This window comes from Leucopleurus acutus, assembly GCF_964270905.1.
Source record: "Leucopleurus acutus genome assembly, chromosome: 20".
NCBI lineage: Eukaryota > Metazoa > Chordata > Mammalia > Artiodactyla > Delphinidae > Leucopleurus > Leucopleurus acutus.
The window spans coordinates 41,187,043-41,247,990 of NC_139162.1; the positions used below are offsets into that span (position 1 = coordinate 41,187,043).

Below are 60,948 nucleotides of genomic sequence, written 5' to 3' on the forward strand. Positions count from 1 at the left end.
AGAAGGGGTTCAGCTTGACCTGGCACCAGCCGCAGAAAATGGCAAGTGCTGGGCTATGGGGCACAAGCTACAGGAACCTCACAGAGTCCCAACACCCTTCACAGCAGTGAGGGAGGAATAAGCAGCACTTCTCCTGCTGGTGCCCCTTCTCTGGGTCTCACCAACAGAATAGAGAAATGCCTTCCTCCTTCACTCCCCTGGTCCCTGCCCATCATTTTCTTCAAGACTCTCTGGGTCTCCTCTTGGCCTTCCTGTGCCTGGTGTAGCTCAGCCCAGGCTCTGTCCACCTTGTGGTCCCCCAAGCCTGAAACAATCAATTCCCAGATTTCATCCTTCTGGTCTACCTCCAGGCAGCCTCTCCTGAACACTCCATTTCTCTACAACAGCGACTGACTCTCACCTCCTCCTGTACTTTCTAACCTCTCATTTGCTCTTGTTTCTTCATAGATTGCAGTCATGCTATTTATTGGTCTGCCTGTTTACATGTTTATTTCTATCTTCCCTCATTAGATTCTAAGGTCCACGAGGGCAGAGATTTGGTCTGTTCTTTCCACCGCAGTATTCCTCGTGCCTAGAATAACACCTGGCATACAGTAGGTGCTCAAGAAATATTTGTTGACTGAATAAATGGATTAGGTACATTCTGCAATTGTGCTTAAAGGGCTCTTCTCTCTCCAACTAGGTCATAACTTTCCTGAAAGCAGGGATGCTCCCTATAGCATCTTATTTAGCACCGCACATACCTTAGGTGCTTTAAAACAAAGCAAGTGGATGAGAGAGGTTGCAAACCACAAATTCTATCCGTGCATTGAAATAGGCAAAAGCACACCTCCCTCCGCTTCTCATGGAAGAATAATAGCTAAGGCTGAAATATGCTTTCTACAGGGGCACGCTCGAAGCACTCTCTAGAGTATTCAGTCATAAAACCCACATGATACGACTGACTGTGAGATCTGGAATGTTATTCTCTGCATGTTAAAGGCAAGGAGTTAGGATACAATGAAGCAAAGTGATATGCCCAAGATTATACAGCTAGTGAGTGATAGAGCCAGGAAATAAACCCAGGCATGGCCCAGAATCTGTGCCCTTAACCTCTATGATTGCCATTTTTCTTGACTTAGAAATCTAGGATAAATACAAAAACAATTAGAAAATGCCCCAAGGAAAGCCTTTGGGCACTAACACTACGTCCCCTTGAGTTTACTCCTATTTTTTTTCAAAGCAGATTATAAGCAACAAATCTCTGCTCCAAATTAAGATGTTGCCTGATCATCTTTCCCTTATAAATAAAACATCAAGACTATATCTACCTGAGCTTAGTGAGGCAAAGGATTTTTAGAAAATTCTTTCCAAGAGAGAGTGGAATGTATTATAGTTCTTCCCTAGAGCTGTGAGAATGCAACTCCCATTCTTGGACTCTGCCTGGGTTTGGATCACAAGAATTCTCAGCTAACATAGATGAACTTCATCAATGCAAAACTGGCCATACCAGGTGCCTCTTTATTCTACAGCATCTCAGTGTTAATGAGCAGGAGGACCTTTGATCAATGAGCTACTCAAGTAATTGGAATTTTCTATACTCAACACTGAGACCCCATGAGGTGAAGTATTCATTTAAATCAAATTTTCCTCAGTGGGTCCTAGAACTCACATAAATTTAACCCATACTGTCTATCATCTAGTTCTCTATTTTGCACAACCAAATGGAGTGCTATAGACTGAATATAATGTTCCCCCAACATTCATATGCTGAAACCTATCCCCAGTGTGATGGTATTTGGAGGTGGGATTCTTGGGAGGTACTTAGATTATGTGGGTGGAACCCTCGTGAATGGAATTAGTGCTCTTATAAAAGAGACCCCAGAGAGCTCCCTCGACCCTTCTGCAGTGTGAGGACACAGCAAGAAGATGGCTGTCTATGAACCAGGAAGTGGGTGCTCACTAGATACCGAATCTGCTGGCACCTTGATCTTTGACCTCCCAGCATCTAGAACTGTGAGAAATCAATCTCTATTGTTTATAAGTCCCCAGTCTATGGTTTGTTGTGATAATAGCCCGGATGGACTAAATCAGAGTGATTTGATATTGGACTGATGAATCTGAAGCACTACAAGAACCTCAGTCACTCAAGACAAACTCCACCATATTTATCATTCATTCATTCATTCATTCAATGTTTGTTTCTTCATCAGCATCTACTAGTGCCAGGCACTACACTAACACAACATGTTGGCTCACATCACAATATCCACCGTTTATGAAGGGCGGTTGACATGGATGCAATAACCATACAGATAAACTACAGCGATGGCAAGAGCTGTGACCAAAGGGCACAAGGCTCTAAGAAAGCGTAAAGGGATTTAACCTGGTCGTGAAAGTCAGGGAAGGACTCCCTGAGAAGACAGTACTTTGCTGAGACCTAAGGAAGAGTAAGAGATAATCACGTGGAGAGGAGTGGGAAGAGGTAGGAGAACCCCAGGCTCGGTGCAGCTGGGAAACAAAAAAAAACACACCTAAAGGTGGGCGGTTGTGATGGGGTCGATGCTGGGGCAGTGGCCAGGGACATCAGGCCAGACATCGAAGGCTGGGTAAAGGTCTGGATCTTTATTAGAAGCATTGGAGATTTTTAAGCACCACCAGAAAGGGAAAGATTTGAGGATTATTTGGAAGGTGAAACTGACAGCCTGGTGATGCATCAGTTCTGTACACTCAGCTTGCTATGGCAGAAAACTGGACAAAGGGAGAAAAGGAAAGGTCAACAGCAAGGGTTGGAACAAAAGGATTTCCAGGCCCATCTTAAGATAATCGAAAAGTTAAACGATCAGGGTGTGCATTCCCAGAGTGGTACACTTGGGCCAGGTCTCCCAACACTCAGCTCATTCTGTACAGTTCTGCAAACCAGAAACGAGCCTCACAGCTTGATAACGCTGAGGGTCAACTCATACTCACCAATGGAGATGAGTCCTATTTTGCATTGCTCTCACTAGAACATAAAAAAAAAAAATTCTATAATTCTTATGCTGCTACCGACATCATTATGCATCAGTATAACAGAGTACTAATTTTAATCTGCACAAAAATCAGAGAATTTTCATGCTGTGAGGAACCTTAAACATAATCTGAATATTTGTGAATTTTTTCAGTATGTTCATAGATGTTTTCATGTATAATTTATTTCCTATTAACATGTATGTTTGGTGTCCTCTAAATAAACTATGTTTTTCATGGACTTAATCCAGGTGTATTGCCTTTGGGGCCCCTATCAATCCCACCTGAACCCCATGGGACACACACACACACACACACACACACACACACACACACACACAATGCGCACATGCACATAGATAAGACTGTACCCAGAAGATGCTCAGTCACCACTGTTAGTTGACTATCTGACAACAGACCAAAAGCTCCCTCTGAGTCTGACAGTCAAAGCCACAAAGTCAAGAGAATGGTCCATTTAAAAGAATCTGGTAAAATCATGGGGTAGAGAAGAGGTGAACAGTCAGACTCCCTCCACTGGCTCATCAAAGAATGGAAAAACCTGGAAGGAGCTAGAACCTTGGTCCCAGCCCTTCTCCATGCAGGGAAGACAGTTCTGTCACCCATAGGAAGAGTGGTTGAGGCTCAAACAGGAGAGCTGAGAAGGATGCCATATCGCTGGTTAAAAAGTCAGGGGGGAAACGAGTATATTCAGCAAACTGAGAAGTGCTGCAATTTTAGAAGGAAAGTCGCTTTCTTAGATGACAGCAGAAGTTACTTCCAGCTTTTTCCTTACTTTGATCCATCAGTGTTGCCCTGGCCACCGACCAAGTTCACATGGTCCAGACATTTTAAGTGGAATCAATGTGTTAGCACCCCTATTTTTCAAAATGTAGAGGACATATATCTAAGATTAAACCTGTACAAACCAACCCCTAGATGTCATTGTTGCTGCTAAAATATCAAATCTTGAGTCTTTGAAATTCTAAATCTGAAGAGATAGCAGTGTTAATCTGAATAAACCACTTAAATAATGCAAATTCAATTCACTTTCAATTTTTCAAAGCCAAGTCCAAAGTCTTCTGGACTTCTTAACCAAAATGTAACTAAATCTTAGGGTGTTAGCACGCATTCTGATGCCAAAAAAATCCACGTTTAGGAAAAATAGGCTGGAAACGCACATAGTCATATGTAACGTGACTAACTGGGCTCACATCAAATTCCACGACTGATGAGCTGATTGTAGCGTAGCTGGGTGATCCTGGCCGCTTCTTTTCCGTGTGTCCTCTGACTTCTGTGCTTGCCTCTGCCATTGGTGTTAGAGCCCAGAGCTGTCTGTCCTTCCCACCCAGGGCACACTGAAATAACAGAGGTGCTCATTGGCTCTCCACTGCACACCCTAGTTCCAATTAGCCTCAAATGCTCAAATGTTCTCTGATCACAGTCTCACCTCCATCTCTTCCTTCCATTTCATATCATTCCAGTCTGAACCTTTGCAATAATAATACTTGTTGTTTATCGAATGGGCATATCAGTGCTTCCTATACATTATGTCCTTTAAATTTTTCAGTAGCCCTGCAAGATAGGTATCACTATCCCCATTTTACAGATGAAGTAGCAGAGGTACAGAGAGGTTAAGTACCTTGCCCCAGATCACATAGCCAGTGAGTGCTAATAGGTTTTGAAGCTCAGGGTGAGACCCAGTCCACAGCCTGGATTCTTAGAGCCTCTCTGAAGTCAACTCCCAGGTCCCTAACCGGACACCGTCTTTATTCTCTCTCCCAAGCCCCAGCTCTCAATCAAATTGCTGTGATTCCCCAAAATGGCTTTCAAGTAGCTCCTCAAATAAAGCCCAGATCTGGGAGCATGTGTGCTGAATGAAATCACTTCTTCATTCAGTCAACGAGTGTTTACTGAGTGTAACTGCATTCGGGGTCCTATTCTAGGCCAGGGGGAATATTGATGCACAAAACTGCCAAGCTCCCTGGGCTCTTGGAGCTCATTCTCTGCCAGGGCAGACAGTTGCTGAGGCAGGGATTACACACATAATTAATGACTGCAGAGCCAAGTCCACAAAGATGTGTGAAACAAGATAAGCAGAGCCCCTAACACAGGGCCCTACACCACGAGGGCCCCCAGTAGGTGCCTGCTGCCTGTCTCTGCTCGGCCAGCCTCAGCCCCAGTGTGCCTTTCAGGGCAAAGCTCTCCCTACTCCCCACTCTAAGCCCTCCATGCCAGGCAGAAGTATCTTCACAATCCGGACAAATGCCTTGTGTTCACTCTCACCGCACACTTCCATTCATGTTGGTCCATATTCTTCCACATACCAAGCTGATTTATTCAAGACCTTAGCTCAGGCTTCTCCCCTCCCATCAGCTGGGCACAGGGTTCTCCCTCCATGGGGCCCAGAGGTGTGCGCTGAGGGAGAGGTGCTAGTGCAAGAGGGGTAGATGACATGGGAGCCTGGCCACCTGCTCATGAAGCTCACATGTGCCCTGCAGCAGCCCCACGCATGCCTGATTCTGGATATAGCACTTCCATCTCACAACAGACCTCAGCTGGATCCTCCCAATCTTATGTCTTGCTGGAGCCAGTGAAGACTAGCTTCGGCCTCATGACCAGAAAAGGCATGACAATTACAGTACAGACCGTCTCTGGGTGTCATATGCATTTTCCCTTCCCTTTCTCACTCATGTCTCTTTCTCAATGAAAGAAACACCCCCAGAAGATCAAACAATGTTCCTCATGCCTGGTCTTCCATAGCATATGAAGAGCTCAGACTGGAGGACCTTAGAAGGTAGTCTACTTACTGTCTGTGGTTATCCATTTACTGATGTCTTACGGAAGCAAGAGGTGGAACTCCCAGCCGGCTGATGATGATGCTAGCAGCTTCTCCTAGTCTATCACCTCAAGAGGAGCTGTCAAAATAACAAACGACACATTTGGAGGTCACAGGATTACCCTTTAGCCAGGCCCTCTTGGTTTGATTAGCAGTTACTTTTCCTCTTAGTGTTTTTCTTCATCTTCTCCTTCTTCTTTTCATTTTCTTCCTCTGCCCCTCTCATCAATAAAGGTCACTGCGTTAAGGAAACCGTTTCTGTGAGAAGAATTTAACGGTACCCTATTAGAATCACACTGTCTTGTTCAGAAGCAGGTGGTATTACCTGTCAACAGGATTTTGGACATAGCAAATAGCTGACACCCAACTCAGCTGAGGCTCCTGGGCAGATAAAGTGGCCCAAGGAGACAGCCCTCTGGCGGCCTCAAAATCTCATTTTCATTGCCCTAGTAGAAAAGAGACTGACTTTATTGACAAAGACGACTGAAAATTGCTTGAGCGCTCCAATAACCAGTCTGCGTTGAAGCAGAGAGACAGTCTGGCGGAGACCAGCTCCCTGCTCCCCCGTGCAGCTCTGCCCAGCCCTGAGTCTGTGGCACATGCAGACCAGACCGAAGGGAGCCTGCTGACACCCTCACGGGCAGCCCCACTCCACCTCCACACCCAGCCTGCTGGTGCCTTTCCTGGACCCCAACCATAAATCAACATGAATTCAGGACAGCTCTGCCAGAAAGCAAACTCTTAGACTGATTCAGGGACCCGGGGGTCAGGCCTGAGTTAGCTGGAGAAGGCAAATGTCCTGCTTCCCACTGGAGTGTTCTGTGGCTTGACTGCACATCCCAGGTAGGCCACTAGATGTCACCACCATTGATTCTTGTCCTTACTCCCAGGTGCTGGTATAAGACAGAGTCCAGGGACCAAGGGAACTCTACAGAATTCCATCACCGCCAGGACTGCAGGGCTGCTTTAGGTCCTCTGACAGTCTGAGCTCCTCGTGGGCCTCTCCTAAACCAATTAGCAGCTCAGACCCAAAACAGCTGAGCTGAAAGTTAAGCAAACCTCAACTCTGAGAATAGACGCCCCCTGCTCTTTCTCCAATTCTTCCCGGTCACTATCAGTTGTGTATCCTTCTAGTTTATTCTGGCCCTCAATAAGAAACAAATTAATATGTGTGCCTCGTAGTACCAGAGATTTTAGATGTCAATGTGCTGCTGAAATGATGTAGGTTTGTGGCTTTTAGCAGAGAATGAATGACAAATGGATAATTTATGATGATTCTTGAGACCTGAACTATAATTATGAAGTATTTCTAGGTGTACATTCAGATGCAAAGTGTAAGGAACCTAGCGCTAATATTAATTTATTACTGACAGCAGTATATATAATAATATATCATGTCTTTTAATCTTACATTCCTTCTAACTTACATCAAGCAATCTTTTCATTCATTAATAAAATCAAGACTTGCCATTATTCTTAATGATGAAGTCCCCTTTTGAACCCAGAGGACTCCTATAATTAAACTCTGTACTTCCATGTACCAGACATTTGAAGCTAAAAAAAAAGGATAAATTGAACTTCTTGTCTTACAGGCAGGATGAAAACGTCAGAAAGATGCAGCCTACCTGCCCACAGTCCCACAGGAGCTAAATAGAAAGTCAGGAAAAATTTTTGTGTTTATCTTCTCCACTCACACCACCACATCCTTTCCTTTTCCCCTTTTAGTCCCCTGCCTTCTCTGACCCTTCCACAATCTTTCCTTTCTTGTGTTTTTTTTTTAATTGAAGTATAGTTGATTTACAATGTCATGTTAGTCTCAGGGGTACAGCACAGTGATTCAGTTATACATATATACATACATATATTCTTTTTCAGATTCTTTTCCCTTATAAGTTATTACAAAATATTGAGTATAGTTTGCTGTGCCATACAGTAGGTCCTTGATGGTTATCTACTTTATATATAGTAGTGAGTATATGTTAATCCCATCCTCCTGATTTATCTCTCCCCTCCCCCCTTCTTCTTTGGGAACTAGAAGTTTGTTTTCTATGTCTGTGGGTGTATTAATCTTTCCTTTTTTGAGGCAGTATATCCAAAGAATATTTTTTAAAGGTCACGATAAAAATTACAACTAAAAGAAATGCAGGCTAACATGTCTCCTCCAATTCTCTGTGCTGTGCCAAAAACCTACATGATTAATCCCTTCAAAAGAAATCTAACCTAATCCTATTACACCAAAGACGAGGTGTCCTTCATGAGTATCATGTCCGGGAACAAGTTGGTCTTCTCCACAAGTTTCAACTGGTTAATGTCTCATTCAGTTTATAACCAGTCATTGCCTTGGCAACTTATTCACTGCACTGTACTGAATGTTCCCCAAATTTAAACAGTGTTATGGTTTAAGTTGTCAAGCACACACCATGTATTATCAGGCAACCTGGTCACTTTAGAAGATACAGACCCGTGACACTTGTAGAAGTGAAACCTTTAAGCTCATCAGCTAATTACTGATCCCAAAATAGAATAATGAGATGTGTGGAGATAAGCATTCAGTTATCTGGGTCATCTCTCATCTGGAGACAAAATCTGATTCCACTGAGTAGGTACTAGATAACTGAGTAAGCAAGTTTCCTATCTATAATGCTAAATCTTAATATGATTGGTTAATTAAATCATGACAAATGACATTCTGTGGCAAGTGGAAGGTGCTTAAAAGAGATTCGGTGAGATATCCACAAGTTCAGTGGAACTATACCTGAACGTCTTTGTATTCCCCTGACCTAAAAACGTTTACTGCAATTTTCTGGAGACCTTCTGTGTAGGAAAGAGAAATACTGAAGTTTTGCTCCACTGGCTTTTTGAAGTCGCCTAGGTTTTTCTATTGGATTCTGTGTCTTATACCTTCTCTGTCTTCAGGTTTTTGTATTGGATTCTGTGTCTTATACCTTCTCTGTCTTCAGGAATGAAGGTCTTAATTCTTTTATTAACATTCCTATCTGCCTGTAATGGTTTCTTCTTATTGATTCTGTCTCTTCCAGTTACTTCAGTGTAGGGAAGAGGAGTGTCAGTCAGCAGTGGTTATGTCGTGGTGAGTAACAAACAGCTCCAAAACCTCAGTGAGGTTTATATATATTCATTGTGGGTCAACTAGGGGCTCAGCTCATCACCACCACTCTATAATGTGGGCTGACAGGGTGGCCACCATTTCAAACACTGCTGGTTATCAAGCCAGCAGGGAAAGGGCACTCTGGAGGGCACTGCCCTGGCAAATAACCATTCCAGGATGGAAGTGGCACCCCTCACTTCTTCACACAATTCATTAGCCAACACCAGTCAGAGGCCACACCTCTGAGCCAGGAAGAGGGCCAGGAAGTTCTGTCTAACCTTGTGCTGGAAGAGGTACATTGCAAAATAGCTGGTGAATATTAGAAAAGACAACCACAGGAAGTTCAAACAGAGATATACTTAACCTCTCACTTGTTTTAGAATTCCCTTATTTTCCCTAGATTATAGTTTCTCCACTTTGTTTTTGCACTGTGCTCTGGTAAAATAATTCTCTGATTCCTGTTCTGTCAACTTTCATATACATGGACATTACAGTTAAGACAGTACTAAAGAAAAGCCTCTCTTCAGGTTGCTTTAAACAAGGATTGTTTGTGTCGGTAGCTCAAGAAGAAAAAAGAAATTTGCACATTAATTGTTTGTTCTCACATTCTTCCTTTTATGTATTTCTGGTTTTCCTCAACTTTTTTCCTTCCACCCTTCCATGCTAGTCTCCTGCTCAGTCTTTTTTATTGAAAAAAATTATTCAACCCTTTATTTTTCCTTCTTCTTAGCTATTTGGTCCAATTGGCAAATAATTCTGTGGAATAGCAGAATTCTAAATTTGCTGGTTTCCCAACCCCCGAACTTCAGGTGAATTTGTATCCTGAGATATTCACTGTATCTCAGGAATTACTGACCTCTCTGAACAATGACAAGGTTTTGTTGGATCTTTCTCCCACTTGATAATTGAGAGTCCAGCCTGCTGCAAAGGTCTCTACGTACACCTGGAAGTCCCCAAGAGATACAGGCATAACTCATTTTATTGTGCTTCATTTTTTCTTTTTAATGAACTTTGCAGATATTGCATTTTTTGCAAATTGAAGGTTTGTGACAACCCTGCATCAAGCCAGTCTATCAGTGCCATTTTTTTAACAGCATTTGCTCATTTCATGTCTCTGCATCCCATTTTGGTAGTTCTCAAAATATTTCAAACCTTTTCATTATTATTATGTTTGTTATAGTGACCTATGACCTTTGATGCTATTATTGCAAAAAGATTATGAATCTGAAGGCTCAGATGATGGTTAGCATATTTTAGCAATGAAGTATTTTTTGACTAAGGCATGTATGCTGTTTTTTAGACATAATGGTATTACACACTTAATTACAGTAGGGTGTAAACAAAACTTTTATATGCACTGGGTAACCAATTGATGTCAAATTCATGTGACTCGCTTTATGGCAGTGGTCGAGAACCTAATCCACAATCTCTCCCAGGTATGCCCGTATCTCAATGAACAAGTCCATTACTATGACTGGAATCTTCAGTTTTACTCCCTTCCTACTGTTCACGGCCCACATGCTCAGTCCGGATCCAAGCACCCTGCTGTGTAGTTCTCAATACACCAAACCTGTCCAGCATTCCTGAAGTTGGGCGGAACGCTTAACATTGCATTTTACTCTGTCAGCAGTGGGATGGAAACAGGACTGCTTATAAAGCTGGCATGTATGTCATAAAACAGATCCAAATGACCAACACCATGGTGCCCTCAGAGGACTGAGCTTGTGCTACCAGGTGAAGCAAGCTATCAAGTCTGGTCCTACAACTCTCAGGATGAGTTCTTTCCCTCAAAATTCTCAATCTCTCCAGCAAACAGATTTCCCAGGGCCAGCTCTGCCCCTCACCAGGCACACTTGAAGTCCAGCCATGAACCTAGGTAGCACCTCTACATTTTAGCCAAGAACCCCACAAAAAAGTATAGCCCAACCAAAAGCTGTAACAAATTCAGAAGCATAGGGCTGTAAAGAATGTCAACGCCCACTGCTGAGAGCCAATGAGGGAAAGGAAACCTAGCCCACAGCAGGTTTGGGCGACGTGGGGAGACTCCAAAGTGAGTACTCACTGACTTCTAGACCCAACGACCACTCAGAAGGCCACGCTTGGGCCGTGGGAGCCCGACAACCCGCGCCTTAAGCTCACCCAGGAGCCAGGGATTGCTGTGAGCTGGCAGGGTATCCTCTTTGCGCCCGCCCAGCCGGCGTCCCGGGATGCCCATGGGCGGGGCCTGAGCATCGCCCCGCCCCCTCCGCCCGCCACTCGGGTCACCTGACCTGCCCGCGGCTCACGTGATCCGTCCCAAGCGCCGCCATTTTGGAGCTCCGGATGAGGAGGGAAAAGCTGGGGGAAAGAGGGAAAAGAGCAGGGAGAGAGGTGGGCGAGGACGAGGGTGAGGGCACGGCCGGGCTCCTGGCCGGCCAAAGGAGGCTCGCGGAAGCAGCAGCCGCCGCCCGACCGCAGGTACCGCGCCCCGGGGCCGCCCCTCCGCCCGCTGTTAGCGCCGCCGCCGGCCATGTGCGTCCTCCCCTCAGGCCTCTACCGGCGCCGGCTTCCTCCTCAGCCGGCAGACACCCGCCCGATGCTGGCCACATGCCCCAAGTTCCTTGGCCCTTTTTAGTCCTCTGTGCCGCCCACAGCAAGGCCTGTGGAGACCCCGGGCTTGCCCTGCACCTTGGGGGTTGGGGGGGAACCTGCCGCTGCCCGCGTACTCTCACCAGCCTGGCCCGCAGGCAGGCCCGCCGGGTGTCGCTTCCCTCCCCTTTGCACGTGTGCAACAGCTTAGGCCTGTTGGGATGGAGCGAACGACGGTGTCCTCACCGCGTCTGTTGATTACTTTTCTCAATCCGCATCTCCCAAGCCACTGCTTGGTGTAGGAAAACCTAGTACACAGACGCCGTTCTGGTGTTCTGCACCTATTTCGAACTTCCTCCCTGAAGTGGTCTCCCCAGAGATCACGGAGATCATTGGGAAAAGCTCCCACCGTGTAAGACCTGGGGGCATCCGTAGTGAATGGTTTGTGTGTGGAAGGCCTGGATGATTAGTTAGGCAGAGGCCACCATCCCACCCCGTAGGCGATCTTTTAGTACTGCAGTGGGCTGTAATTTGCTGCCAGTCTGCATCTCTCCTATCCGGCAATTACTGGATTTATCAGTAATTGAATTTGTTCTTTGAGTTTGTACTTTCTTCAGTACTCTGCTCTGATTCAGTGTATGGGTTGCATTACTGATTAAAAGAGAAAGCCTGGCCCTTCATTTCTTTACTTCACTAACTCGTTTAAAATTAATTTCAGGGGAAAGCCAAATACGTGCTTTCTGCCCTGGCAGTAAACTATTTACTTAACCATAATCGATAAAGTTGCATTCTAGGTGAAATGAATACCATTCTTTGATCTTCTAGATTCATTCTAGGTAGTATAAGAAACAGTAGGAAAGAAATGTAGGACCAGGGCAGGAAAGTGCCTTAGAAGATACATAGGTCAGTCCACTGTGTTTTATCTTTCATGATGCCGTTCAGTTGTAGAATTGCTGGAAGTTTGCGGTCACCCTTTAGATTGTAGTTCTGGTTAAGATTAAAATGGCAATATACAATTTATTGTTTCTTATTTATTAGAAAGTGTTATCAGTAAAACCAATAGTATTTTGAGTTAATTAGATAAATTCTGAGCTAAAACATAAAATGCACAATTATTGGAGAAGTTTCCAGAGCTATTTTTTCTAACTGGTGCAAAATCCTGAAATCTGCTTGTTAGGTAAATTATGTAAATTTGCGTCACGTAATGGGTTGCGTGGACGTTCCTCTGAATTTCTTTTTGACATGCAATATTGGGCAATTTTTCACTGCCAGAAAAAAAAATCATTACTTTGTTTCACCAAGAAAGAGAAATGTTTGATACTATATACTTTCGTTCTTGGCCACAGCTGGATTTTGAAGATCGATCCGGGGGACTGTATTAATTTCGGGAATTGATTTGAAAGACACAGGCTCTGCCACTTAACAGCCATGTAACCTTGGGTAAGTCACTTAAACTGCACTGAGTGTTTCCTTATTTGTAGAGTTGTGTAACACCCACCTAGCCTGTCCCAAAGACTTAATGAAGCTCAAACATACATGTTTGATACTGCCTAGCTGTAAGAGGCTGTTGCTCTTTTCATTATTTATACTTTATACATTTTTTTGTTCACACTGAGAATTAAGAGGAAAATTGGTGTATTAAGAAAGGATGGATTTAGAATCAGATAGGCTTGGATTCCAGTTCTTAAACTAGCTATTACTTTGCATCTGTGAACCTCAGATTCCTTATCTGCAAATAAAGAGGCCAGTATTACCAGGAATTTCATGAGTAATACACAGAATCTACACTGGCATGACTCTCTGGTCTGTGAGCACCTCAAGGGCAAGGGTTCCCTCTTACTTATTTTGGTAGTCTCCTGCACATTGCTGGGCACGTTATAGGTGCTCAGTAAATGTTAAATCTGAATATTGGTTAACATTAGTTAGACCTTGTGTCTTAATTGCAGCTGCGAAATTCAAATATTCTCTCAGGCTAGATGCCAGCTAAGAAATTTTATACTATGAAATTCATATACTTTGATATTTGCACTTGGTTTTTTCTTGGTGGGCAATTAATAATTAAGCTAAGGAGATTTTAATTCAAGTAAATTACAGCTGACGTTAGTAAGGTAAATCTATAAATAACGTGTAAGCAGTTTCAAGGTAACTTTTTATAGACAGTTTATAGGACAGGAACATGAAAGTTCATCCAGCACAACTCTTGTTTTACATCTGTAGAATGTAAAATGCTCAGAAACAGTGACTTGCCTAAGGTCACACAGCTGAGGTTCCTCTAGGAGAGGGACCCATGAGCTATGTCCCCTGCCTTCTTTTGGCTGGAGCAAAATGAACATTTTGTATTTTACAATTACGATAATACGGAAGAACGAAGAATTGGCCGTTACTTCTATAACACAATTTTTTTCTGATTGGAAAGAACAAATTCTTAGTCTGAAAGAAAAGGTTCTTTATATAACATACTGAACTGTCTTTGTACGTTCACAGAAAATTACGGCCTTTCTCTAGTTCTACCCAAGCCCCCATGAATTGTTCAACTTGATTTTACATATGATAACCATACTGCTATAACTGAAAGGAACTAATTAGATGTACAAATAAACCAAATAGCAAATTGTAAGGAAATAAAGACAACTGAAATAATTTGGCTCTATTTTTGGGAAAGACATTAATTATAAGCTTTTTCCTATGGGAGTCCATTGTTTAGGGAAGACTTGAGACTCAGTGGAGAAGGCTGTAGAACTTTTCTGGCTTGGGATACAACTTTATTTGTTTGTTTGTTTGTTTATTTATAACAATTTGATATATTTGATCGAATGTTATGTCTAAAGATTCCAAACGAGAAAACCCGTGTTTTGCTGATGCCTGTAGTCTTTCCTCATCCTAGTAAACCTTATTGTTCAGCCATACTGATCTTTTCACTAATCCCTAGGTAGCATGCTTATTCTCGCTTCTGAAAATCTAATGTTACGGCTGCTTTCTTGTCAGCAAATTCCAAGAAAGCAAAATGGCACTCTCAGATTAGGATAATTCAGAGAGGATGTATTTACAAAGATACTTATAAAGGTGTAGGATTTGTATAGGCAAACCACAGGAATAATTCTGTCATCTGGAGCTAGCAGCATCAGGAGAAGGGAGAGTCCTGTAGAATAGCCTGCCTGGAGAGAATGGCCTTTTGTTGAGGAACACAGCCACTTCAAGGTGACCTAGAGGGAGGAAACGAGGGAAATGAATGTCTTGATCTCCCTTTGCTGCCTTCTTATCTCCTGTCATGGCTCCCCATTGGCATAACTCAACCAGAGGGCATGGGAGCCTAATGATATAATCCCTCCTGGGATAGACAGCAGAGTGGAAAAGAGGAGACAGCCCAGAGGGGCAAACGGGTGACATCCAGCATGCTCTTCTTTTGGAATACAGTGTGCATCTTACCTCTTCAAAAAGCCTTTTCTTCCCTCCCTAGACCAAAATGAGCTCTTCAGTCTCTGTTAGGATTTGGTCATTGGATGTTGCCTTCTGACTATTTCACCTTGTGTACAGCTGGGTTATTTTAAAGCTGTTAATTCTTTTTAACTTCTAAATATGTTAGTCTTATCCATTTAACTTAGTTTTAAACTCTGTGAGTATTATAAATTTAAAAATTTTTCAATTCTTCTTGGTACTTGGCTTGGTGCCTTGTACAAAATGTTTTTTTTGAATAAATTTATTTGGGCTTCCCTGGTGGTGCAGTGGTTGAGAGTCCGCCTGCCGGTGTAGGGGACACGGGTTCGTGCCCTAGTCCGGGAAGATCCCACATGCCGCGGAGTGGCTGGGCCTGTGAGCCATGGCCGCTGAGCCTGCGCATCCGGAGCCTGTGCTCCGGAATGGGAGAGGCCACAACAGTGAAAGGATCGCGTACCGCAAAAAATAATAATAATAATTAATAAATAAATAAATAAATTTATTTGTTTGTTTATTTTTGGCTGCGTTGGTTCTTCGTTGATGCACGGGGGCATTCTCTAGTTGCAGCAAGCGGGGGCTACTTCTCATCGCGGTGGCTTCTCTTGTTGTGGAGCATGGGCTCTAGGTGCACGAGCTTCAGTAGTTGTGGCATGCAGACTCAGCAGTTGTGGCTCGTGGGCTCTAGAGTACAGGCTCAGTAGCTGTGGCGCACGGGCTTAGTTGCTCTGCAGCATGTGGGATCTTCCCGGACCAGGGATCAAACCCATGTCCCCTGCATTGGCAGGCAGATTCTTAACCACTGTGCCACAAGGGAAGTCCTTTAACTTTTTATTTTTAAAAATTTTAGACATTTACACAAGTAGAAAGAATAATATAATGAACTTCTAGATGCTCATGATTCCAGCTAGAAAATTTGCTGTTCTTATTTTATATCCTCAACCTGTTCACTCGCCCCCACTCCCCCTTGGTAATTTTTTTTTTTTTTTTTTTAGGTTTCATTCACCTTGATCTCTTCTTGGAGGTCATGGATGGTATGCAGATTATCATAATCCAGGTTGTCGGCAATCTTGAGCCACTAGGATTGAATCTGTACTCCTTATTTTTATCTCTTTTATTATTCAAATTTTACTTCACAACATGTAATCCCATATGTATTCAACACACACACACATACACGTACACGCACATTGGTGGCCTAAGTGAAATTTTGGTGAAAAATTAGAGTTGGCCAATATTCAACTTAACTTCCTCTCTGTGTATACTTTATTATGAGCTGTTTATCTAACCTTTTTTAACAAAGCCTTTTGTTTTAATGAGACTTGTGCATCGACTTTGCCATGTGGACCCCAAATGCTTTTTCAGGTGTTTCTTGATGTATTTTATGTTGTCATATCTGTTTTATAGGTGCCATTTCCGTACTTATCCTCAAATGTATGCAGCCTCTAAAATGAGATACTTACATAAATGTTCAGGGAAAATTGGAGCATCTGCTGCAGATTTCCATTAGCTCTTAATGCCTGAGCAGACACAGCTTTAAAATCTGAATGTTTTGTCAGATTCTTTTGTATTAGTCTTTTTCTTGAGATAAGATGAACTCCTCTTCTTCATTTTGCTTTCTTTTTAAGGTACACACTGAAATATCCACGGGGAGCAAATTTGCACTGCTCTGACTCCCTCCTATTATGTCATTAAATAGAAGAAGGATAATGAGTCACCTTTGTAACCCTGTGGGTGTGCAAAGTCTGTTGAGCAAATATTCACTGGTTAACCTCCAGATTATCAGTCAGCCTACGTGGATGTCACATTTCATGGGAAGGAGACCTTCCATCTATAGTAGTGCACCAAATCTTATGTAAGAAATTAAATGTTCAGGGATTCCTATTAGCTATTAAATATTTAAGAAATTTGCATTTAACAATTGAATTGAGAGAAATAAAGCCTTAAGTGAATGACCCTAGAGGGAAATCAGTAATCACAAGAAGAGCCAAAGCTTCCCTTGGCCTAAAAATGTGGAATTCTCGGGCAGTAAGGTGACTTATGAAGTCACAAAGGGTTTTTCTAAAGAAACAAATTGTTTCCCCCACTGGTCCCTTCTTTAGTAACTTAAGGTTGAGTGTAGAGATTTAAAAACATTTCTGTTCTTCCTACTTGAGAAAGGTATAAAGGAGCTAGTCTTTTGAGGTAATGCCCTCAGGTTGTTTAGGGGAGACAGTGGCTAAAGGGCCCCTGGCCTTGGGGAGCTGGCATAGCCGTCATTGTTGTAATGGCTGTGGAATGCATTCCCTGCTGGGAGTGCAGCTACTAGTGGAAGAGAAAAAAGCTGATCGCACAGAGCAGGGTATCAGGACAGAGGGAAGAAGTAGTACTAAAGAAGCTGAGAGTAAAATGTTTACCTTTTTGCATGACATGGATCTGGGTATAGAAAAGTTAGTGTGCCACGAAGAGTAGAAAATAAGAGAGGAAAATCCATAACTGCTGTCAGTTGATGTGGGAGAACTGGGCCTGCAGCTGGTCAGAGCACTGGTGAGGTCTTGCAGGAGTTTAGGTATGATCTTGGCAGTGGCTAAAGGACCCCTATATGTTGATTCAGCCATTTGAGGGAAGAGGAGCCAGGATTCGCCTCCTGAAGAGAATTCAGAGCCTGTGAATGAGGTTTAAGAACAGTACGATCTTTGGTCTGTAGCTAGTGCCACTAGAAATTTAGCTGGCATTTATTGAATGTTGTGAGTAAGATTCCAGAATGCACCTAAAATGTGGAAAAACAAAACTTGTTGCTGGAAAAAAGTCTAAACTTAAAAACGTGATCCAGGCCAACAAATTAATCTCACTTTAAGCCAAAGGAAATGTTTGAAATGAAAGTACTGCCAGGAAATAGAGTGTTCAAGATTTAGGCTGAAAGATAAGCATTTTATGTTAATGACTTCCTCGGCCCTAACGCATTACTACAACCTACAGATAACCTGTAGGAAATGACTTTTTTAAGGCCTCTGTGCTTTTTTAGACCTATAACACGACTAGGATATCAATTTTTTCCTTCTCCGATACCCCTTTCCCTTTCAGAAAAAAAAAATGTATGTGTGTATGAGTAATAGTTGACCACTAATATGACCTCTAGAAAAAACCACAGCATAGTTTGTGGTTTATCTTCAGGAAAATAAATCAAAGGAAGTAAAAGAAGGAACTGGATCATTGCTTTTATTTAGTTTCATTTGCATAATACTTCTCAAAATACACTGTTCCCTTTACAATAGGTTACATGCCCATATTTTCACAATTCCAAAGATCTAGGGAGAAAAAACAAACAAACATGCTTTTAGTAATAAAAGCACAATTGTATTTGGTGCAAGAAGTTGGCTCCCAAGAATTGTATCAGTCATGTGTTGGCTTTACAGAATAGTATTTCATAATAACTTGAGGTGGTTCCACATGCCCTGGGAATGGCTGTATTCCTTTGATAATGGAATAGCAGTCTTTTTTTTTTTTTTTTTTCCTGGCATTGTGCAAAAGAGAAGGAGTACTGATTAGGTCCAGCTAGATGTCTAGGGGAAAGAAAGTGGAGAAAAAAGGAGATGTAGATTGTTAAAAGTCATTTCCAAAGAAAGAAATGAAGGATGGAAACACCTCAATCATCAGTCTTGATAGGGGACAGCATTCCAAAGAAAAATTGTAAGGAATTTAAGTCTCTGTTGAGGATAGCCTGGTGTATTGATATGGAACTCCCAGGTTAGAAAATACTTAGATTAACTTAAATTTAAGAGTAGTTTAGATTTCCTGAATTATATGCCTGTAATGATACTGTAACCTGGTGATTCTTTCTGTCATATATTCTCCTTTTTAGATATGGAAGAAAGCAGCAGTGTCGCCATGTTGGTGCCAGGTATCGGGAAACAGGAAGCTATGTTGACTGCCAAAACTGTCATCAGTTCATCACTGGAAGTTGATGAGAAAAGAAAAGCTAAAACAGATCCATTAATCCATGTTATTCAGAAGTTAAGCAAGATAGTGGAACATGAAAAGTCACAAAAATGTCTTTTAATTGGCAAAAAACGGTCACGTTCAAGTGCTGCAACACACTCTCTTGAAAGTCAAGAATCTTGTGAGATTCCAGCTAAAGTAACCCAGTCACCTGCTGCTGATAATAGAAGGGCTGAGATGTCACAAATACATTTTACCCCTGACTCTCTTGCCCAGAACGATGGGAAGGCTATGTCTTACCAGTGTAGCCTTTGTAAGTTTCTGTCATCATCTTTTTCTGTGTTAAAAGATCATATCAAGCAGCACGGTCAGCAGAATGAAGTGATACTAATGTGCGCAGAGTGCCATATTACATCTAAAAGCCAAGAGGAACTTGAAGCTCATGTGGTAAATGACCACGAAAACGATGCCAACAGTCACACTCAATCCAAAGCCCAGCAATGCGTAAGCCCCACCAACTCTTTGTGTCAGAGAACCTCAGGAAGAAATAATGAAACCATTCCTGACATCCCAGTCAGTGTGGACAGCCCACAGACTCATACCATCCAAACGGCATCTGTGGCAGAAATGGGTAGGAGGAAGTGGTATGCCTATGAACAGTATGGCATGTATCGATGCTTGTTTTGTAGTTACACTTGTGGCCAGCAGAGAATGTTGAAAACACATGCTTGGAAACATGCTGGGGAGGTTGATTGCTCCTATCCAATATTTGAAAATGAAAATGAGCCCCTAGGCTTGCTGGATTCTTCAGTGGCCGCTGCACCTGGTGGGGTCCACGCAGTAGTCATTGCAATTGGAGACAATGAACTGAGTATCCACAACGGGCCGACAGTACAAGTGCAAATTTGCAGCTCAGAGTCATTATCATCTTCGTCTCCTTTAGAACAGAGAGTGGAAGGGGGTGTTCATCTAAGTCAGTCAGTTACCCTTGACCCTAATGAGGAAGAAATGCTGGAGGTGATTTCGGACGCAGAGGAGAACCTGGTTGCTGATAGCCTACTTTCATCAGCACAGAAAATCATTAGCAGTAGCCCAAATAAAAAAGGTCATGTTAATGTGATAGTGGAGCGTCTGCCAAGTGCTGAAGAGACTCTTTCGCAGAAACATTTCCTCATGAATGCTGAAATTGAAGAGGGGAAAACCTTGAGCCAGACAGAAGCCAAGATTGGATGTGAAGGAAGAGATGAAGTCTATCATGCTGATAAATGCACTGTCGATATTGGGGGGCTGATCATAGGCTGGAGCAATACAGAGAAGAAAGACAGTGAGTTAATAAATAAAGGACTGACTACTGATGAGAATGCCCCACCAGGCCGAAGAAGGACAAATTCTGAGTCTCTCAGACTACACTCATTAGCTGCAGAAGCCCTGGTCACCATGCCTATAAGAGCTGCAGAGCTAACACGAGCCAACCTTGGGCACTACGGGAATATAAAGCTTTTAGATCCAGACACTGGACAAAGGCAAGTAGATGGTACATTGGCATCGTATTCTAAAATGATGTCACCACTTAAAAGCTCTTCGGAGGGATTGACTAGTTTCAACCAAAGCAACTCTACCTTAGTAGCACTCCCAGAGGGTAGGCAGGAGTTGTCAGATGGGCAAGTTAAGACAGGCATCAGCATGTCCTTACTCACCGTGATTGAAAAATTAAGGGAAAGGACAGACCAAAACGCTTCCGATGATGACATTTTGAAAGAATTGCAGGATAATGCCCAGTGCCAACCCAGCAGTGATACAAGTTTGTCAGGAAGCAACGTTGTGGAGTACATCCCAAACGCTGACCGGCCCTACCGCTGCCGCCTGTGTCACTACGCCAGCGGTAACAAGGGCTACATCAAGCAGCACTTGCGAGTCCATCGACAGAGACAGCCTTATCAGTGTCCTATATGTGAGCACATAGCTGACAACAGCAAAGACCTGGAGAGCCACATGATCAACCACTGTAAAGCAAGAATATACCAGTGCAAGCAGTGTGAAGAATCCTTCCATTATAAGGTAAGCATTGGTTCATGAAATCATTCGGAGAACCTTAGAATTTTAGAGCATGGAGGGAGCTTTGTAGATACAGTCCACCCACCTCATTTTATAGGTAAGGAAACTGAGCCCCAGAAAAGTTTGGTAATCTGCCCATGGGATCCCAACTAATTAGTATTAAAGTTGGGACTGAAGTCTGGGTTGTCTGGTGTAGGACTTTTTCCGCCTGCCCGCCGCCTCCTTAACAGGCCCTGCGTTTATTGGTTTAGTGTTTCCAAGTGTATATCTTTCTTAAAGTGTGTTGATTTTAAAGTGCAAGGGAATTACAAGGGATGTACAGTGGAGGAACATTGTACACTCATTTGACTTACACAAATTTAACCCTATGTGATCGATGCAAAAAAATACCTATTTTTCATCTTACGTGGCCCCAAAATGCAAGTCATTCACTTCAGCTGCTACACAACCAACCAACAGTGATTTATATCCTTGCACAAGCAAAAATGGACTGTATGGGACTTAATGAAAGACAGCACAGTGGAAATAGAGCCATGTATGTTATATTTTATGGGAAGTTTACAGTACCTTCAAGTACCGTGATTTTCATTTTAAGTGCTACCTAAAACCAGCAACCAGTATGAAAATACTGTTTTTGTAAAGGCAACTTGTGTTCATTGAATCATTGGTTTAGAACTTTTCTTCAATATGCCAGTTGACTGTTTGCGGGGGAAAAAAGTGTATTGTAAAGGGCTAACTGGGATGTCGACTTTTTTCTCAGATTAGCCAGAGTTGGGGTCCAGCTGGTAGTAAACAGGTAAGCAGGAATTAAAAAGCCTTTGAGTCTGAGATTTACTGCCTCTTGGATTGCTGTCATGAAATTCTGAAATGGCCTCTGGCCACTGGACAAGTAGCCATTCAAATGGGCTGCAAAGGCAAGTTCCAGGAGCTGCTTTTGCTGCTGCACTCTTTTTTTTTTTTTGCGCTACGCGGGCCTCTCATTGCTGTGGCCTCTCCCGTTGCGGAGCACAGGCTCCAGACACACAGGCTCAGCGGCTATGGCTCACGGGCCCAGCCGCCCTGCGGCATGTGGGATCTTCCTGGACCGGGGCAGGCGGACTCTCAACCACTGCACCACCAGGGAAGCCCGCTGCTGCACTCTTGATTCATGGGGGTGGGCGTAAGGGTTCGATGTCCTTGGAGTCGCAGTTCCAACTAAGTCTCTTTTACAAATTTCGTTGATATTTAAAGGCAGAAATCAGCTGAAGTGCAGAAGTTAACTGATTGGATTTATTTTTGTGAAAGTACTGAGTTATTCTGAACACTCTGCTCTTTCCTCTGGGCTCACCAGTGTTTCAGGAAGCATACACATGCCATGCATAAGCACTCCCTAAGACAGTGGTGGCTTCCTTTCAGAGAATGTGAAAAGAGGAACTGCCTTTTTGATAAGATTGTGTTTTCCTTAGTGTATTTCTTTCCATAAGCTGTCAAATGTTTCAAGTAATCTTTTAACACGTTTGATTTTTAAATATTGGTAGTGTGTTCTAGGTACTAGGCAACGAAAGCAGTTAACTCCTTCTACAGCCTCCTAGTAACTGTGTAAATATGTTTATTGAAAATTACATATTAATTTCTCTCAATTTTTTAGAGTCAACTGAGGAACCATGAGAGAGAGCAACACAGTCTTCCAGATACCTTGTCAATAGCAACTTCTAATGAGTCAAGAATTTCCAGTGATAAAACTGATGGAAAATGTGTTCAGGAAGGTATCTGCATTTTTTTGTATAGACGATATTGATTAGCACATGAAGTAAAAAATGCCCTTCGTTGTCATGTGGGTTATTTTCAGGACTAAAGCTCCATCTATATGCCTCTATTTTTAAACTGTGTGAGTGAATTTTATCTCTGAGTACTAAATGAAGTACTGTATTAGTAAGTACTCAGCCTCAACTGTATAGGTAGATATACTCTGCAATGTATGCTGTCCTATAAGAGCCAAGTACAGCAGAAACCCTGAGATGACATGCCAGCAAGCCAGGGAAGCTGCAGCACAGAAAGAAAGCCTCCTTTCCTTTCTCAGTACCAGCTGACCCACTGAGAACATAGCTTTTGCAGATGGTAGGCCCCCACCTCAATCTTTAACTGAGGCTTCCTGCTGTGATCTTATTCTTATCCAAGTGTAACTGCCAGATTTCATCTGCATTATTTAAAAAAACAACACAGGCTGTTTTTATGTACTGGTTAGGTATCAGTCAGCCGAGTTTCTGCTAATAGGAATATTAGAATCAAAAGATTTAATTAGAGTTCCATGAAAAGGCGGATGCCACATCCGGAGAATTAAAGTGTAATAACCTGTGCTTCCTTGCATCATCTCACTTAAATTGATATACTTTAAATGTCTCAAGTGTAGTACATAGTGTTTATGGGAAGTAAAATATACTGGAGTGACTTTCCTTTTTAGATTTCCTAAGAATTAAAGTTAGGAACAACTGCAGAGTAAAGTGTTTTACCATAATGTTTCATTAAACTGACCCCAGAAAGCAAAACTGGTTCTAGAATGTTTCTGAAAGAACTGATTTTGATACCGCTGCAGCACCAAAATTCCCTTGTCAAACAGATGTCATCCCTGTAAAACTATCCAAAACAAAAGGAGTTTATGACATAGCATCTGTTCCTGCCATAGATGGCTGAGCTAAAACTGTTTCGTTTCCTTTTTACAAAATAGCCCTAAATGCCTCCTTTTATTTTAATTCATTATGTTTCCATATCCCCTTTAAAGGAGACATTAAAACATTTGATATCTTTGGGCCATAAATCCCTAATGAAGGAATAAAGTAAGTACTACTCACTCAGTGGCCCCAACTGTGGTTACTACCAGTGGTAGAATATGTCTTTTCTAGCACCATCTCTAAAAACAATAATTTTAAACTGACCAAATGGGTTAACAAATTAAAATGCACAATTTGAATTAAAAATACTGAAATGTCAGCTCAAAATTAAAATAACCAATTTGAGCTTCATGGCATTAGCGTCTATCCACCACATTCCATTTTGCAGCCTCTCTTCTTTGTGGCACATGCTCTGTTTCTTAGGGCTACACGTATGGATTTTAAGTTGCTTGCCATGCCTCTTCCCCCCACCCCCACACCTCCACTTGGCTCTATTTGCTGTTCTCTATCGTGGTAGTGTAACAATTCAGACGGCTGATAACCTCCAGCGTACTTACATCTATACTGATACTTTATTGATTCGGTATTAGATTTCTCAAAATCTAGTTTTCAGGCCAAAGAACAAGTTTCTAGCTCACAAAGAAGATAAAAATAATTCATGTTTATCAAAACTTTTTTAACCCTTTAATAAACTAATTAAACAAGAGGGGAGATGCATGCTTCTGTGGCTTCCAGTCTTCATCCATCACAATAGCACTGATAACTTGTGGCACGTTTTTGACTCAGAGATCCAATGTAATCGTACCTCAGACATTTGTTCTGCCAGAAGGCGTGGAGTGCCCATCTTGAGCTGGATACTGTGCTAGGTGCTTGGAGTGCGGTGGAGGTGTCACTGCCTTCGAGGTACCCAGCCCAGTGAGGAACCCAAAACTGTACTGACAGGTATGTCAGCAAACACCACAGGTGCTCTGAGAGCTCTGGGCAAAGCACTTTCATATGATGTTTCTTCATGAAATTTAATTAAATTGTTCTTTATTGTAAATCTGTAATTTGCCAAGTCCTGGGGATTCTGTGTAAGCAAAACAGGTAGATCCCTACCCTCAGGGAGTCTCCAGCTAGTGATGGGTCAGACTTGACCCAGACATGCAGGTAACGTACAGACTGCGGTGAAGGAGGAGTACAACATGCTCCTGGGCTTACCAAACCATGCTGGGAGGTTCCAGTATTTCCATTTTGTAGATGAATAAACTGAGTCCTTAAGAGGTGAAATAATTTGCCCATGATCACATTGGTACTAAGTGGCAAAGCAGAGACTAAGCCCAAGTTTTTGAAATTTAAATCCAATATTCTTTCCATTGGAAACAGTTGCTTGAAGTAGCACAGGCTCTCATACTGTGCTATATTAAGTTTTTCCATCTGTCATTTTTATTAGTTGTCATTGATCTGTAATATTTCTCACACAAAACCATTATCCAATATTTCACACTTCATTTTTTCAGAGTTTGTTTTTTTTTAACTGTATCTGGAGCAGTGCCACTTATCAAGTCCAAGTTTTTAACCTACCAATTAAGAGCAATACTTAGATTATAATTATGATTAGTGTGTGTATTAATGTTACAGATTTATACCAGGAAATCAGGACATTTTGTTCTGCCTGGCAAAAATAGTTACTAGCAAAAGAAATTTTAATTTTAGAAAGCTTAAATTTAACCTAAGGATTTTCTTTGTTTTGCTAAAATTTCCATGTGGGTTTTCTTTTGTATCACCACTTTTACTTTTATGCAGTGTGTGCTGTGTTCTACCTAAGCTTTCTTCCTGTCGTGTCTTGTTCTTCAGCTTCTATGCTTGCTTTGTTTCTGAATATAAAGCAGTCAGGCTATGAATAGGCTGTGGACTTTGTGGTGACAGAAGCGTAAATAAATCACTGAGTATCTTCAGGAACAGTTTCCTATGACCAACTCATTCTGCTTGTATTGCCTCAAGCTTACCCTGATTTGAATTCCCCAGCCCTGTTGTTGCAGAGTGAGTTTAGTGACAAGGCCTGTTCCCATGGATCCATGTTTCCTGGATTTCGGAGAGCTGCATATTCATGTTAGTCCTTGTAAGCTGTCAGTTTACTAGGTATAATTGTACTACATTAAATAGCACTTAATACTTTGCCATTGCTTTCCCTTCTGTTGTTGCTTTGATAGTTGACAGTTATAAACAAAGGAAACCTACAGAGTGAAAAAGCTTTGGGCTTTTTATATTGAGTTTGTTAGATATGCTTTGTAGCCATACTTTATAATGTTGTATTATAGTATTACAGCTTGTTGGCAAATCAGTGTTTCCTTAAGACAATATATCCAATATTGGTTAGACTAACACCTTTCAAATTAACAGTGTATCTCTGGTTAATTCACCTGTTACACAATCAGCAGGGCAGCTGGCATCAGGTTCATTATATTTTAGAATTTTGTACAAGGTTATGTAGAAGCTAACCCAATGTATCTATGTTTACAGATCAGATGATATTCACTTTATATCCACTGATAGTGCAGATGTAGGAGAACCTGTAAAGCTACATTCAAACTTGTTAACTTTATTAAACAGTGAGAAAGCCTTCATTGAAATGTTAGTACTGTGTGGTATAAATACTCATTTACAATGGAATGTAAATGCTGTCATTTTAATCTAATCAAAGCACGTCACTAAAACTGTGAAATACTTTGTCCAGGGAATAAGTCGTCGGTCCAGAAACAGTATAGATGTGATGTATGTGATTATACAAGTACAACGTACGTTGGTGTCAGAAACCACAGACGAATCCATAATTCTGATAAGCCTTATAGGTAAGTGTGATGATCCTAGAGTTTTAATACTTGTGTTACAATACTCTATAGTAAAGAAAAAAGTACAAGTAATTAAAAATTCATAGCAGTTGTTTAAACATAGGTTAAGCACGAAGAAACTTTCACTTCCTGGTTTCATGAGTATTGCTTACTTTGTTAAAGAATATGAATTTTAAGCTTGAGTCTTAGGATGATAGGCTTTTTTTGTTTTTTTTTTTTTTTGCGGTACGCGGGCCTCTCACTGTTGCGGCCTCTCCCGTTGCGGAGCACAGGCTCCAGATGCACAGGCTCAGCAGCCATGGCTCACGGGCCCCGCCGCTCCACGGCCTGTGGGATCTTCCCGGACCGGGGCACAAACCCGTGTCCCCTGCATCGGCAGGCGGACTCTCAACCACTGCGCCACCAGGGAAGCCCTAGGCTTATTTTTGACTAGATTTTGTCTAGTTGCAATATAAGAAGATGTCTATATCCGTCAGTTTCATGTGGGTATAAACTCATAGCAGTTTTCAGTGCTTAGAGTACATTTCAATAATTTGGCAGTTAAGTACTCAATATTCCAGCAAAAGATTCTTAAAACTTAAAAGTAATAAAATTCCCTATGAAAGATTCTGTTTTTGAAAATAAATCTATCGTGTAGAGTAAGGTCATTTAATTTAATTTTGTCACTTGATTTTTTACAAAAGCCAATTCCAATACGTATTCAGAAAATATAGGCATTCTCAGTTGATCAAGATAGGCTGATAAATAGAAATAATTACTTCTTAAATAAACTTTGCCCCTTGAGAATAAACTGCTTGTTGTTTAAGTATAGTAAAGATGCAGATATTTTTGCATAGTTTGTCCAGCTGTCACAGAGCAATTTGTTCTACTTGCAGCTGTGAGGGAACATCAAGCTTCCACTCAGAGTTAAGCCAGTCACCATAACCAATAGTGAGTGCTAGGCAGTGGCATGAGCTCTTTTAACCCCTTAACAAAACTTGATTCGTGTTTTAACACTCTCCCCAGGTTTTATAGGTATGACACAGGTCACTGTGGGAAAGTTACTGTATTAAAATGTAAATGAAAACCTGACAGACTATGCCTTAAAATGCCATTGTTTGATCCCATAGTGTGGCTCTCTCTCTATATATATGTATACGGTTTTAAATATTTAATACACACTTAATTCGCTAACCAGCAGACTTATTTATAATCACTTTGCAGGCAGTGTATCTCTTTGCAAAAAGTTTTGTAGCTCCATGGAAGCTGTTTGATGTTGTGTCATTGTCTCTATTTTTATTTCAAATATTTTTAAAACTGGGATTGCTAAGAAAGATTTTTCCCCTATTATTAAGGCCATTAACCATTATTAACAATAGCTCAATGCCATACATTGTAGATGAAGCATGCTAGATAGTATTTAACATGTATCATTTATCATTTACACTAGGAAATATTTAGGAGAGCGTGATGGAAATGGAGGACACTAGTTCATCTGATATGAGGAGAAAGCCTTGTCTTTATATTTCAGGTGTCTGTTCTTAAATTTAATGACATACCATGTAATCCAGGCAAGAATAAGATAACATTCTCTGGGTCTAGAACTAGACTGTTCGTTGAAATTCACTGAGAAATATTTATTGAGCAAATATTATGTTCCAGGGGCTGTGTTAGACTCTTAGACTGTTGTCACAATAAAAAGGTATCATCCCATCCTGATGGTGGCCCAGATTTCACAGAGGACAAAAAGGAAAAAAAAGGTATCATCCCTGCCATCTTGAAGCTTTAGACAATGAACAAGTAAACTCTCAAATATACAATTATGATAGATTTATGAAGGAGGTTAATGATTGATTCTGGTTCTGTAGAAGAGAGTTTCACATCCACCTGAATAGATTAGTCTTAAGCTAAAAGACTCATTTTGATAGCTTTTGCTATTTTAGGGATTATGTTTTCTCATGTTCTTAAAATACTTACACTCATAGGATTGGTTGCAAGTTGTCCTAGGGACTTCCTTCCAATGGGCAACATCCTGTGAGAATCTTCTTCCTGTTACATCAGAGAAGTCTCAGTATGTTATTTTCCAGATTTGTTCACACCGTCTCACTGGGTTTGGCCTGAGTGCCTTAGAAAAAATGTTGTCATACCAACCCCTCCATGTAATTATTACCTTTCACGTAAGACTTATTTTCCAACTTTCGAATCTTGTGACTCTTCTTTTAACCTTCTTTAAATACTTTAAATACTTATCCTTCTTTGTCTTCGTGGGATTTGCCGTCTACAGAGCATTATGGATTAACATGTTCTATTCCAGTATGTTTCTGGGACTTTCTCTTCATTGTCACATACTGTTTGCCTTAAGCTTAGCTAGGAAGCACAGCCTTCTTGATATCTAATTTAATCACAGTAGTTTTTCTGGCTTATTTCATTTGTGCTTCACTCAGTTCTGCTGCCTAGTACACTTATGGTCAGAGTTGAGACTTGTTTTCTCAGGGTGCCTACCCTGTGCATTTCTCATTCCCTACTTTTTGTAAAGAAACGTGCTCACAGGTAGCAGTGATAAATTTCTTATAGAGTGAGAGTGCATCGCTACACCACATGTAGTCTGCATGAGGGCAGAACAGGTTGATTGTGTGTGTTTAATGTGCCTGTTATGTGCCTGTTTCTGCAGTATTGATAACTATTCTTTTCTCTTGCCTTTGCTTTTATGTTGCCATACTGGTCCTTCACTGAGCCCATTCGTGTGATCTGGGCAGTATAGCTTCATGTATCAGAGCCCTGGCTCTGGGAGCACATAGTCCTGGGACTGAATCTGAGCTCTCTGACTTATGGCATTTGTCCCCTTGGGCAAACTATCTCACTTCTCTATGCTTGGCCTTGTCATTTCTAAAATGAGGATAATTAAGACACCTGCTTTACAGGACTGTTGTAAGGACTAAATTAAATACCATATGTAAGATCCTGGCACATCATAAGCACCCCATAAATGGTAGCTGTCTAATAGTTATTGGGCCCAGTTTTTATCCTTACCCCTTCTCACTGATTCATTGTCTAACCATACACACAAAAAAAGTTGACCTCTCATCATTTGGGAAACAGAGTAATTCTGTTCGTGGACAGGAAGCTTATTAGTTTTTTTTTTGTTTGTTTTTTTTAACAAGAGAGATGCTGTACCCAGGCAGAAATACTGTCACAGCTGAGGTCCCCATGCTGTGTTAACTGCCTTGGAGGCGACTCTGTCTTGGGGAGCACTCGTGCTCTAGTCTCAGGCCTGGACCATACACCACCTCTGCCCAACCGGGTGACCCTGGGGATGTTATTCTAAGCTAACCCTCCTTTCCCATATGAACCTGGTGAGAATATTGCTCAGCTCATAAATTTTGGGGAGGATTGAATGCGATTATATGTATTAAGCACCGATCATGTTACTTGGAGCATTGAAGGGCCTGGTTCCTTTCTTCTGCTCATCAAGTCATGAGGTCATCTCAGAAACCCTGTCCTCATTGCAGAAGGAAGAGAGCTGTTTTTCATTCCCATGTTAGGACAGGGAAAGATGAAAAAAGCATCATCCCATCCCAGTCCTACCAAATGCAGCAGACTTTGTTTTTCAGTGCTTTATTAAGGAACATTCTGAGTAAACCACATACCAGTTATTGTTATACTTGATATTTATAACACTGACCCCAAAAGTTACTAAAAGGTCCATTCAGAATTTTCAGATATTGGATTGTCTTCAGTTTAGTTTAATATTGCAGTACTAGAGTTCCCCTGCTTTCCTTCCCCCAATACCACCTTTGTGAATGACTGGCTAGAGATGGAGATGGGACAACAAAACGTCTTCCTCAGGTTCCCAAGTTTCCTCCTGACTATGTGGCATTGAACCCATTTTCCCTTAGAAACATAATTGTATTGGTACTTAGGTTCCAAAACTACATGGCAAGGCGGAGGGTAGGAGGGACAACATGGCAGAGGGAAGTACATGGTCTTTGGACTGAAGTACTCAGTACACTCCCTGGCACATAGTAGGTACTCAGTAAATGACTGGTAATTATGTGTATACCTCAGTTTTTTTAATCTATAAAATGGCTCTGGTTGTATAAGTTTATCATATTTTGAAAATAAATATGTAGTAATATTCTTCCTTAAGTAGAAGAGCTACCCAGATATGTATGTTGATTTTTTAATACAAATCCTATTTTAATACCCAGCCCCAAAATACCCAATATTTCCTTAAATGTTTCAAAAGTATCCTTTTAGAGTTATTTTGTTTATATTAGGAGGTCTAAACATTGCATTTGATTGATAAGTCTCTGTCTCTTTAAAGTTTTGAAATACACTTTATAACTTACGGCAGTATATATCATGAAAATTGCGTAAGTTAAAAACATACAGTTTGATGCATAAATTAAAAGCATACAGCTTGATGAATGGTCACAAAGTAAACCCATCCTTGTAACTCCTCAGACCAGGAAATAAACCATTGCCAACTCCTCAGCAGCACCCTCTTCTTGGCCCTTCCACTCACTAACTTCCCCCTATTCCCCACCAGGTGATCACCATCTTGACTTCTAACATCATAAATCAGTTTTGCCTGTCTGTGAACTTAATATAAATGAAACCATACAGTACATATTCTTTTATGTCTACCTTCTTTTTTTTATGAATTTATTTTATTTTTGGCTACATTGGGTCTTCATTGATGCGTGCAGGCTCTCTCTAGTTGCGGTGAGCAGGGGCTACTCATTGCGGTGGCTTCTCTTTTGGCGGAGCACGGGTTCTAGGCGAGTGGGCTTCAGTAGTTGTGGCACGTGTGCTCAGTAGTTGTGGCTCACGGGCTTCAGTAGTTGCTGCATGTGGGCTCAGTAGTTGTAGCGCATGGGCTTAGTTGCTCTGTGACATGTGGGATCTTCCCAGACCAGGGATTGAACCCGTGTCCCCCGCATTGGCAGGCGGATTCTTAACCACTGCTCTACCAGGCAAGTCCCTATTTCTAGCTTCTTTCACTCAACATCATTGTGTGTAATCAGTGTAGAACTAATGCATTCCTTTTTATTACTGTATAGTATTCCATTGTAAGATTATACCACAATTTATTTTTTTATTGTACTACTGATGGATATTTGGATTATTGCCAGATGTTCCCCCATTGTGAGTAACACCATTTTGAATACTCTTTTACATATGTTTTGGTGCATATATGAAATGGTTCCTTTTCCATTGGTTTATACCTAGGAGTGTAGTATGTGGGTAATGAGGGTGTGCTATGTTCAGGTTTGGTGGATATTGTCAACAGTTATCCAAAATGGTTATACCAGTTTACAGTGGTTGTACCAGTTCATACCCTCATCAACACTTTGTATTATCAGTCTCGAATTTTGATCATTCTGGTAGGTGTGTATGTTGTTGTGGTTCTCGTTTGCATTTCCTGATGATTTATGACGTTGAGCATCTTTTCATTTGGTAATTGCACATTTCTTTTTTGGGTGGTCTGCCTTTTACTGACTGATTTGCAGCAGTTCTTTATGTGTTCTGAATACAAGTTTTTTTGTCTATTATGTATATTGCACATATTTTCTAAACTGTGGCTTGCCTTTCTACTCTCAGTGGTGTCTTTTGAAGAACACAGATTTCTAGTTTTAATGTAATCAAATTTATTAATCTTTTTCTTTGTAGTTAGGGCTTCTATGTCTTTGTACTCTGAAGTTGATGCTGATTTTTCTGAATAGCCTTGTGAGTAAGGTAGACGATGAAGGGAGGGGTAAAAACATGTGCTTATAAAATAATGACCCTGATTTTCAGGGATTCACATCAACTGGGTCAAAAAACCTGTGTGCTTATGTGTTAATGACCCTGATTTTCTAATATGACACAAAAAGTAAAAGAAAAATCTTAAAAAAAAATCCAGGGACTTCCCTGGTGGTCCAGTGGTTAAGACTTTGCCTTCCAGTGCAGGGGGTGTGGGTTCGAGCCCTGGTCGGGGAACTAAGATCCCACGTGCCTCGCAGCCAAAAAACCAAAACATAAAACAGAAGCAATATTGTAACAGATTCAATAAAGACTTTAAAAAATGGTCCACATCAAAAGAAAATAAAATCCAGAAAGGTTTTAAGCAATGGAAATGACATTTGGAATGACAGGGTTGCCTCCTGTGTGTGGTCAGTCATTGTAAAAAGTCTGGTCTTTATGTAAATATAAACATATTACAAACAGTAATAATAATAGCTAACTTTTTTTTAGAACATTTTTCATGGACCAGGCAATGTGCTGAGTACTCAATATGTGTCAGCTCACTTAATCCTCATGACAGCCCAGTACTTAGGAATATTACTACCCCAGTGTTGTAGATATGGAAACAGAGGCTGGAAGGACTGAACAATTTTCCATGGTCTCAGAAGTGGCAGAGCCAGGGCTTGAACCCTTGCTCCTGTCAGCTATGCCGTTCTGCCTGTACCTGCTTGGCCAGAGAGAACTCTTCGTGAGCCGTACTGCTGCTGCATACCAAACCACCTCCAACTTAGTGGTGTGGAACAACAGCTCTTTTATTTTGCTCAGGGATTCTGTGGGTCAGGAATTCAGAAAGGGCACTATAGGGGTGGCTTGTGTCTGCTCTGTGAGGTCTGGGGCTCGGGAGGGAAGGCTTGAAGGCTGGAGGTGACTGAGACGGCTGGGGTTGCAGGCATCTGAAGGCTCCCTCACCAGTCTGGGGGTTGATGCTGGCTGTCAGCTGGGGCCTCAGCTGGAACACGTACATGATTTCTCCGCGTGGACTTTCCAGATGTGCTAGTTCCAAAAGTGAATGCTTAGGTAAGAAGTAGACAAAAGCTGTATTACCTTTTATGACCTACCCTTGGAAGTCACATACCATCACTTCCATCATACTTGCAGACTTCTTAAATCTCTTTTAATCTGAAGGCATGTTGAATCGTTAGTCAATTGTGTTGGCTTGGGGAAAATCTCAAGTCTTTGAAAAACTTCAGTTTGTTTTAAGGAAAACAGTTTAGCTGATAGTTTAATTTGGAGGGAAAATATATGTTTTGTTTGGAAGGAATGAACTAAAGGAGTTTGTTTTTCTCAGTGGCATAAAGAGTTCTTGGGTTCATCACAAAATTTGAAGTGGCTACTTCTCTGGGCCTTAGTTATTTATTCCTTTAAAAGCATAGAAAACTAATTGAATGTGGTAAGACAAACCCTACTGCAAAATTTCTCCTGCAGTCTTTTCATGTATGTTCAAGTCACACCTCGAATATTGCAGGACATCCACATTCTGCTTTCCTCTGCCTAACCTCTCAAGACAGTTCCTAATTGAATCAGACCTGGAGTAATGTCCAAGTAAGGCCCCAGGCGAAGGAAATAGGTTAGTTTAACCACATCCTTATCTCTGTGGGGTTCTGGGATTAAAGTAACTGACCCTTTATCGATGGGAGAAAGCCTGTAGAAAAATTCAGTCCGTTTTTTAGCCAGATTGAGAAACCTTGGGTTTTCCAATGTCAGATGTTTTCCACACCACCAAGCAACTCAATTCTTAGCAGATATTAGCTGAGTGTTCTGCACATTTAATTCAATTCTGACACTTTTCTACCTGGAGATAGTATCAGATCCCACCAGTTAAGGGCCCAGTCCCACAAGACTGCCGTTACTTCAGATGCCAATCACAAGTCTATGTTGTTACCTGTGCTTCTGACTGGCTGACTGTAAATCAGGTTTTAAATCAACTGTAAATGAGGTTCTCGTGACTCCCTCCTCAGGTTTGATTAATTTGCTGGAGAGGATATTATAAAGGATACAGATGTACAGCTGGATGAAGACGTACAGAGGGCAAACTCTGTGGAGAGGTGGAACTTCCATGCCCTCTCTGGACATGCCACTCTGCCAGCCCTTCCATGTGTTCACCAACCCGGAAGCTCTCTGAACCATCCTTTAGGTTTTTATGGAGACTTCATTACATAAGCACCATTGATTAAATCATTGGCCTTGATGGCTGAACTCAATCTCCAGTCTCTCCTCTGGACTGAAAGTTCCTACCCTCTAATCACATGGTTGGTTCCTCTGGCAGTCAGCCCCAATCCTTAGTTTACCTAGGAGCTTTCCAAAAGTCACCTCATTAACATAACGAAAGACTTCACTGCTCTCATCACTTAGGTGATTCCAAGGGTTATAGGAGCCCTGTGCCAAGAACTGGGACTAAGACTAAATACATATTATTATAAATCACAATATCACAGGTTTCTACATTGACTTTCTGTTCTTTTTCTGACTCAACAAAACACGTGGTCATGGAAATTACACCTTCATAAAAGAATATAGATAATAAAAAAGTAAACTATAATTTCAGAAAATAAGTGCAGCGAAGTGAATAAAACAAGATAGTAGTATAATAGTGGTTCTAATTTTTTTTTAACAAGAATTTGGTTTGCTCCATGGAATTGTATAGGAAAAGTGGAGAAGGAATGAAAATGTGAAAATAATATTTTAGCTAACGGAAATATATTCTTAAGGGAGAAAAAATATATTTTAAGCCACCTTTACATAACTTCGAAGTTGAGGTTCTCTTATAGTATCCCTTCTCTAATCAGTTAAAAATCATTTTAGTAAATGCTTACCCTTATCAGATTGTTCCTACTTTTTTTTTTCATACTTAGATCTTTTAATGAATATTCACCATTATAAGTGTCCCTTCAGAATAACCTTTGTACCAGGCTAAGGTAGGTACTCATAGAATTGGGACTTAGTTGTTCAGCACACTGCTCTTGCTTTATCTCTCCTTTCCTCTCCTTAAAAAAAAAATTTTAAGGACTTCATATTAAGGGATATTGATTAACAGCAAATTTTACAGAAATAAGTCTTTGTCCAACAAAATGAGAGAGAGAAACTTGGAAAGTAAAAAGCTTCATCTATATGCATTGTTTACTTAGGAAAGCTAATGAAAGTGGTAGATTCTAGGTTAGCTCATAGATTACATTGAATTGTTAGAAAAGAGCATTTCTGACCATGCATAATATTTCACTGTAAATTTTAGCTTTTCTCAAACTTTAAGGTGTACTTGTCCTCCACACACTATTCTAAAAATAATTTGAGTGTTTACTTCTGGAATATGTGATTCACTACTTCTATAAATATCCATTATTTATTTATTTATTTTAATTTTTATTTTTGGCCATGCCACACAGCTTGTGGGATCTTAGTTCCCCAACCAGGATTGAACCCGTGCCCCCTGCAGTGGAAAGCGCAGAGTCCTAACCACTGGACCACCTGGGAATTCCCTCCATTATTAATTTAAATGTGCTTATTTCATCATACCTGGTGTCTCCCTAATGTAGTAAATGCTGACAGGTCAAAAGCCTTAAAAATGGCAATGTCCCACAGTTCAGGAACATTCTTACCTCTCGGAAAGTAAGAGGGGCAATCAATATGGGGCACACAGGGAGTTTCAAAGGTATACTGGTAATATTCTATATCTTAACTATGAGTGTTCATTTTTTTTTTATTATTCTTAAAGATTATGGGGGTTGGGGGGATGGACTTTATCCTACAGAATAATCAGCAATAGATATAGAACATATTTGTTACAAGATTGTTTATAATGTTTAAAAGATCAAAAACATTCTCTGTACTAATAGTAGAATGATTAAGTGATGACACTTTCATAGAGTGGAACATTAAACCCCATTGAAAATTTATAACTTTTAACTTGAGAAAGTACTATGGAACGTTGTCAAAAATAGGATTAAAAATCTGTAGTATTTTCCACTTTTGCTTCAGATCTATGTATGTACCTTAAAAAGATTGGGAAATTATGCAAGTGATTCTTTAGAATCTGTACTTAACTTGCCTGTATATTTTTTGTATAAGGGATATAGATTATATAATCAGGGAAATGTTTAAATAAAGACCGCATTTGCTGACCAGGTGAGTTAGGACAGAAATTGGCTTAGCAATTTTAACTAAACATCCAAAAGCAGGGGCTCCCGTTTTAGACAATATACCAAAGTAGATAAAGTGAACAACTCTCCCAATGACAATAACTAAAATGCTAGGTAAATATTTAAAACAGTGTTTATATGTATAGTTCATCTATCAGGGAAACTGAGAAACTGCAGAGGTAAAAATCAAAGTAAAGCAGGTAGCCTGTGAGGTAAATGAGCTATACCTATTAACATGAATGAATCTCAGAAACATTGAGCCAAGACAAAGAAGTCACACAAGAATACATAAAGTGTGATTCTATTTATATGCTCAAAAACATGTGAATAAACAATATGTTAGGGATACATATAGGTAAAACTAAGAAAAAGTAAACAAATCATATAATACAAAATTCAGAGAAGTGATGCCTCTTTTGAGGAGGAACAGGTATGAGATGTTGAAGGAACCCACAAAGAGCTCTTTAGAGGTAATGTTCTCCCTTAAGCAAGTATTATGAACCCAGTGTTTATCATTTTTTTAAATTGCATATACACCTTATACCACTCTTACATGTTTCACCAAAAATCATTTTTTCAGTCATAAATGTAAAGTATTACAAATTCTGTGGGACAAATGCTGATAAGGAAATGAAGTTAAGTACGTGGATTTTGTGGGTAGTTCAGTTTCTTGTTTGAGGTTTTGATTGGGTAATACATATGTGCACAGATGAACTTTAGAATCAGCTTGTCATAGTTTCCTCTTAAAATAATTCTGTTGCTGTTTGTATTGGGATCATGTTAAGCTTCTAGATTAATTTAGAAAGAATTAACAACTTTATACAAACAAGGTATGGGCTTTTCCATTTTTTCAGGTCATCTATTCTGTCCCTTTAAAGTTTTTTCCATGTATATTATTGTGTACATTTCTTGTTTTGCCTGTGTGTATATCCACACATACATATATGTATGTATTAAGTACACAGATAGTCCTCGGTTTGTGCAATAGCATGGGACTTTAAAAATGACCGTGCAAGCTGGAACCATGCAAAGCCATCTTAATTAATGGTGAAAATTACAATTGTTCGATTACCTTTAAACATTTTTCTTAAAACATTAAAAACTCTTTTCTGTCAGTTATATAGGGAAATTAAAAATACTAAAAGTAATATTAACCTAGTACACTGTAACTTAAAACTTAGAAACATTGAGAATTAAAGTGTTTTATTTCTTGTAAGAAACTTCTCAAGAGTAGTTTGCGCGGTGCTTGCCTTCTCATTGTAGGCCTTACAGCATGGGGTGAGCAGCTTTTCTGTGCATTGGCCAGTTGTCATACTCCTTTCTAAGTATGGATCAACTTTCAAAGACATTTTATCCTTTGCTCTTTAAATATCATGAAACATCTCCGAGAGTTTCTGTAATATGAAATTTTTCACTGGCATAACCTCCCTGGGGAATAACTTTCCTTATTTATGTCGTTAAGTTCATCTTCATGGAGATCCTCTGGCTGCATATCCCGAGTTTCTTCAGTGGTGGCAGTGTCAGCATTCCTGTGGTCAGCTATTTGTTCTCTAACTCCATTTACATTTGAGTCTAATTTTACTTCCAGTGTTACCACTTTTCTGTTTCTTGCTCTATGTACTTCCATTTTGTTGGCCAGTTCTCTCTTTTGGATTATCCATTTTTGTAAAATGTTACATGGGTTTATCACTGGGATACAAGGAGGCAACGTAACTACATACTTTGCTGTCTGTGAGTGAATTAATAAAAGTGAGTGACTAATCACTGACAGACTTTGAAAGAAACGACATAATTAGTCACTGATCATAAAGCACCTTTGTTTTCATAGTGGACCAAAGAGTTCCCGGTGAAGTTTGTACTCTACAGTTACTCACAGTTAATGTACTATGAAATTTGAACAGTGTTGTTAGGAGACTCATTTAACTAAGCCATAGTAACCAAAATCCATGCATATCAGAACCATACACAGCAAGGACTGCCTACATACACGCAAGCACACACATATACACATACTTATTGCTAGGCTTATTCCTATGTATTTTTTTTTTTCCATTGCTCTTATAACTTGGATCTTTTTCTTCCTTTCCTAGCTTTCAGTATTGTTACTTGGGAAGGCTGTTGATCTATACAGGATGTTAGCTTTACATGCTTATTGAATTATCTTATTACTTGTAAAAGTTTTTAATTCCTGTTGGATTGCCAGGTATATAATTGTATTATCTGCAAATAATTTTCTCAACCTTTCCTTTATGATATTTGTACCTCTTCTTTTATTACCTAATTGTACTGACTAGTAGCTCCACAACACTTAAGTAATAGTGGGGATAGTGACCATCCTTATTTTGTTCTTGGGCTTAATGGGAATGATTCTGGTGTTTCCTCATTAAACTTTATACTAGTTTTGGGGTTGAAAGAGATATATTTTTGAAGATAGATAGATAATTTGTAGAATTATTCACCTACTGTATTTTGGTGAGAAATTTTATTGAGTGTTAACTGGGTTCAACTGTTGTCAGCCTGATCCAAGTACCTCCTAAAATGTGGTAGGGAACACAGCTGTACCCATGAAGTATATTTGCAAAAAAAAAATAGAAGTGAAAAAAACTAACCCTGAATCTAATGAAACCTCTACCTCAGTAGTTCTCACCAGGTGAGACATTTGGCAGTGTCTGGAGACATTACTGGTTGTCGCAACAGGGAGAGAAGGTGCTAGTAGCCAGTGATGCTGCTAAAAACATCCTACAATGCCCAGAGCAGCCCCCACAATAAAGAATTATCTAGTCCAATGTCAAGTGCTAAGGTTTAGAACCCTTTTCTAGATCTCACTACCAGTTTACAAAAACTGGGGGGAATACAGGAACATAACACTAACAGAAAGTAATTAGTGCAGTTCATAATATGAGAAATTCTAGAAGGCAGATGACCTGGTTTCTTCAACATATGAATGGCATGAGGGGGATGGGGGAAAGGAAGAAGAATTATTAGAGATTAAAAGAGACTTAAGATATATGCCAACCAAATGCAATATAGTACTACACCATTTTATATGAGGGACTTTAGCATCTCAGATTTCGGTATCTGTGGGAGGTCTTGGAACCAGTTCCCTGCAGATACCCAGGGACAGCTGTGTAGATCTTGTTTGGATCCTCATTCAAGTAACACATTTCTGCAAAAATCAGGGAAGTTTAAGTTGGGGGAATACATGAAACAAGACAGGCAGAATGTCGATAATTATTGGAGCAGGGTGGTGGAGATTCATTATTCTTTCCTACTTTAGTTTTTTGCTTAAAGATTTCCATAATAAAACGTTTTGTTAAGATGGATACTGAATTTCTTTAGATTAACTTTCAGTGACAACAGTGAAAATATGACTTTTCTCTTCTGATCCTTTCAAATAGTGAATTATAATAATACTTTTCCTAATATTAAATTCTCTGTATTCCTAAAATAAGTGTCCCTTCTTCATGGTATTATTATTGTTTTAATGTACTGGAAGATTCTGTTTGCCAGCATTTTGTATCTGCATTGGTAGTCATAAGTGAGATTGATGTGTAGTTTTCTTTTTTCTGTTGCCCTTGCCAAATTTTAGTATCAGTGTTATTCTAACTTCATAAAAAGACTTTGAAAGCCTTTTTTAACTCTGGAACTTTTAAAGGTTCAAGCTAATTTAAATACAAAGAAGCTGGCTACTCTATTGACTTCAGCCACTGGAATGGTAGGCCTTTAGGAAAAAAAATTGGTTATCTCATTTCTTTTTCTTCTTTCTCTGTTTCCTAAAAGAATGAACATATACTGGTGCAAACATCACAGCTTATGGGCTGTGTTCTCAATGACTTTTTTTTTTTTGGCCACACCACGTGGCATGCAGGATCTTAGTTCCCTGACCAGGGATCAAACCCTGCAGTGGAAGCGTGGAGTCTTAACCACTGGACCGCCAGGGAAGTCCCAACTGTCAACTCTTTTTAATAGGCTATTTTTTAGAGGCAATTTAGGTTCATTGCAGTGTTGAGCAGAAGTACAAAGATTTCCTATATACTCTCTGCCCCACATCCATAACCTCCCCCATTATCAGCATTCCCCACCAGAGTAGGCCATTTGTTAGAATTGATGAGCCAATATTGACACATCATTATCATCCTAAGTCTGTAGTTTATATTAGGGTTCACTCTTGGTGCTGTACACTATATGCATTTGAACAAATTTATAATGACCTGTATCCACCATTACAGTATTATAGTATCATACAGAGTAGTTTCACTGCCCTAAAAATCCCCTGAATCCCACCTATTCATTCCCCCTCAGTGGCCCAAACCCTGGTGACCACTGATCTTTTACTGATCCCATGGATGTGTAGAGTCACACCTTCAACTTTGTCCTTCTCCTTCAATATTGTGTTGGCTATTCTGAATCTTTTGCCTATCCATACAAACTTTAGAATCTGTTTGTCAGTATCCACAAAATAACTTGCTGGGATTTTTATTGGAATCGTATTGAATCTATAGATCAAGTTGGGAAGAACTGACATCTTGACAATATTAAGTCTTCCTATCCATGAATATAGGATCTCTCCACATTTATAGTTCTTTGATTTATCAGGGTTTTGTAGTTTTCCTCATATAGACGTTGTACATATTTTATTAGTTTTATACCCAAGTACTTCGTTTTCAGGACTGCTAATGTAAATGGTATTATGTTTTAATTTCAAATACCACTTGTTCATGGCTGGAGTATAGGAAAGCAATTGACTTCTGTATATTAAGCTTGTGTCCTGCAACCTTGCTATAATCGCTTATTAGTTCCAGGAGTGTTTTGGTGTATTCTTTCAGATTTTCTGCATAGACAGTCATATCATCTGTGAACAAAAAAGTGTATATATATTTAGCTAAGACTTCAGTTATGATGTTGAAAAGGAATGGTGAGGGAGGGCATCTGTGCTTCGTTCCTGAACTTACCAGGAAAGCTTCTAGTTTCTTATCAAGTATGATGTTACCTATAGATTTACTGCAGATATTCTTTGTCCATTTGAGGAAATTCCCCTCTGTTCCTAGTTTGCTGAGAGTTTCTATCATGAACGAGTGTTGGATTTTGTCAGATGCTTTTTCTGCTTCTGTTGATGTGTTTAGTATGTTTTTTCTTTACCTGTTAATGTGATGATTTATGTTGATTGATTTTCAGATGTTGAACCAGCATACCTGGGATAAATTACACTTGGTTATGGTATATAATTCTTTTTATGAATTGTTGGATTCAATTTACTGATATTTTGTTAAGGATTTTGCATCTATGCTCATGAAAGCTATTGGGCTATAGGTTTTTCTTTTTTTTCTTGTAATGTCTTTGTGTAGTTTTGGTATTAGAGTAATGCTGGCCTCATAGAATGAGTTAGGAAGTATTCCCTCTGCTCCTGTATTCTGAAAGAAATTGTAGAGAATTGGTATAATTTATTCCTAAATGTCTGGTAGAATTCACCAGGGAACCCATCTGGATCTGGAACTTCCTGTTTTGGACCTGATTCAATTTCTTTAATAGATACAGCCCTCTTCAGATTGTCTGTTTTTTCTTGTGTGAGTTTTGGCAGATTGTGTCTTTCAAGGAATTGGTCCATTTCATGTAGGTTATCAAATTTGTGGGCGCAGACTTGTTCATATTATTCCTTGATTATCCTTTTAGTGTCTGTGGGGTTTATAGTGATGTCCCCACTTTCATTTCTGGTACTGGTAATTTTTGTCCCTCTTTTTTCTTAAGTATCCTGTTTACTTTCTGGCTTATTGATTTTATTGTTCTTTTCAAAGAACCAGATTTTGATTTTGTTGATATTCTCTATTGATTTCCTGATTTCAATTTCATTGATTTCTGCTCTAATTTTTATTATTTCTTTTCTTCTACTGACTTAGTATTTAATTTGCTCTTTTTTTCTAGTTTACCAAAGTGGAGACTTAGATGATTGATTTTAGATCTTCTTTTCTAATACATGCATTTAATACTATAAATTTCTCTCCAAGAAGAGAGAAAAGTACTGCTTTTACTGCATCCCACACATTTGGATAAGTTATATTTTCATTAGTTTAAAATATTGTAAATTTTTTTGTGTGATTTCTTCCTTGACCCATGTATTATGTATAAGTGTGTTGTTTAATCTCCAAATATTTTGAGATTCTCCAATTATCCTTCCGTTATGGAGTTCTAGTTTCATTTTGGTCTGAGAGCAAACACTACATGATTTCTATTCTTTTAAATCTGTTAAGGTGTGTTTTTTGGCCCAGAATGAGGTCTATCTTGGTGAATATTTCATGTGTGTTTGAGAAGAATGTGTGTTCTGCTGTTGTTGAATGAAGTAGTCTGTAGATGTCTATTATATCCAACTGATTGATGGGGGTGAGTTCAGCTATGTCCTTACTGATTTTTCTGCCTGCTGGATCTGTCCATTCCTGATAGAGGGGTGTTTACTACTCCAAATACAACAGTAGTTCATTTATTTCTCCTTGCAGTTTTGTCAGTTTTTTGCCTTACATATTTTTACACTCTGTTGTTAGACACATTCATGCTAAGGATCATTATGCCTTCTTGGAGAAATGACCCCTTTGTCATTATGTAATGAACCTTTTTTCCCCTGATAACTTCCCTTACTCTCAAGTCTGCTCTGTCTGAAATGAATATAGCTATTCCTGCTTTCTTTTGAAGAGTGTTAATTTGGTATATCTATGTCAGTCCATTTACTTTTCATTGATAACGTGTCTTTATAAAGTGGGTTTCTTATAGACAACATATAGTTGTGTCTTGTTCTTTATTCACTCTGACAATCTCCATCTTTTAATTGGTGTATTAAGACCATTGACGTTTAAAATGATGATTGATAGTTGAATTTATAGCTACCATATTTATTACTGTTTTCTATTTGTTTTCTGTTGTTCTTTGTTCTATTTTTTTTTTTTACTCTTTTTCTGCCTTTTGTGGTTTTCACTGAGCATGTTATATGATTCCATTCTCTCCTTTCTTAGCATATCAGGTATACTTCATTTTTTACTTTTTATTAATGGTTTCCCTAGCATTTGGCATATACATTTAAAGCTAATCAAAATCCACCTTCAAGTAACAATATACTGGCTTCATGGGTAGTCCAGGTACATTATAATAAAATAACCTAATTCTTCTCTTCCATCCCTTGCATCACTTCTTTCATTCATTTCACTTATACATAAGCGTGTGTGTGTGTGCGTGCGCACATACATAATCATACATAAGCATACATAATCGGATACATTGTTGCCATGATTATTTTGAACAAACTGTTATCTCTCAGATCAATTAAAAATAAGGACTTCCCTGGTGGTCTGGTGGTTAAGACTTCATCTTCCAATGCAAGGGGTGCGGGTTCAATCCCTGGTCGGGGAGCTAAGATCCCACATGCCTCCTGGCTAAAAAACCAAAACATAAAACAAAAGCAATATTGTAACAAGTTCAATAAAGACTTTAAAAATGGCCCACATTTAAAAAAAAAAAATCTGAAAGAAATGCGAGAGAGGAGCTTCAAGATGACAGAAGAGTAAGATGGGAGATCACCTTCCTCCCCACAAATACATCAGAAATACATCTACATGTGGAACAACCCCTAGAGAACACCTACTGAACACTGGCAGACGACCTCAGACCTCCCAAAAGGCAAGAAACTCCCCACGTACCTGGGTAGAGTAAAAGGAAAAGGAAAAAACAGAGACAAAAGAATAGGGATGGGACCTGCACCAGTGTGAGGGAGCTGTGAAGGAGGAAAGGTTTCCACACACTAGGAATCCCCTTCGCAGGCAGAGACTGTGGGTGGCGGACGCAGGAAGCTTCAGAGCCACGGAGGAGAGCACAGCAACGGGTGCGGAGGGCAAAGCAGAAAGATTCCCGCGCAGAGGATCAGTGCCGGCCAGCTCTCACCAGCCCGAGAGGCTTGTCTGCTCACCCGCCAGGACGGGTGGGGGCTGGGAGCTGAGGCTCTGGCTTCAGAGGTCGGATCCCAGGGAGAGGACTGGGGTTGGCTGCGTGAACACAGCCTGAAGGGGGCTGGTGCACCACAGCTAGCCAGAAGGGAGTCCGGGAAAAGGTCTGGAGCTGTCGAAGAGGCAAGAGACTTTCTTGCCTCTTTGTTTCCTGGTGCGCGACGAGAGGGGATTAGGAGCGCCACTTAAACGAGCTCGAGACGGGGGCGAGCTGTGGCTATCAGCGCGGACCCCAGAGACGGGCATGAGACAGTAAAGCTGCCGCTGCAGCCACCAAGAAGCCTGCGTGCAAGCACAGGTCACTATCCACACCTCCCCTCCCGGGAGGCTGTTGCAGCCTGCTGCTGCCAGGGTCCCATGATCCAGGGACAACTTCCCCAGGAGAACACCTGGTGCCTCAGGCTGTTGCAACGTCAGGCTGGCCTCTGCTGCCACAGGCTCGCCCCGTACTCCATAGCCCTCCCTCCCCCCAGCCTGAGTGAGCCAGAGCCCCCAAATCAGCTGCTCCTTTAACCCCATCCTCTCTGAGCGGGAACAGATGCCCTCAGGGGACCTACACACAGAGATGGGGCCAAATCGAAAGCGGAACCCCAGGAGCTGTGCGAACAAAGGAGAGAAAGGGAAATCCCTCCCAGCAGCCTCAGGAGCAGCGGATTAAATCTCCACAATCAATTTGATATGCCCGGCATCTGTGGAATACCTGAATAGACAATGAATCATCCCAAATTGAGGCAGTGGACTTTGGGAGCAATGATATATTTTTTTCCCCCTTTTTCTCTTTTTGTAAGTGTGTATGTGTATGCTTCTGTGTGTGATTTTGTCTGTATAGCTTTGCTTTTACCATTTGTCGTACGGTTCTGTCTGTCCAGTTTTTTTGTTTGTTTGTTTTATACTTTTTACTGCTTGTTATCATTGGTGAATTTGTTTTTTGGTTTGGTTGCTCTCCTCTTTCTTTCATTTTTTTTATTTTTAAACTTTTAATTATTTTTTATTTTAATAACTTTATTTTATTTTATTTTATTTTTTTTCTCCCTTTTATTCTGAGCCGTGTGGATGACAGGGTCTTGGTGCTCCGGCCAGGTGTCAGGGCTGTGCCTCTGAGGCAGGAGAGCCAAGTTCAGGACATTGGTCCACCAGAGACCTCCCAGCTCCACATGATATCAGCCGGCGAAAATCTCCCAGAGATCTCCATCTCAACACCAAGACCCAGCTCCACTCAGCGACCAGCAAGCTACAGTGCTGGACACCTTATGCCAAACAACCAGCAAGACAGGAACACAGCCCCACCCATTAGCAGAGAGGTTCCCTAAACTCATAATAAGGTTACAGACACCCCAAAACACACCACCAGACACAGACCTGCCCACCAGAAAGACAAGATCCAGCCTCATCCACCAGAACACAGGCACTAGTCCCTTCCACCAGGAAGCCTACACAACCCACTGAACCAACCTTAGCCACTGGGGGCAGACTCCAAAAACAACGGGAACTACGAACCTGCAGCCTGCGAAAAGGAGACCCCAAACACAGTAAGTTAAGCAAAATGAGAAGATGGAGAAACACACAGCAGATGAAGGAGCAAGGTAAAAACCCACCAGACCTAACAAATGAAGAGGAAATAGTCAGTCTACCTCAAAAAGAATTCAGAATAATGATAGTAAAGATGATCCAAAATCTTGGAAATACAATGGAGAAAATACAAGAAACGTTTAACTAGGACCTAGAAGAACTAAAGAGCAAACAAACAATGATGAACAGCGCAATAAATTAAATTAAAAATTCTCTAGAAGGCATCAGTAGCAGAATAACTGAGGCAGAAGAACGGATAAGTGACCTGGAAGATAAAATAGTGGAAATAACTACTGCAGAGCAGAATAAGGAAAAAAGAATGAAAAGAACTGAGGACAGTCTCAGACACCTCTGGGACAACATTAAATGCACCAACATTTGAATTATGGGGTCCCAGAAAAAGAAGAGAAGAAAGGGACTGAGAAAATATTTGAAGAGATTATAGTTGAAAACTTCCTTAATATGGGAAAGGAAATAGTTAATCAAGTCCAGGAAGCACAGAGTCCCATACAGGATAAATCCAAGGAGAAACACGCCAAGACACATATTAGTCAAACTATCAAAAATTAAACACAAAGAAAAAAATATTAAAAGCAGCAAGGGAAAAACAACAAATAACATACAAGGGAATCCCCATAAGGTTAACAGCTGATCTTTCAGCAGAAACTCTGCAAGCTAGAAGGGAGTGGCAGGACATATTTAAAGTGATGAAAGGGAAAAAAATTTACAACCAAGATTGTTCTACCCAGCAAGGATCTCATTTAGATTTGACGGAGAAATGAAAACCTTTACAGACAACCAAAGCTAAGAATTCAGCACCACCAAACCAACTTTACAGCAAATACTAAAGGAACTTCTCTAGGTAGGAAACACAAGAGAAGGAAAAGACCTACAATAACAAACCCCAAACAATTAAGAAAATGGTAATAGGAACATACATATTGATAATAACCTTAAATGTAAATGGATTAAATGCTCCAGCCAAAAGACACAGACTGGCTGAATGGATACAAAAACAAGACCCGTATATATGCTGTCTACAAGAGACCCACTTCAGACCTAGGGAAACATGCAGACTGAAAGTGAGGAGATGGAAAAAGATATTCCATGCAAATGGAAATCAAAGCTGGAGGGGCTTCCCTGGTGACGCAGTGGTTGAGAGTCCGCCTGCCGATGCAGGGGACAGAGGTTTGTGGCCCGGTCTGGGAAGATCCCACAGGCCGCGGAGCGGCTAGGCCCGTGAGCCATGGCCTCTAAGCCTGCACGTCTGTAGCCTGTGCTCCGCAACGGGAGAGGCCACAACAGTGAGAGGCCCGTGAACCGCAAAAAAAAAAAGAAAGCTGGAGGAGCACTTCTCATATCAGACAAAATAGACTTTAAAACAAAGACTATTACAGGAGACAAAGAAGGACACTACATAATGATCAAGGGATCAATCCATGAAGAAGATATAACAATTGTAAACATTTATGCACCCAACATAGGAGCACCTCAATACATAAGGCAAATGCTAAGAGCCATAAAAGGGGAAATCGACAGTAACACAGTCAGTAGTAGGGGACTTTAACAGCCCACTTTCACCAATGGACAGATCATCCAAAATGAAAGTAAATAAGGAAACACAAGCTTTAAATGATACATTAAACAAGATGGACTTAATTAATATTTATAGGACATTCAATCCAAAAACAACAGAATATACTTTCTTCTCAAGTGCTCGTGGAACATTCTCCAAGATAGATCATATCTTGGGTCACAAATCAAGCCTTGGTAAATTTAAGAAAATTGAAATCGTATCAAGTATCTTTTCCGGTCACAATGTTATGAGACTGGATATCAATTACAGGGAAAAAATCTGTAAACAATACAAACAATACAGATACACGGAGGCTAAATAATACACTACGTAATAACCAAGAGATCACTGAAGAGATCAAAGAGGAAATCAAAAAATACCTATGAACAAATGACAATGGAGACACAACAACCCAAAACCTATGGGATGCAGCAAAAGCAGTCCTAAGAGGGAAGTTTACAGCAATACAATCCTACCTTAAAAAACAAGAAACATCTCAAATAAACAACCTATCCTTACACCTAAAGCAATTAGAGAAAGAAGAACAAAAAAACCCCAAAGTTAGCAGAAGGAAAGAAATCATAAATATCAGATCAGAAATAAATGAAAAAGAAATGAAGGAAACAATAGCAAAGATCAATAAAACTAAATGCTGGTTCTTTGAGAAGATAAACAAAATTGATAAACCATTAGCCAGACTCAGCAAGAAAAAAGGAGAAGACTCAAATCAATAGAATTAGAAATGAAAACGGAGAAGTAAAAACTGACACTGCAGAAATACAAAGGATCATGAGAGATTACTACAAGCAACTATATGCCAATAAAATGGACAACCTAGAAGAAATGGACAAATTCTTAGAAAAGCACAACCTTCCAAGACTGAATCAGGAAGAAATAGAAAATATAAACAGACCAATCACAAGCACTGAAATTGAAACTGTGATTAAAAATCTTCCAACAAACCAAAGCCCGGGACCAGATGGCTTCACAGGCGAATTCTATCAAACATTTAGAGAAGAGCTTACACCTATCCTTCTCAAACTCTTCCAAAATATAGCAGAGGGAGGAACACTCCCAAACTCATTCTACGAGGCCACCATCACCCTGATAGCAAAACCAGACAAAGATGTCACAAAGAAAGAAAACTACAGGCCAATATCACTGATGAACATAGATGCAAAACTGCTCAACAATACTAGCAAAGAGAATCCAACAGCACATTAAAAGAACCCTACACCATGATCAAGTGGGGTTTATCCCAAGAATGCAAGAATTCTTCAGTATACGCAAATCAATCAATGTGATACACCATATTAACATATTGAAGAATAAAAACCATATGATCATCTCAATAGATGCAGAAAAAGCTTCCGACAAAATTCAACACCCATTTATGATAAAAACCCTCCAGAGAGTAGGCATAGAGGGAACTTACCTCAGCATAATAAATGCCATATACGATAAACCCATAGCCAACATCGTCCTCAGCGGTGAAAAACTGAAACCATTTCCACTAAGATAAGGAACAAGACAAGGTTGCCCACTCTCACCACTGTTATTCAACATTGTTTTGGAAGTTTTAGCCACAGCAGGCAGAGGAGAAAAAGAAATAAAAGCAATGCAAATCAGAAAAGAAGTAAAGCAGTCACCGTTTGCAGATGACATGATACTATACATAGACAATCCTAAAGATGCTACCAGAAAACTACTAGAGCTAATCAGTGCATTTGGTAAAGTAGCAGGATACAAAATTAATGCACAGAAATCTCTTGCATTCCTATACACTAATGATGAAAAATCTGAAAGTGAAATTAAGGAAACACTCCCATTTACCACTGCAACAAAAAGAATGAAATACCTAGGAATAAACCTACCAAAGGAGACAAAAGACCTGTATGCAGAAAACTATAAGACACTGATGAAAGAAATTAATGATGATACCAGTAGGTGGAGAAGTATACCATGATCTTGGATTGGAAGAATCAACATTGTGAAAATGACTATACTACCCAAATTAATCTACAGATTCAATGCAGTCCCTCTCAGACTACCACTGGCATTATTCACAGAACTAGGACAAAAAAATTCACAATTTGTATGGAAACACAAAAGATCCTGAATTGCCAAAGCAATCTTGAGAAAGAAAAATGGAGCTGGAGGAATCAGGCTCCCTGACTTCAGACTATACTACAAAGCTACAGTAATCGAGACAGTATGGTACTGGCACCAAAACAGAAATATAGATCAATGGAAGAGGATAGAAAGCCCAGAGATAAACCCACGCACATATGGTCACCTTATCTTTGATAAAGGAGGCAAGAATATACAATGGAGAAAAGACAGCCTCTTTAATAAGTGGTGCTGGGAAAACTGGACAGCTACATGTGAAAGAATGAAATTAGAACACTCCCTAACACCATACACAAAAATAAACTCAAACTGGATTAAAGACCTAAAGGTAAGGCCAGACACTATCAAACTCTTAGAGGAAAATATAGGCAGAACACCCTATGACATAAATCACAGCAAGATCCTTCTTGACCCACCTCTTAGAGAAATGGAGATAAAAACAAAAATAAACAAATGGGACCTAATGAAACTTCAAAGTTTTTGCACAGCAAAGAAAACTATAAGCAAGACAAAAAGACAACCCTCAGAAAGGGAGAAAATATTTGCAAATGAAGCAACTGACAAGGGATTAATCTCCAAAATTTACAAGCAGCTCGTGCAACTCAACATCACAAAAACAAACAACCCAATCAAAAAAATGGGCAGAAGACTGAAATAGACATTTCTCCAGAGAAGATATACACATTGCCAACAAACACATGAAAGAATGCTCAACATCACTAATCATCAGAGATATGCAAATCAAAACTACATTGAGGTATCACCTCACACCAGTCAGAATGGCCATCATCAAAAAATCTACAAACAGTAAATGCTGGAGAGGGTGTAGAGAAAAAGGCACCCTCTTGCAGTGTTGGTGGGAATGTAAATTGATACAGCCACTATGGAGAACAGTATGGAGGTTCCTTACAAAACTAAAAATAGAATTACCGTACGACCCAGCAATCCCACTACTGGACATATACCCTGAGAAAACCATAATTCAGAAAGAGTCATGTACCACAACGTTCATTGCAGCTCTGTTTACAATAGTCAGGACATGGAACCAGCCTAAGTGTCCATCGACAGATAAATGGATAAAGAAGATGTGGCACATATTTGCGGTGGAATATTAGTCATAAAAAGAAACGAAACTGCGTTATTTGTAGTGAGGTGGATGGACCTAGAGTCTGTCTTACAAAGTGAAGTAAGTCAGAAAGAGAAAAACAAAGACCGTATGCTAACACATATATATGGAATGTTTAAGAAAGAAATAAATAATGGTCATGAAGAACCTAGGGCCAGGATGGCAGTAAAGATGCAGACCTACTAGAGAATGGACTTGAGGACACGGGGAGGGGGAAGGGTAAGCTGGGACAAAGTGAGAGAGTGGCATGGACATATATACACTACCAAACGTAAAATAGATAGCTAGTGCGAAGCAGCCACATAGCACAGGGAGATCAGCTCGGTGCTTTGTGACCACCTAGAGGGGTGGGATAGGGAGGGTGGAAGGGAGGGAGATGCAAGAGGGAAGAGATACGGGCATATATGTATATGTATAGCTGATTCACTTCGTTATAATGCAGAAACTAACATACCATTGTAAAACAATTATACTCCAATAAAGATGTTAAACTGTATTAATAAATATAAATAAAAGCTTTTATTTTATTCTTCTTATACCTTATCTGATGTTTTTCCTTTGGATCCAAATTTCTTTTTTTTTAATTAATTAATTTGTTTATTTATTTTTGGCTGCGTTGGGTCTTCATTGCTGCGTGCGGACCTTCTCTAGTTGTGCGAGTGGGGGCCGCTCTTCGTTGCAGTATGTGGGCTTCTCGTTGCAGTGGCTTCTCCGTTGCCGAGCATGGGCTGGAGGTGTGCGGGCTTCAGTAGTTGTGGCTCACGGGCTTAGTTGCTCTGTGGCATGTGGGATCTTCCTGGACCAGAGATCAAACCCATGTCCCCTGCATTGGCAGGCGGATTCTTAACCACTGCGCCACCAAGGAAGTCCCCTAGTTTCTTGATCTATATCATTTACCTTCTCTCTAAAGAACAACTTTAACATTACTTACAAGACAGATCTATTAGCAACAAATTTCAATTTTTGTTTGAGGTGGTCTTTATTTCTGCTGTTTTATTTATGTATTTATTTATTTGGTTGTGCCAGGTGTTAGTTGCAGCATGTGGGCTCCTTGTTGCAGCGTGCAGACTCTTAATTGTGTCCTGCATGTGGAATCTAGTTATTATTGTTTAAAGTATTTCTTCTGTTCCTTTCTCTCTTCTTCTAGTATTCCCATTACACATAGATTACACCTTTTGTAATTGTCCCTTTTTGGTTGTATATTCTTTTCTGTTTTTTCCAGTCGTTTTTTTTTGTTTGCTTTCTAGTCTTGGAGGTTTCTATCTATTGAGATATCCTCAAGCTTAGAGATTCTTTCCTCAGATGTATCCAGTTCACTAATAGGCCCCATGATAGGCACTCTTCATTTCTGTTATGTATTTTTTATCTCTTTTTGGTTTTGGTCTCTTTTGATTTTTTTGGTTCTTTCTTAGAATTTCCATCTCTCTGCTTTCATTGCTCATCTGTTTTCCCAGGCTGTGTATTTTATTCATTGGAGTTCTTAGGATATTAATTGCAATTGTTTTAAATCACCAGTCTGATAATTCCATCATCCTGCTATATCTGACTCTTGTTTCTTTGCTTGCTGTGTCTCTTCAGCTTTGGTTTTTGCCTTTTAGTATGTCTTGTAATTTTTTCTTGATAGTCAGGCATGGTGTACTGGGTAAAAGGTACTGCTGTAGATAGGCCTTTAGAAATGTGGTTGTTAAAAGTGGGGGGAGAGGAAATGTGTAGTCCATAACTAGGTCTCAGTTTTTTAGTAAGCCTGTGTCTCTGGGCTGTGAACTGTACTTTGCAATCCCCTCCCTCCCCAACCCTTGGTAGACAAGATAGCTGGAGTGGGCTGGAGTTGGGTATTTCCTTCCCTCCAGTCAGATATGCTCTGATAAAACTCCAGTAGGTTAGGCTCTGGTTAAATGATTTCTCCTGAGAATAGACCTTGCTAAGAACAGAATGTTCTGGGACTTTTGTGATGTCCAGCAGTGAAGACTCCATGCTTCCACTGCAGGGGGCACAGGTTCAATCCCTGGTGGGGGAACTAAGATCCCATATGCTTCGTGGTGTGCCCCCCACCCCCACCAAAACAAACAAACAAACAAAAGAACAGAATTCTCTGGCATATCCCAAAGTGGTTCTTTTACCCCTCTGCTGACTGTCTTGTTGTGAAGAAGAGTTCAGGTAAGTTACCTGATTTTTGTTAAGTTTGTAATTAAATATTTAATAAAAATGTCTTTTTAAAAGTACATTTTCATTTTCCTAAAAAGATAAACATAATTCTGCTCTTAGGTATTTACCTAAATGATGAAAACTTACACTCACACGAAAACCACACATAAATGTTTAACAGAAGCTTTATTCATAATTGCCAAAACTTAGAAGCAACTAGAAGATGTCCTTCAGTAGAGAAATGGATAAACAAACCAGTACATACATACAATGTAATATTAATTAGCGATAGGAGGGAGAAAAAAGAGCTCTCAAGCCATGAAAAGACATGGAGGAACTTTAAATGTGAATGGAAAAGGGAAAGAAACCAGTCTGAAAAGGCTATATACTGTATGATTCCAACTATTATGTGACATTCTAGAAAAGGCAAAACTATGGAGACAGTAAAAGAATCAGTGATTGCCAGGGATTGGGGGAAGAGAGGGATGAATAGGTGGAGCACAGAGGATATTTAGGGTTGGGAAATTATTCAGCATGATATTATAATGATAGATTCATGGCATAATGCATTTATTAAAATACATAGAACTGTACAACACAGTGAGAGCCCTGATGTAAACTGTAGACTCTAGTTAATAATATATCAATATTGTTTCATCAAGTGTAACAAATATTCCACACTGATGCAAGATGTTAATAATAGGAGGAACTGTATGCAGGGGAGAGAGTGAGTAAACCTTAAACATGCTCTGAAAAATAGTCCGTTACTTTTTTTTAACTACTTCATTCAGTTCAGATTTTACAAAGTATACCCAATTATGTGAAACAACTATTATTTTGAATAGAAACTTTAAGATTATTAATTATTTGTTTTACTTATGAAATCTAAATTGTTGAAGCATTTCAGGACTACTTACATTTTCTGTGAAACTGTAAGTAAGCACAGAGTTCATGTTGAAAATTACTTAATTCTTTCCTGCTTTCTTAAGAAATAGAGCGGTATAGAGTACTGATTTTGTGTATTTGTGTATGTGGGTGTTGTTAAATAATATAGAGCAAAGATTTTTCATATTACTATATTAGAAATCTTTCCAAATACTGTAATAGCTAAAGTAATTTGGGATGTTTGTCCTGATTCTTATAAATTCTTTATAATGTAAAATACTTTATTTCATTGATGCTGAGATATCCACCCTAGGACATTATAGCCTCTGAAATCAGTATGTCTCTTATAATCAGTGGCATCTTAGATTCAGTGAAATGTGATGTCTAATAAGTCTTCAGGAGAATAAATTTAATAATTGTTACAGAATCATTGTAATTACTAAAAATGATATGGGATCATCTGATTTACTTCATATCTATCTTTCAGATGCTCTTTGTGTGGGTATGTATGCAGCCATCCTCCTTCTTTGAAGTCTCATATGTGGAAGCATGCCAGTGACCAAAATTATAACTATGAACAAGTAAACAAGGCTATTAATGATGCAATTTCACAAAGTGGCAGGTATGGTATTTGATCTTACTGTTATTTAGGTTATTGTTTATAATTATATATGCATTATATATAAAGTTAGGATTAAGTCTACTAGTCTGCATTATAACCAACTCAAGGTTTGATGTGTTTTCTTTTGTTTTTAAGAGTTCAGGGGAAATCCTCCGGAAAGACTGTGTTAAACAGCAGTGAAGAAGGAGCCGATTCTCTCACTGGAAGTTCAGAAAATTTGGTGTCATCCTCAGAGCTGATTTCCCAGGCTCCCAGTGAAGTTGTAGGTACCAACGAGAATGAGAAACTAAACCCTACAAGTAATACCTCATATAGTTTAGAAAAAAACTCCAGTCTGGCCCCTCCTGGCGTGGAGTATTGCGTTTTACTCTTCTGTTGTTGTATTTGTGGTTTTGAGTCTACCAGCAAAGAAAATCTTTTGGATCATATGAAGGAGCATGAGGGTGAAATTGTAAACATCATCCTAAATAAGGACCACAACACAACTCTAAACACAAATTAGGTGGATAGTTATCTGAAGAGGAAAACAGCAGAAGAGGAAAACAGCAGAAGAGGAAAACAGCAGAAGAGGAATCCTTTAAACCACAGTTTGCCCTTTGTGCTGTCCAGTAACTTACTAGGCACAGAAGAAATAGTTGGTGTGATTTTTGAAGAAATGACAGATGTGACTTTGGAACGAAATTTGTAATGTAATAAAAGGAATTCCAAATGGATAAGGGGTGATAATATTTAAGCATTTTGAGTGAGGAGAAGTGGGTTGAGGCAGCAAAGATGTACTCTTATAATAACCCTCTGTTACCTGTTAGTTTAAGTGTATTTATTATTAAAAGCTTGTTATAGTGTAGAAATGCAAGCAAAAGAGTTAAGAAAGGGCTTTTCAGGAACTATTCTAAAACTTACTGTTATGAAAGTGTCACAATCTTAAGCAGAGCTTAATTTTCTTCATTCTCAATTTTGACATGAATGACAACCCTCTTGTGAGAAATGGGAGGCACGTGTCTGAGGGTTTTTTGGTATCAACAAAGGAAAGGAAAGATCATTACAGGGCTTTGAGATGATCAACCTAAATCTTTAGCCAGATTGATAGGAACAAATCATATACTCAATCTGAGATACATTACTTTACTCTTTAGAAAGAAAAAAGAAAAGAGACCTCTAAATCCAAATCTAGATTGTAAACAGGCGTTTACAAAGGAAATTATTGTCTTAAATTTACAGTGAATGTCTTGTGGGCAAAGGAGGAAAGAGGTGAATTCCCGCCAGCCTCAAACCAAATCTCAACGTTCATAAAAATGGTGACTGGTTGAGCACAGTGCACTTCTCAGAGGTTCTTTTCAGAGTGTTGATGGAACACCGCAGCTTCTCAATAGTTACATAGGCCTTCTTATCCACTCTTCTAAACTAGACCAAGCTTGTTGTCCAAAAACAACAAAGTAGGAAAAATTGCATTTGCTTATCAGACCTTGGAAGTAGGTTGAACTGTTAAATAAAAATCATTTGTGGGAAGAGGAATGAAATTCAAAAGCCCCTTAAAATGAGTACTACTATTGAGATTTTACTTCCTGGAGCTTTCTATTTAGTTATACTGAGCATAAGAGATACAACCAAATGTGGCTAAAATGTAGTAAAAATTCAGGTTGTTTATAAAACGTTTAATAACAAAAACTATTTGGGTTTCTCCTATCCAGGAAATTGTATTTTATTGGTGTGCAATAGGACACATGGGAAGCCAACTAAAACTTGCCATCAAATAGATGTAATCTTCTCATTAATTACACATTTGTATTACAGTGTATTTCAAAGAGTGAAGAGAGCAGGGTTTTTGGGGTTTGCTTTTGTAGTTCTGATCATTTACGTATGCATTGTTCTGTTAATGTCAGTTCTGCCTACAAGTCAAAAGGCGGCCGGTGCACCACGCGGTGCACCGTCTTCACGGTGCTCTTTATGAACTTGACTAACATCTTCTAGAGCTGAGGCTGTGCCTCTCATAAAGCTTAGAAAACATCGAAAACAGAATTTCTTGAATAGGATACTCTGTAGACACATTTTAGGAAAAGAATTCTCTTCCCAAAGTCCAGGTATGAATCGAATGAATTAACATTTTTCAGATAGCATTAGGAACTATTTAAGCGGGGCCAGGTAACCTGAAATACTGTCTGATTTGCGTGTTTTTGTTTTGTTTTGTTTTTTTGATTTGCTTTTTAAAATCTAATTTGATGATGATATTTGAACAAACAGAGTTGATTGTAACTTTGCAACTCTTTAATTTATGTAGCTTTAGTTTATTTGTGAAAGTTAATCCATTTCTGGTATCTGGTTTTTAAAAGAGAAAATGAATTCATATACACTAAACTATATTCCGCAAATCCACATGCAGTGGGTTTTCTCATTTTCTCCTGTTTTCAGAATTAAAACAGTTATATTTCATTTCAAATTCAAAAATAAACTTTTAAATGGTTCCATTATTAACTATATTGTTCCCACTTAGTTTTTTCATTACTGGTAGCTCTGACTCAATGTTTCTTTATAAAAATCTATTATTCTGAAAATTAACAACCTTAGAAGAGTTTTTGTTTTATAAATTTTCCTTGGCTTTAATTTTATATAATCATTTGGAAAATACTAATAACCAAAAAACATTCCCAAAATTTCAATAGTGTATTTTTAAATTAACTTTCTTCATTTCCTTAAACTACTTCCATTGACTGTTAAATTTGCCATTTGGAATCATGAATTTAAAATTTCCCTAGCTCATGGGAAAAAATTAACCCAGAAGTTCAAAAGTCTTTAAATATTCATCTGCTCCCAGCCTAAAATATCTTCAAAAGCTTTCTCTTGGCCTATAGGAGGAACCATATACCAAGGATGTTGTGTACCTTCCCATTATGGTTTTGAGGCAAGCCTTAAGTTAACCCTCCCCACTAAGAACAATTGAATACGATGAAGACTAAATATGCAATTTTAATTATAGAATAGATATTAAAATAATCAGCAGGAATTCCTTTATAGGAATAACATTTACTGGTACTAGATCTTTTGCCATGTAATGCTCAGTATTTGTTTTCCCCTCTGAACACTTACAATTCTAAGATTTGACAGTGAAAATAGTTTTTAAAACACTTACTGGATAAGGCAAAGGTGGGGAGGGGGAAGATGATGCATTCTGATCATTATAAATAATACTTTTTCAGGGCTCTATCATTTTCTCTCTTTCTCTAATAATCCAGAATATGGTTGGTATCCCCAGTGTTCTAACAGTACCATGCCTATATTCCACTTGACCTGTAGACTTCAAGTTCTGTGTCCAGCCAGTGCAGTGTAGTGACACTGATTGAAGCCTTTATTCTAGGTCTTTCATCTATTTGAGGTAGCTATCAGTGGCTTTGTTATTATTTTCTTTGTCTTTTCTCACAAAGCAAATGGTGGGCACCTATGTTTACATTGTATCTTCCTGCAGTGTACTTGGCTTGACAAAGACAAGCAGGCTTCTCTTTTGAGACTTATTATATTTTTAGTTTTCATAGACACTTATTTAATCTTTTTTTATTGTACAGCAAGGTGCTCTAAGTAATATTCTATAAAATATATTTAATAGAGATTTGAGTTTGATATTCATGGACATGAATACATGTATTTTTTTAAGAATAAGTATTGTGTAACACTATGGCATTGCTTCTATAGCCAAAGTCTAAAAACTTCTGGAACACTGACATGTAAAGACTACAGTTAATTCTGACACTGTATCTTATTAAAATAGGATGATTTGCATTTTGTAAAATTATCCTGCACATCAAGCTGCATGCCTTAACGCCTAAAACTCTAGGATTATTTTCATGGTAGAACAGTTTATCTGTTCAACAAACAGTGAAGCAAGGTCTTAGCGCTACTTTAACTACCTTTGGAAATACTGTACAATGTTAGAATAATTTATTTTGCTTTACAGAAGTTTGTCATGTATTGACTTTAATATTGTATTTTGGTAATAAATTTTTTGTTAAAAACACTTGCCTCTAAGTTTTACTAACAAAAAGTTATATCCATTCTTATTTTGGAAATGTTGATTTAATCACTTAGAAATTTGGATTTAAATAATGAAGAACTTCCCCAGGCTTAAACTAAGGCTTATGATTACCCTTTGGTAACATGTTAAACTATTGATGACTAGCATTAAACTCTGTTACACAAAGGTAATTGAAAAAGCATTTAGATTGTTTTCATCTTTTAAAAAATTCAATCTAGGAACTCTCCTGGTGGCGCAGTGGTTACGAATCCACCTGCCAATGCAGGGGACATGGGTTCAACCCCTGGTCCGGGAAGATCCCACGTGCCTCAGAGCAACTAAGCCCACATGCCACAACTACTGAACCTGCACTCTAGAGCCAACGAGCCACAACTACTGAGCCCGCGCCTAGAGCCCGTGCTCCACAGCAAGAGAAGCCACTGCAATGAGAAGCCCACAAACCACAACGAAGAGTAGCCCCGCTCACTGCAACTGGAGAAAGCCCACGCACAGCAATGAAGACCCAACACAGTCAAAAATAAATAAATAAAAATTTTTTTTAAAAAATTCAATCTAATTTTGTAGTTTTTCTCTTTGCTACACAGTTCTTCACTTTATCTTCCAAATCACATCCTTATACGCTTTAAATTCTGATGTATTCAAACTGCTAAAGTACCTCTCTTAACGGCAGTTAGCATTTCGCACTTGCATTGATCCGTTGCATTGGCAAGTGAAGCTAACATCATCTGACTGTATCATTGGTCTAGTTACACATTTGTGCCCTAGAATCCTGGGCTACCTCGGCTGCGAGTGTCTGAGGCCAAATATTTCTCCCCAAAAGCTTTAATCCCTTGTCCTGTCTCCCCAGGGGCAACATAATTATGTCCTATCTTTTAAGAGCCAAATCCCAAAACCATCACTAACCTCTGGACAGTTGTAGAAATCTCAGCATGAAAGATCCAGAACATGGTGCAGTTTGGTAGCCACCAGCCACATGCGGCTATTGAGCACTTGCAATATGACTAGGATGCTAAGTGTATAATATACAACAGTTCTGAAGACATCATTTTTTTAAAAAAGTATCGCATTAATGTTTTTTATATTGGTTACTTGTTGAAATGATATTTGGGATATTTTGGGTTAAATAATATTAAAATTAATTTCACCTGGTTTTCTATGTAGCTACTATAAAATTTTAAATTGCATGTGTGGCTCACATCGTATTTCTGTTGGACAGTGGTGGTATAGAAGAAGGATTAGTAAACTGACAGCCCTTGTTTCAAATCTGGCCTGCCATCCATTTTTGTAAATAGTTTTATTGGAACACAGCCACACCCAGTCATTTACATACTTACTGTATATGGCTATTTTTGAGGTACAACAGCAGCACTAAGAAGTTGTTACAAAGACTGTATGCACCACAAAGCCCAAACTATTTACTATCTGCTTAATAGTAAATCGTTTGATAGAGTTTGCTGACCTGTGACCTAGAACAATGGTATGATCTGTGCTTTAAAGCTCCCAGGAAAAAAAAGCTTCTTATAAAGAAAGCCTTATATAGCATTATTTTACAAATATATTATTTCATCTCCTGTTCTTCTACAGCCCTACCCATAATTTATGACTTAACCTATTTCAACATCTCCACTACTTAAAGCCAAACACAATTTGTTTAAAATAACAACATAATTAAATAATAAATAATGCCCCTTTTAAAAAGTATTGTTTTCCTCCTGACAACCTTATGGTGCTGATGGTACCCTCTCTGCTTCACCCTTTCTGTGATGTGGTCATGCCACCGGCATATCTAACTGCGGTTGGGAGGTAACCGTGGCAGCCAATCCACTCAACTGCGGTGACCATTGACTTGCATAATCCAGGATATAAAGAAAAGTCTTAGACACACCTCTTTATAATGAATAACTTGTCTGAGTCTAAAATCAGATTCTGGGGTTGGGTGGCGGTTGTAGTTGGCTTTGACGTACAACTGTTGACTAAATTGGCAGATTAAGAAAAAGTCACAGTATTCGCCTACATAGATTCTTCCGAATCAAGCAGCAAAGATGTAAAATGAACATTTTTGGCCCTATAAATTCTCAGAGTGAGTTTCTGTTTTTAATTGATGCCATACAATAGATAGTATGTTTTGGTTTATATCTTAGAATTCAAATGACTGTAAGATGCTTAAACCATTTCCAGAGTCCTAGATGTGCAGCAAAATCTGGTTTGTGTGTTGTGTTGGGGGACTGTAGACCTCATTTTTCTGGTGGTACATTAATATACTGCATCCAGTTTTCTCATTTAGACCATAAAGTGTTTGTAAGATTATGACATACTTGGTTTTTATCGATTTTTTTTCCCCAGTATGAGTAATTCCTGTTTAAATTGTTTGCCTTGCGAAAGTTGATTCTAGTAGATCTTCCTTTGAATTAAAAGTTTAATTTTAGGCATCTAATATAAATTCTTACCATTATAGAACAAAATCATAAGATGTTGGTGGTGTTTTGTTTCCTAACTCAACCACGTTTACACCAGTTGTGTCACTTAATCCAGAGAGTAAAGGCACCATTCAGGAACAGTTTGCAAAACTGAATGTAAGACAGATACTTCCATGATAATGCTGACGTAGATG

The 60,948-nt window shown here is 39.6% G+C and overlaps 1 protein-coding gene across 3 annotated transcripts; it reads left to right on the forward strand.

The window, feature by feature from the left end:
- The first annotated feature begins 11,256 nt into the window (after window positions 1-11,256).
- ZNF507 (zinc finger protein 507) lies at window positions 11,257-58,223 on the forward strand. 3 transcript variants are annotated; one of them, XR_014327024.1, is made up of 8 exons: window positions 11,257-11,387; window positions 12,845-12,938; window positions 18,772-20,906; window positions 22,531-22,648; window positions 26,268-26,382; window positions 28,024-28,121; window positions 54,182-54,316; window positions 54,452-54,554. XR_014327024.1 is itself a non-coding variant. In XM_082862947.1 (7 exons), the coding sequence occupies exons 3-7, from the start codon at window positions 18,774-18,776 to the stop codon at window positions 54,816-54,818; spliced, it is 2,868 nt and encodes a 955-aa protein (XP_082719073.1). In that variant the 5' UTR covers window positions 11,257-11,387; window positions 12,845-12,938; window positions 18,772-18,773; the 3' UTR covers window positions 54,819-58,223. The 3 variants fall into 3 exon arrangements, 2 of the variants coding, with proteins under 2 accessions (XP_082719073.1, XP_082719074.1); XM_082862947.1 differs by lacking the exon at window positions 28,024-28,121 and having other exon boundaries at window positions 54,452-58,223; XM_082862948.1 differs by lacking the exons at window positions 12,845-12,938; window positions 28,024-28,121 and having other exon boundaries at window positions 54,452-58,223.
- Window positions 58,224-60,948: the final 2,725 nt, after the last annotated feature.

Coding starts and splice junctions, on each gene's coding strand:
- ZNF507 (XM_082862947.1), top strand. CDS start 18,774: ATGGAAGAAAGCAGCAGTGTCGCCATGTTGGTGCCAGGTATCGGGAAA. Junction 20,907..22,530: donor AAGAATCCTTCCATTATAAG/GTAAGCATTGGT, acceptor TCAATTTTTTAG/AGTCAACTGAGGAACCATGA. Junction 22,649..26,267: donor TGGAAAATGTGTTCAGGAAG/GTATCTGCATTT, acceptor TACTTTGTCCAG/GGAATAAGTCGTCGGTCCAG.